This window comes from Kogia breviceps, chromosome 11 (assembly GCF_026419965.1).
Source record: "Kogia breviceps isolate mKogBre1 chromosome 11, mKogBre1 haplotype 1, whole genome shotgun sequence".
Classification (NCBI taxonomy): domain Eukaryota; kingdom Metazoa; phylum Chordata; class Mammalia; order Artiodactyla; family Physeteridae; genus Kogia; species Kogia breviceps.
The window spans coordinates 31,654,886-31,726,974 of record NC_081320.1 but is presented as its reverse complement, the minus strand read 5'-3'; the positions used below and the strand labels follow the sequence as shown (position 1 = coordinate 31,726,974).

The 72,089-nt window shown below is 40.6% G+C and overlaps 1 protein-coding gene across 1 annotated transcript; it reads right to left on the bottom strand.

Moving 5' to 3' along the window:
- Positions 1-16,636: 16,636 nt before the first annotated feature.
- On the bottom strand, positions 16,637-43,445 carry LOC131765801 (polycomb protein SUZ12-like). Its single transcript, XM_059079673.1, is given in 13 exon segments — positions 16,637-16,757; positions 21,181-21,223; positions 21,226-21,273; positions 22,406-22,637; positions 24,415-24,500; positions 27,665-27,714; positions 35,122-35,190; positions 39,787-39,851; positions 39,932-39,984; positions 42,314-42,665; positions 42,781-42,918; positions 43,023-43,084; positions 43,295-43,445. Coding segments are annotated over 13 exon segments (1,470 nt in total).
- Positions 43,446-72,089: the final 28,644 nt, after the last annotated feature.

Genomic DNA, 72,089 nt, shown 5'->3' with positions numbered 1-72,089 from the left:
GCTGAAAAGAAAATGATCAGCACTTGCACAACAGTCCTGATGCAGGCAGGAAAGAAAATGCAGGAAGAGTGAAGGAATACCAATAGCCACTTTTTATTTCTGCAATGCCTTTGCAATTCCCAAAGTGCTTCATCGATAACTGTGATTCTCAAACCTCGCTGTACATGAGAATCATCTGGAGAGATTTTAAACGCTACCAATGGCCAGGCGTCACCCCAAGCCAATTAAATCAGCATAGACATTTCACTGTATTGCATTTTATTCCCTGCCCCCAAACATCCATTTAGACCCAGGAGAAGGAGAAGGGGATGTGACTAGCAATAGAGAGAAATTTTCTGCACAACAATGGCCATGGCAAGCTTAGGTGCTTTGGGTGAAATCTCTCTGGGAAGTACTGGCAGTGGAAGAAAAAGCCAAACTGACACACAAGTATTGCCTGGTGTGCATTTCCAGCCTCTGCCTTCTTTCTCATCTCTTGGTGGCAGGTGGAGGAAATGGAGAAAAGCTTAAACTTCTTTATAAACCGGCAGAAGGTTATAGCATCCTCTCACTATCTCTGCATAGGTTCTAGTCTCTGCAGCACTACAGAAGCTTTGCCCAAAGTAATGAACAGTTGAAAGTCAAATGTAATACTTCATCAGACGACTTAAAAATGCTTGCACACTGGAAAGAATTGCAGAGAACACAAATGGACCCAGAGCAACCTTTGCCAAAAGAGAATAGTGTGCTCAATGTACAGCCATAGCTCTTTTCCACATGAGCAAACAGTCAGGAGGATAAAAGAACTTGGTCAAACTCACACAAGTAAGTAGGACAGAATCTGGTCTGTCTGTCCTAAGCGTTGTGTTCTTTAACCACCTGGCTAGCTTTTCTCAGATCTGATTCATGCATACTGTAACCATATACCTCTGTTTGCCTCGAATCTTCCCTGTTTATACGTATGCCTGCTGCCGTTTTAAATACGGCCCACTTGGACTCCCCAAAGCAACCGAGAAGACACAATCATTTGGTCACTCTATACATGGACCACTGTGGTGGGGCTGCCCAGGAAGCTTATTTAAAAAGTGCAGCTTAGGGCTTCCCTGGTGGCGCAGTGGTTCAGAGTCCGCCTGCCGATGCAGGGCACACGGGTTCATGCCCCGGTCCGGGAAGATCCCACATGCCGCGGAGCAGCTGGCTCCGTGGGCCATGGCCGCTGAGCCTGCACTCCGCAACGGGAAAGACCACAACAGTGAGAGGCCCACGCATCACACACACACACACACACACACACACACACACACACACACACATACAAGTTGCAGCTTCCTGAGCCCTACTCCACATCTAGATAAGTTTTCTGAGGGTTGTCTCAAGAATCCAGGTACAAGTCTTTTTAAGTGCTTTTGTGGAACTCCCCAGGTGAGTCTCTCACTCCCCTGAGTTAAGAAACCGTTTATTCGGCCTCCCCCAGATGCCCAGCCAGGTCCTGTTAAGGTTGGAGTCCCCGCACCACATCACAGGGATGCTCCCAGCCAAGTCATCTCTGGATCCTTGGAGAAGCTGAATGGTCTCATGCTGGCCCACCTGCCACGACAAACCTCCTCCAGAGCATTCCCCTTCACACTTCACCTTCTACCACTCCCAAAGGCAGTCTGCTCCAATGAGGCCTGACTTCGTCTGTCCTAAGGGGCACCCGCTGATTCAAGCACTTTAGGAGAACAAGGTGCTGTGCTTCTCAACCAGGGTGGCCCAACCTCTAAAATGGTAGTCCAAGCAGTCTCTACCTCCTGGGCACATCCCCTCTGCAACAGCCCAAGTACACGAATGTCCCATCTTTGCTTTCTCAAGGTCGGCAACAGGGAGTGCCCTCCTAAAGAAGGTCCTCTCTCATTGCCACACTATCCAACGCTGCCCCAAATGTGCTTCCTCCCTGTGGGCCTGCTCAGGCTAAGGGCAGAGTCGTCTCTTTAGTCTCTGAGTCGGAGAAAATCGTCTTAGTAACACCTCTTCACGGTGTTGACCATGTGTTTCACGGGGGCTGCTGCTGAGCCTTTCTCTCATCCTTTCATGGTGGAGAGAGGGAGAGAGAGGATTCTAATGATATTTACCTCTAGGGGAGAGGGCGAGTGTCATGATTATGTGATCATTCGGTATGATGTCCTTTCGACAGGAATTTGTTTGGACTTTCACGTTAAAGTGGGCCAAACATTCCCACTTTGTGGGGTCATTCAGCACCCTCATTTTGCACCTTTAACATCTCTCTCAGTATCACCTTGGAAATGTTTGAAATGGCATGAGCTCTTCCTCACGTTCCTATCAGCTGTGAATCCGGGGGCCCAACATGAACCTAACCATTGAGCGCAACACCTCTCCACGACCTCTGTTAACACTGGGGAGGCCCCTTCACCTCTAGGGTTTTTGAAGCCCTCGGGTGTTAAAATGGGAGGGTTCTATGAATTTATATTTGGGGCAGGACAAGGTCGAGAAGAGTGTGTCTCTGCTATTCTTCTTCCAAAATGGAATGTCTGCCCTCTCTTCCCCATGGGTTCACATGTCACTTGTCCTTCAGGCCCACTGCCAAGGAGCCTTCCCTGATTCCCCAGTCCACACAAATCTCTGCCTCTTAGGGTCAGGGCCCTACAACCTAGCTGCCGCCTCACGTTCATCTTGCCTCTCAAGCCGATCTCACGATGTGGGTCTCTCTTGCCCTCCTGTGGCCCCTGGGGCTGTGCCAGCCCACCGGCATGCCCCACGTGGGGGGTCTACTAGACTAGGGCATGGGTGGGGAGGTCCCGGTGTGAGGGCCCAGGCAGAGTACCTCTGCCTCCACCCTGCTCTCCTCCACAAAACTGCCCCTCCTCCTGAAGCCTGCCCCTCAACTCACAGGTTCCATACGATGACCTCACTAGCTAGTGAGGACCTCACAGGCCTTCTCACAGTTTCCATGGCAGGGTAACGATGCAAACGTGCTGCTGCCCTCAGAGATACTTCCCTACCGGTTCTCCACCAGAGACCAATCTCTTTGGTTGTCTGAGAGAGAATCCCTCACCAGACCTTCTGCATTTACTCTAACCTGTCCTACGTTCCCTGAGAGGGCAGTGCACGAGGTACACTGAGACCAGGCATCTGTCCAAGAGGTATGGTGTACGCACAACTTCCCCTGGCTGCCACATGTTCCCTGGGGCTTGCCCAGCACATACACCTGAGCACTTTCCCAGCTGTAACGAGTACCAGTTACGTGGGACACCTTCAAGGACCCACAGTGCTCACTGCTGAGGACAAGTGAAAGGTCATCCCTGGACAAGTGTGCGGGAAGGTTCTGATCTTTATCAAAGGAGCCTTCCCCTTTGGGCTACAGGATGCTTCCATTCAGACCCTTTCCTGATGGGCCTCTTAGCAAAAGACAAGTGCGTTGTTGCTGGCGAATGGTAAATGGAGCAGTTTGAGGAAGAGGGCCACCCTTGAACCGCACCTTCAAACCAGGCACCTCTGTGCTGTCGTGTAGACATCTAGATCGGTCCCGTCAGACACATCCCATACTGAGCGGCTGAGTACTAGGGGAGAGGGTTGTGCCATAGTCATGGGAAGGACGGAAGAACCAAGGGGCGGGGCGTGATGAAGTGCTAGTGAGACTGGAGGGCTGAGGAGATGGTTTCCCAGGAGGCTGGGTTGATGTGAGCCTAGACATGGTACCCAGAACCCAGTTCTGAGTCTCCCGATCACTCTGCCTCAGTATGTGGCCTTGTTCTTATCGAGATAAAAGGATCAGAGGACTAGAGTTCCGTGTGGTTGAAACAGGCACTGTAAAAATGGGACCCAAGAGGGGTTGCCAAGGTGGGAGGGGTTCTGAACCAATTTATGTTAGATTATCTTTTTCCAAAACTTGAACGATATTTCCATTAAAGCCTCACAAGTGACAGACTGCAAGAAATGTTTTCTCTGTTGTGGAAGGGAGAGATGGAGAGGATCATGCTTGCAATGACTTTCGGGTTCTACTGTTTTCCCTGGAAAAGGTGAAGGGACTCCCTCATCTGCTGCAGCCGTAGGCCCTAGGAATCGCTTTTGCAGCCAGGGTCCCTTCTCCAGGGACTCAGAGAGGTGATGGGCCAAGGCTGTGTTTTGGATGTCCAGTAGATGAAAGGTCTCTGGCCAGAAACTGGGAGAGACATGAGAGAGGGAGATTCGGCCAGGAGACTGTGCACAGCAGAAGGGACTGATCACTTTTGATTTTCTTTGCAGCAGCAGCAGCTCCCGTTTCTCCTCGTACAGCTGGTCACTGCCACGTCCTCAACCGAGGGTGTGGGGAAACGCAGTTGGGCTGCCATGGGGAGACATACTGCCGGGCTGGTGGCTACCGGGCCTACAGGGATGTTCCTTCGGCCACGACAGCAAAGGTGGAAGCGGAGCAGGAGCCAGTCGCCAGACGTGCGCCCAAGAGAAAGCGCGCTCCGCAAGAGTCGGACGAAGATCTTTGCTCCCGACCCAAAATCCGGCGATTGTAGCATGGTGCCAGGAGGCGGACTCCACAGAATCTTGCTGGCTGAGCCATTCTCAAGAGAGGGCCATGGCAAAGCTCACAAGGTTACCACCCGACCCCCCCCACAACCCCCCATTTCCTGCTCCCTGAAGCAAGAACAGGATGGAGAGTCAAGCAGCACGCACCCTGCCCCGAGGTTCACATGCTCCTTTATTCCCAGCCCCTTCTGTCCCCAGTGGGGTCCCCTACTGCTCGGCAAAGTGTTTTTCTGTAACAGATTTCTAAAGTTCACCACAGCTCAGACTTAGGTCACTACCCCTGTGCTAGGCACTCCTGCCACCCGGGAAAGGTTCCAAAGGTGGAGCAGCTCCAGGGGGTGCCAGGGATCAGAGCAAAAACTTGAGAGGCTGGGGATGAAGGAGTTTGGGTACAGTCCCTAAAGCATCTCAGTGGTTGAGCTTCTGTGAGAAGGCACATCCCCACTGTGTGGGGAGGTGGTGGGGGGAAGGGGTCCCTAGAGGAGGCAGCTAGGGGGAGGGCCTGAGGCTGGAAATGGGGAATGGCGTGCGGCCTCTGAGCGAGCACAGGCACTTAGCCCTTGAGGTTTCTGGGAAAGCTAGAGCCACAAGGGCCACGAGAGAAGGCAAGTGGAGCAGCAGTGGCCAGGTGCCAGATCTCTCCTCAGAACCTATACTTCTCCATGAGGCCGGGCCTTCCACGCTGAGGTAGGAGCGATCCTGGCCAGAAGGACAGCCAGCGGCAGCTCTGGGAGGAAGGGTGCTGCACTGGGGGCTCTGCTGCCATGGAAATGACTTCATTTCCTTCCACTCAAATACCGTACGGACTGGGTTCCTGCTCTGGTGAGTACAAGGGTCGCTGACTCTCCCCAGAAGGTTGTTCAGTTTACATCCCCGAAGTCCCTCTGTTCGGGCCCTGGGGGGATGTAGCAACTCCTGAGGGCGCTCTTTCCTGCGGCTGGCTGACCGAAGTGGGAGTGGTTCCTGATAGTTCCCAGGTGCTGGTTGAAGTCCCCAGAGAATGGTCATGAAGGCTGGAGAGGCAAGTAGGTGGAGAGAGAAGGCCGGGGGCAGAGGGCCCCTACCTGAATCCAGAGCTCACAAGGTTATTACCCCCCACCATTTCCAGAAACTATCTCTTCCCCCATACCAGCCCCAATGACCCAGTACCGGGAAACCGGGAGCCCAGAGCACTTGTGGACACAGAGACACTCGCATGCAGCCCTCGGCGTGGGCGGGGCCTGCTGCAGGCGGATGGGGACAAGGTGTGCTCCCGGGAGGCCTTGGACTGAAAGTGGCCCCCTGAGAGAAGCACCCCAGCTTGGACAGGAAGTTTAGAGGCGTGGGAGAGCAAACTAGGGCGCCCCCTCGGAGCAGTGGGAGTGGCAAGAGGGCCGGGGGCAGAGGGCACCCGCGATGGGAGGCCAGTGGGCTCTCAGCAGAGGCCAGCTGAGCCCGCGGGACCTGCCTCTGAGCAGGGGCCGGGAGGGCAGTGCTGCCCTGTGGCTTCCGGGCTTCGTGGATCACGGCTCTCCGCACACGGGTCGTAGGGTCCTCTGACCCTGTATCGCCTCCCTCACCCAGGGCCCCTCGCGAGGCTGCGCCGCTGGGTGGCCTGTGTCGACGGGCACAACCCCATCGCCCGCCCCTCTCAGACCCGCCGCCTCTGCCCGCCTGCCTGGCCCTGTGCAGCTTGCGACCCGGGGGACCTTGAGGATCCCCGCGCACTCCGCCAGCGGCCTCTGCTGGGTCTGCTGCTCCTGCTGGGTGTGCTGCTGCGGCTGGTAACCCGTGTGCACACCACGGCGGCCACCTCCAGCACCCCAAGTCCGCGGGAGCGCACGCGGGCCCTGATGCGGGACTTCCCGCTTGTGGATGGGTGGCTGCAGTGTGTGCGGGCTGCTTGGGGCCGTTGGGGGCCTAGCCTCGCCCTGGGCAGTGGAGGAGGTTCGGAGGTGCCCACACAAGCGTGGTGTGAGGCTCCCTCAGGCTGCCCCAGGCCAGGCAATGTATCCTGCCTGATCCCAAGACCTAAGGGGCCCACCCATTTGCCTTGACCTCCCTCCAGCCACAACAACATGCCCTTGGTCCTGAGGCAGTTGCACCACAATGGGCTGGGCTCCAGGCTGTTAATCTGCGCAAGTTCAGCCACGGCCACACCAGCTTGGACGAGCTGAAAGACGGTCTCGTGGGTGCGCAGACACCAAGGGGACACACAAGGTGTCACCGTGGCTGCTGGGGAATAGTGGGGTACTTTGGGGGCCTCTGAGACCACAGGTTAGTCACATTGGAACTATGTTACCATAGTGACCTAGAAAGTGCCATGCCATAGATGCTGGGGGCTACAGGGGTCACCGTGAGCCACCCTGACGGGCATCCAAGTACCACAGAAAAAAACAACGCGTTACAGGTGACTTCTGGGCACAGTGAGCTGAGAAGGCGATGAGAAGCCCAAGGATTTCCAAGCCCCAAACCAAGCCCTGGCCTTCCCTCACTTCTGGTCAGCCTACGTCCCACACCAGACCCACCAATGGGATGCTGAGCACCTCACCCCGGAGCAAATCGACCTCATCCGCCTCACGTGTGCCTCCTATTCTGCTACCAGGGGACTTCCCTGGTAGTCCAGAGGTTAGGACTCCACGCTTCCACTGCAGGGGGCTCGGGTTGGATCCCCGCTCACCGGGGAAGAGGCTCAGGTTCAAGGGCTCCTGCTTTGAACCATCTTCTACTCAACATGTAGAAAACAAAGCCTTGATCTACCCTCCTAAGCCTTGTCCTCTATCTCTAATTATGGATTCAACAGACACTTACTGAGCCCCTAAGATATGTCAAGCACTGGTAGGCACTGGACATAACCTGATGAGACAGGAGGGAAAGGTTCAGTAGAACACAGGGTTATAAAAAAGGCACTTAAAAATATGTGAGAAATTCAAACTGTGTATGGTGCTATGAAGGAGCAGTTATGTAAGGCTGTGGGAGTCTACGTCAGCAGGAAAGAGACGGATGCAGCTTGAGGAGGGCCTCCCATAAGAAATAAACTCTGGGGACTACCCTGGTGGCGCAGTGGTTCAGAATCCGCCTGCCAACACTATTTACGGTGGCCAGGACAGGGAAGCAACCGAAGTGTCCATCGAGAGACGAACAGATAAAGAAGATGTGGCACATATATACAATGGACTCTTACTCCGCCATAAAAGGAAATGAAACTGAGTTATTTGTAGTGAGGTGGATAGACCCAGAGTCTGTCATGCAGAGTGAAGTAAGTCAAAAAGAGTAAAACAAATACCGTATGCTAATACATATATATGGAATCCAAAAAAAAAGGTTCTAATGAACCTAGGTGCAGGGCAAGAATAAAGACGCAGACATAGAGAATAGACTTGAGGACTCGGTGAAGGGGAAGGGGAAGCTGGGAGGCAGTTAAGAGAGTAGCATTGACAAATATACAATACCAAAGGTAAAATACCTGGCTAGTGGGAAGCAGTTGCACAGCACAGGAAGATCAGCTCAGTGCCTTGCAACCACCTAGAGGGGTGGGATCAGGAGGGTGGGAGGGAGACGCAGGAGGGAGGGGATGTGGGGATATATGTATGCATGCAGCTGATTTGTTATACAGCAGAAACTGACACACCAGCGTAAAGCAATTATACTCCAACAAAGACGTTTAAAAACAAAAACAAAAAAACAATCCGCCTGCCAAGGCAGGGGACAGGGGTTTGCTCCCTGGTCCGGGAAGCTCCCACAGGCCGCAGAGCAAGTAAGCCCGCGAGCCACCACTACCGAGCCCACGTGCCACAATTACTGAGGACCGCGTGCAGAGAGCCCATGCTCCACAACATGAGAAGCCACTGCACTGAGAAGCCCGTTCACCGCAATGAAGAGTAGCCCCGTCTCGCCGCAACTACAGAAAGCCCATGCCCGGCATCAAAGACCCAACGCAACCAAAAATAAATAAATAAATAAATAAATAAATAAATAAATTCATTAACCAATTAATCAAAACTTACATTTAAACAAATCCCAAACACATGATGGACTGGAGCTTGAAAGACAAGAAAGTGGCAGGGTGTCAGGTTAGAAAGAGGGATGAAGTGTATAGGCAAACAGCGAACAGGGCTGAAAAGGAAATGATCAGCACTTGTGCAGTAGTCCTGATGCAGGCAGGAAAAATGCAGGAATAGTGAAGGAATACCAATAGCCACTTTTTATTTCTGCAATGCCTTTGCAATTCCCAAAGTGCTTCATTTATAGCTGTGATTCTCAAACCTCGGTGTACATTCGAAACATATGGAGAGATTTTAAACGCTACCAATGGCCAGGCCTCACCCCAAACCAATGAAATCAGAATATACAGTTCACTGCGGCAGGAATTCTGTTTCGTTCACTGTCCATATGAAACGTACCTGGCACATACATAGTGCTCAGAAAATATTTCCTGAATGAATAAATAAATGAAGGAATGTACCACTATCACCTGAGATCCAAGGAAGAATTCTTTTCAAACCTTAGGGAGTAACCAGGCAACGTCAGTTACCACGGCAGCCCTAGGAAAAACATTACCAAGTGACACTAACACTTCCAAGAGCCGACATTGGTTTCCACAATAAGTAAACCTTTCTCATTTCTAAAGTACTATACTGTGAAATATGCATCTCAGTAACAACTAGAGGTTACTCAATGTCTGCTGTGAGCAGGAGGAAAAGACAAGGGCCTTACACAGTATCGAAAGCAATGACAAGAAGAAACTAGGGGCTGTGCGCAGAGACAGACAGGCTCTGACTGGCTCTAGTCCCTATGACATTCTGAGGTGATCACATTCTAAGGGCTCGAGCATGAGAAAGCAGCCACTAACCAGCTACCCTGTCTCAAATATTTGCAGAAAGTCAATTCAAATACATACCTATGTATTATTCTTTTCCGATCACTCTTTCAGTGTATCCCTTCGGGCTTTTGCAAAGCGATTCTTTGTTCTGTACCTGAAAAATGAGTGGCACAGGTCAATGGATGAAACATGTCAGAGCAGACATCCAAGGAGCTCTGTAGCTCACAAATGAGGAGCTCTGAGGTCTGGGATAGAATCGTAAAAGTAGTGTAGAATCACAATATCTTAGAGCATCCTTTATATCAGCCTCCCTCTATCATATCACCAATCAGTGGTCATCAGTCTATACAGAAACTTTGCAGTGACAGACCACCCAGCACTCTCTAGACAGATCTAAGCACTGCTAGTTGCTAGAGCAGTCTATATCAAATTCAGAATCTGACTCCCTGGCAGGCATCAGTCCCAGTCTGCCTTCTGGAATGGTACACCCCACGGCACACCTCATCTCTTTTCCATCTCGTCCTCAGACCCCGAATGGCCTTGAACGATGCTCTGCGGGCTTTGTTAGCTCTTCACAAGCTAACAAAGTGAAGGCTTTTAAGGAGAGGAGTGGCATGACTGATCACATTCCCCATGATCACGGTGACTGCTGGATGAAAAACAGACTGTGGGGGCCACGGTAGACACAGGCAGATCAGTTAGGAGAAGGCTCTTCAGTCACCGATGTCAGAGATGATGGTGGCTCAGGATGGAGAGATAGTAGGGGAGGTGGTGAGAAGTGGGCACATTCTAAAGATATTTTGAAGGTAGAGCAACAGGAGTAAAACGAAGAAAATCAAAATCCCATGTTCCAGAGATAACTGTTACTTTATTTATTCTAAGCAAACATGGTCCCCTCTAAAAACCACAAAGCTTGCCAAGGATACTCTTCTCAGAGGTACTAACTCTTTACTCCTCACCCTACTCCAGCCTGGCCTCCCCCTCTGCCACTCTCCCAAAACTGCTCTGATTAAAGTCACCAATTCCCTCGAAGTTGCTCAACCTATGAGACACTGACCTGTCTGTCCTCAATCTTGTTTGGCTGGCAGCACATGGCATGGTTGAGCCTCCCCTCTTCCTTGATCTCTCTCCTCCCTGGGTTCGTCGACCGCACACTCTCCCAGTTTTTCTCCCTACCCCTGCTTTTCACACTCTTGCTGGTTTCACCTCTTCTTCTCACATGTTGAGGGTGCACCTTAGTCGGGGACCCTCTTCCCTTCTAATTTCACACATCCTCCCTCACAAATTTATTCACACCCATGGTTTAAAATATTGGCCATGACCATCTCCAAAGGCATCCCAATCTCACAACAATTGCGCAAAACACATCCCCACTCGGATGTCTTAAGGGCATCTTCTACTCAACATATAGTAAACAAAGCCTTGATCTTCCCTCCAAAGTCCTGTCCTCTGTCTCCATTTCTTTGTTCAACAGACACTTACTGAGACCCAAAGATATGCCAAGCACTGGTAGGCACTAGACATAAAATGATGAGGCAGGAGGGAAAGGTCCTTTAGAACACAGGGTTACAAAAAGGGAACTTACAAATATGTATGAAATTAAAACTGTGTATGGTGCTAAGAAGGAACAGTTATGTAAAGCTGTGGGAGACTATGGCAGCAGGGAAGAGACTGATGGGGCTTAAGGAGGGCCTCCCTAAAGAAATAATCTCTGGGGACTTCCCTGGTGGCACAGTGGGTCAGAATCCGTCTGCCAGCACTATTTACAATAGGCAGGACAGGGAAGGACCCTATGTGTCCATCGACAGACGAATAGATAAAGAAGACGTGGCACATGTATACAATGGACGACTACTCAGCCATAAAAAGAAATGAAACTGAGTTATTTGCAGTGAGGTGGCTAGACCTAGAGTCTGTCATACAGAGTGAAGAAAGTCAGAAAGAGAAAAACAAATACCGCATGCTAATAAATATATATGAAATCTTAAAAAAAGGTTCTAATGAACCTAGGGGCAGGGCAGGAATAAAGACGCAGACATAGAGAATGGACTTGGGGACTCAGGGAGGGGGAAGGGTAAGCCGGGAGGTAGTAAGAGAGTAGCATTGACAACTATACAACACCAAATGTACAATAGCTAGCTAGTGGGAAGCAGCTACACAGCTCAGGTAGATCAGCTCAGTGCCTTGCGACCACCTAGAGGGGTGGGATCAGGAGGGTGGGAGGGAGACGCAGGAGGGAGGGGATGTGGGGATATACGTATGCATGCAGCTGATTCACTTTGTTATACAGCAGAAACTAACACACCAGTGTAAAGCAATTATACTGCAACAAAGATGTTTAAAAACAAAAAATACAATCCGCTTGGCAAGGCAGGGGACACGGGTTTTCAACCTGGTCTGGGAAGGTCTCACATGCAACGGAGCAAGTAAGCTCGCGAGACACCACTACCGAGCGCACACGCCACAACTACTGAGGACCACGTGCATAGAGCCCATGCACCGCAACATGAGAAGCCACTGCACTAAGAAGCCCGTGCACGGCAATGAAGAGAAGCCCCGGCTCGCCGCAACTACAAAAAGCCCACGCCCGGCAACGAAGCCCCATGGCCACCAAAAATTAATTAATGAATTAATTCATTAATCAATTAATGAAAACTTATATTACGAAAAGAAAAAAAATGAAAAGCAATAATATCTGCTGGAATTCCCCGGTGGTCCAGTGGTCATGACCCCGTGCCTCCACTTCAGGGGGCCTGGGTTCAATCCCTGGTTGAGGAACTGAGATCCTGCAAGCTGGCATCACAGCCCAAACAAAAATGCAATAAAATAAAATACAACTAAATAAAACAAGAAAGCATCTCTGATTCAAGGTCTAAAGGGTGAGAAGGTGTTTATCAGGCCAGTATAGGGGCAGAAAACGTTTCCCATTTCAGTAAGTAGCACCTCCATTTACCCAATTCCACATCCTTAACCCACATTCCCCACATCCAATTCATCACTAACTCCTATTCACCTCCAAGCCATCACTAACCTTCCAAATAGGACTCTAACCTGCCTGCTTTACTCCACCTCCAAGGCCACCACTGTGCACAAAGCCAGTCTCCTAATGAGTCTCCCCAATGCCAGTCCTGCCCCCTCCTAGCCATTCTCTTACACTAGCCAGTATGGTGTCTGAAAAAGGCATCTCTGCCAACCCCACTTCTCTCTTTATACCCTGCAATGGCTTCCCACCAAGTTTAGGATAAATCCCAAATAGATGACGGACTACAGGGTGAATGACAAGAAGGAGGTAGGGTGTGAGGTTAGAGAGAGGGATGAAGGGTCTAGGCAAACAGCGAAAAGGGCTGAAAAGAAAATGATCAGCACCTGCACAACAGTCCTGATGCAGGAAGGAAAATGCAGGAATAGTGAAGGAATACCAATAGCCACTTTTTATTTCTGCAATGCCTTTGCAATTCCCAAAGTGCTTCATGTATAACTGTTATTCTGAAACCTCGCTGTACATTAGAATCATCTGGAGAGATTTTAAAAACTACCAATGGCCCGACCTCAACCCAAGCCTATTAAATCAGAATATACACTTCACTGTATTGCATTTTATTCCTTGCCCCCAAACATCCATTAAGCCCCAGGAGAAGGAAAAGGGGATGTGACTAGCAAGAGATAGAAAATTCCTGCACAACAATGGCCATGGCAAGCTTAGGCACTTTTGGTGAAATCTCTCTGGGAAGTACTGGCAGCGGAAGAAAAGGCAAACTGACACAATATTGCCTGGTGTGCATTTCCAGCCTCTGCCTTCTTTCTCATCTCTTGGTGGCAGGTGGAGGAAGAGGCGAAAAGGTTAAACATTTTTACAAAACCGGCAGAAGAAGCTTATAGCATCCTCTCACTATCTCTGCATAGGTTCTGACCTCTGCAGCACTATAGAAGCTTTGCCCAAAGTAATGAACAGCTGAAAGTCAAATGTAATACTTCATCAAACGACTTAAAAATGCTTGTACACTGACTGGAAAGGGTTAAGTTGCAGAGAACACAAATGGACCCCGAGCAACTTTTGCCAAAATAGAATATTGTGCTCTATGTACAGCCATACCTCTTTTCCATATGAGCAAACAGTCAGAAAGATAAAAGAACTTGGTCCAACTCACACAAGTAAGTAGGATAGATTCTGGTCTGTCTGTCCTAAGCGTTGTGTTCTTTAACCACCAGGCTAGCTTTTCTCAAATCTGATTCATGCATACAATTACTATACACCTCTGTTTGCCTTGAATATTCCCTGCTTCTACATATGCCTGCTGCAGTTTTAAATATTGCCCACTTTGACTCCCCAAAGCAACCGAGAAGACACAATAATTTGGTCACTCTATACATGGACCACTGTTGTGCGACTGCCCAGGAAGCTTATTTAAAAAGTGCAGCTTAGGGCTTCCCTGGTGGCACGGTGGTTGAGAGTCCGCCTGCCGATCCAGGGGACTCGGGTTCGTGGCCCGGTCCGGGAAGTTCCCATGTGCCGCAGAACGGCTGGGCCCGTGAGCCATGGCTGCTGAGCCTGCGAGCCCGGAGCCTGTGCTCCGCTACTGGAGAGGCCACAACAGCGAGAGGCCTGCGTTCTGAGAAAAATAAATAAATAAATAAAATATGTTTTTAGACCTGAATGTATTATCTTTTCTTTCCTTCTAAGGTGCTATTATTTTTGTTCCAAGCATTATCAGTCTACTAGTGACCCTAAACTAAAAATTTCAGAATTACATTTGACCCCTATTCTTGCTTCTGCTTTTCTTACATCATCATCAATTATATAGATCCTTACTATCTTATTAGTCCAGTATCTTTGCTGCTCTCCCAGGTTCTAATTTTTACTTCCCAATCCATATCCAGGAGACCAAATAATCTTCTCAAAGACTGCTTTCATGCTATTCCCTTTCACAGAAATCCTTCGATGGGCTCCTGTTTATTTTTACTGCCACACAAGTCCAATCTCCCTCTACATCTTTATTACAAATAACCCTCTTAAAACTATAATTTTAGACCGGAATGAAGTGAAAGTGTAATCATATAAACCAATTTTGACACAGTGAATCCATATCTAGGAATTTATCTTATAAAAATACTTGCAATGCAAAAAGATACACGTATGGGTTGGCCATAAAGTTCGTTTGGGTGTTCCATTAAGATCTTACGGAAAAACCTGAACGAACTTTGTGGTCAATCCAATACAAGTATACTCACTACAACATTTGTGAAATGTAAAAAAAGTAAAATAAATTATCCATTGAAGTGACATTGGTTTAGTAAATTATGGGACATTTATTTAAAACAATAACACAGAGCTGTTGAAAAGAAGCAAATCTATATGACCTGACTTACAAGGATACCCATTTTATATTGCCTCAATTTCTTGGGAAAACCCAACAACTCATATAATAATCCTTACTCTCCCATGGATAAACGTAACAAACTTTAACAAACAAATTTAAAACAGAAAGATAATACCTGCAGAAAATTCAAGCACTGTAGATACGTATAAAGAAATAAAAATTATTTAAAGTCCCATCACCTAGGGGCTTCCCTGGTGGCGCAGTGGTTGAGAATCCGCCTGCCAATGCCGGGGACACAGGTTCGTGCCCTGGTCCGGGAAGATCCCACGTGCCGCGGAGCGGCTGGGCCCTCAAGCCATGGCCACTGAGCCTGCGCGTCCGGAGCCTGTGCTTCGCAATGGGAGAGGCCACGACAGGGAAAAGCTTGCGTACCGCAAAAAAAAAAAAAAAAAAAAAAATTCAGGCAAGACTTGTTATCTATATCTTTTCAGTTAAACAGTTGCTACCTTGTAACAAAACTGTAGAATGAAAATTAACTGTTACATAAAACTGTTAATAATTATATACAAAATTAAAATTTTTATTTGTATCGCCAGTCTGCCCTCCAATAAGGTTATACCAACTTATTCTTACATTAAAGCATTATTTGAGAGCATGTGCCCTCACGTCTCCAACTAGAAACTCTCAACCCTTTGTAACTGTTGTCAAACTACTAGTCAAAAGTAGTATCTCTGATTTTGTTTGCGTATTTTTGAATACTAGTAACATTGAATATCTTTTAAAAAGCTTACTGGTCATCTATATTTGCTGCTTTAAGAACTGTCAGACTTTTACCCATTTTTTCTAATTAGATTGCTTATGTTTTTATTAACTGCATATTCATATTAGCCTTCTGTATGTTACAAATATTAGCCCCAGTCCATCATTTGCTTTCAATTTTAGCTTTGTGCAGTATATGATTCACTTTAATTAGTCATTTTTATTTTATGCTTTCTAGCTTTTGTAGCATACCTAGAAGGGCTTTCCTCATAGCAAGATTACATTAATATTCAGCTATATTTTTCCCAAGTTATAGAGTGTTAATTTTCACATTTACATTTATGAGCCTTCTGGAATTTATTAGGTCTAAGTTTATTTCCAGATGGCTAGAGACCAATTCTGTCACATGGATAATGAACAGTTTATCTTTCCCACACAGATCTAACACCAATTTTATCATAGATTAAATTCAAAATATACAGGTCTATTTCAAGACTACGCTTCAGTGATGGGCTTATCTATTGCTAAGATTTTACCATAAATTTAAGTTCTTTTAACTTTATACTATGTTCTGTTATCTGGTAAGTAAAGGTTCTCAAAAAACTTTTCCATAATTTTCCTTAGTATTATTACATATTGTTCTAGGTTAACTTGAGACTAATTTAAGGCTTAAAAAAATCAGGATTTTGCTTGTGCTGGTACACTGATCTAATATATTTAGAAATAAATGACATTAGTATTCTGATGAGTCTGCCTATCCAAGAAATGTATGTATGCCTATTTATTTTTTAAGTCTCTTAGAAGACTTATTTTAAGCCTGCTTCATCTAAGATTTGAAGATTTCTTGATAAATTAGTCATATGTTACCTGCTGTTACTATGAATGGAATTGAAAATATCAGTTAACATTTACTGAGCACTTATTTTATGCCAGGCATGGTGCTAAGCATCTTTAATTATTTCATTTAATTCATCAATTCTATGCCTTGTTTCACAAATGAGAACACCGAGACACACAGGGGATTAAGTAATTTGCCAGATGCCACATAGCTAGGAGTGGAGATTTGAAGCTGGCAACCTGGTTCCAAGGATGATGCCTTCCATTAAATACTCTGAACTAGATAATTTTGACTTGTGTTTTTCAAAGTATAAAAGAAAGGACTTCTTCCTTCCAACCTGAATTCCTTCCAATGTGAATTTGCATTTGGGGAAGAAAACATCAATAAAAAATGGGAGTTCATAACTATAACATGCTCAGTCTTCTAAGTAGTCCATACCTTCCCATCATAAATAGTCTCCCATGTTGCTCTTTTCTTGCTTCTTGGACATTCTTCCATTTCCTGCATGGCTACTTCATATTCCCCATCTAAAAGCTGTAAGCGCCTGTTAGACAAACACATACACTTTAAAGTAACCTGACTATTATTGTAAGTACACAAATTCTACATCTTTAGATTTATACTAAAAAGCACTTATTAAATTTATAAACTAGCTTACATGCCCAACAAGACTTAAAGATATACCTACACTCCATTCCTGACAAAAGAAATTTTAATGATTTGTACTGATAATTATTACTAGAGAATTATTTCATTACTGTAGCTACTCAGATATAACTTTAAACATTTAAAGTATAATAGGCCTAAGGTCTTAAAACTTGCTAAGTTTTAAATGTTAAGTATAAAGCATGTGCGCAGGCTTTATACTTTTAAAAACAAGGTAACAACGGTGTTATAATACTTGCTTTAGGGAACAGCTAAGAATTAGGTCTCTGTTATCTTTAACTACTGTAAGTACTTGAACTAGAATTCTTGACTTTTATACTTGACCAGTAAACTAATTAACTGTAAGATCCTGGGGGGCACCTGGCACATACAGGTGCTCAATAAACATTTCATAGGTGAATGAATAAATGGAATACTGGTTGAATCAAAGAATCGATGAAATTCTACCCATACTCACAGTATACTTTTAATGTGTGTGTACATATCTGTGTGTGTATACATAGTTTATGTTATTTTCTCCATACAATTAAACACTACTAACCTAAATACCATTCTTCAACCATACTCAATAATTAATTGTATATCAAGAATCTGGCATCTCTTCATCAGTCTTAGAGAAATTCTGTTAGGTGGTATTAGCTGACATTTATTGAGTGCTTACTATATGCCAGGCACTATTTTAAAGACTTTACAGAGTTCATTTAATCTTCCCAACACCTCTATGAAGTAGATGTTATTACTCCATTGTTCAGAAGAAACTGAGGCATAGAGAGGGTTAAATAACTTGCCTTAAGATGACACAGTAAGTAGCCAGAGCTAGCAACAGAATCTAGGCAATCTGTCTCCAAAGTCTGGCTCTTAACACCGCATGATTTTGAGCCTTAAGAATTCTTGTCTTGGGCTTCCCTGGTGGCGCAGTGGTTGAGAGTCCGCCTGCCGATGCAGGGGACACGGGTTTGTGCCCTGCTCTGGGAAGATCCCACATGCCGCCAGAGCGGCTGGGCCCGTGAGCCATGGCTGCTGAGCCTGCGCGTCCGGAGCCTGTGCTCCGCAACGGGAGAGGCCACAACAGTGAGAGGCCCACGTACCGCAAAAAAAAAGAAAAAAGAAAAAAAGAATTCTTGTCTTTATGCTGTGCTACTGAATTTATTCTACTTCAATAATTTATCAACAAGGCTGTTCAACTTAATAATTTAGAAGATAATTTTATTTACTAATTTGAATAGGTAATACATTAGTATACTTCTAAAATGGAAAGGACTTTTTCCTCCTGCATGTTTACATGGCTACATAATATTCTATTTTATGGCTGAACATGTGATAGCTACAATCCAATGTACTCTCCTACCTGTAGTCTATGAAGAGGGCCTTTTCCCCCACAGCCTCATCAACAGTGCTTTATCAAGTTTTTTGATATCTGTCAAACTGCTAAGTGAAAAAATGACATCTCAGTGTACTTTTATATTCAGATGTTTTACCTTTTAGTTGTTTAAAAACCATATGTATTCTCTTTTCTTGTAAACATTTTCACGATATCCCTTCCTCATTCTTCTACTGGCCTGTGGTGTTTTTCTTTTTACTTAGTATAATCTTTTTATATTAAAGGAATGAGGCATCTATCTATACATTATGAGTTGAAATTAATCTTCTCCTGACTTGTTATCTTTATTTTGACTTGGCTTATGATGGTGTTTTTGTTTTCAGAAGAAGGTTTTTTTTTTTATTTCACTCCATATTTCATACTCTTTCAATATGGCTTTTGAATTTTAGTCATTCTTTAAGGAGACTTTAGCTTCTCAAGAGATTATAAAAAGAATTTTTAAAACATCTAACTCCTCAGATCTTGGTTGGCAAATACTTCTCCTCTACTGAAAAGAACTATGACCCTTTGAAGAAACAGCCAATTCCAGAGCAGAGGTAGGAAAAGGAGAATGTAAAGCCTGGAATATCTAGAAGAATATTGCAGAAAACAAGAAAATAAATAAATAAAAACAAGTCAAAGGGACTTAGGAGCCTGCTTGGAGGGGCTCCTCCTCACCAAATTTGGGACAATTTGAGCATTAATATAGCAACATCAATAGATTAAAACAGACTGAATAAAAGTGGAATTCGTTAATCCATACTGATTTAAAAAAAGGTTGAGAAAAGGAACGTTCTTCTTCACAGAAAAATGCCAACAAACCAAACATGGAAGAACTGATAGAAAGTTACCATGTGGCCACCGCCATAGAATAATTTATTCAAGTAAGAATCATCAATGGATGCTAAACTATTGCGTTAAAAAATAACTGTTGGGAGAAAAAGGATATTTATCCAGTTTCATGTATTATTACAGAGGTTGCATATTAATTAATTAAAGTGAAAAGGGACCATTACAATGGAGAAATATGGTAAACACCACTTTAGCCAAGCGATCAAACCTAATATCAGCTGTGTCTGTGACGTCCACAAAGAACACATCACCAATGAGTGTTCCTGCCCAAAATGTTTAACCTGAATCTAAACATAAAGAAACAATCACAAAAGTCCAAACTGAAAAACATTCTGCAAAACTACATGCCTGTATTTAAAGTGTTGTTACAAAAGGCAAAAAAAAAAAAAAAAAAAAGGCTGGAAAATGGTTCCAAATTGAAGGAGACTGAAAAGATATGGCAACTGACAGATCGCAATCCTTAACTGGGGTGAGTAGGGAACAGAAAAGGACATTATCCAGGAAACTGGGGAGAGAGTACTGTATTTTTGGTATCATGTTAAATTTCCTGAATATGATAGGCGTACTGTGGTTATGGAGGGAAATGTCCCTGCTCTTAGGAGATACACGCTGAATGAAGTGTTTATGAATAAGGAATGAAATCCAGCGTCATGATCTAACCCTCAAATGGTTTGTCACAAAAATACACTCACAAATAAAGCAAATGTGGTAAAATGTTAACAACTGATGAATCTAGGTGAAGGGTACACGGGTATTACTACCTGCATTGTTCTTTCAACATGTTTATAGGTTTGGAAATTTTCAAAAGAAGTTTGGGGAAAATTCTCCCATGATTTCCTCTTGGTACTTTTTTAAAAAGCAGTTTCTTTGTTTTAACGTACAAGGAATATGTTAATACAAGGAAGGTAGAAAGAATTCTTAAAAGAATGTACCCTTACCCTCACGCTGCCTAAAATATATAGAACATTTACCAACACTGATGAAGCCCAGTGTGCAACAACAGCCTAATTGCTTCTCCCACAGACACAACCCCTATCTCTTAGCATATATGTTTCTGTTGTTCTCCATTTAAATTTTTGATCTACATTCAAATTTCTGACTTTAAAAAAACACTATATTGGTTTCTGCTGGTAACATTAAGCGACATTAAGTGATATATTCTAAGACAATATGGTAGCAAAATCCATGGCATTATTCCTAATCACCTTTGCTTTCCCATTAAAAGCCCTATAACCTGTCTTTACCCTAGTGGCTAATAAGTGGATTACATTAAAGCAACAAGTTACTTTTTAAAGAGCAGGAGAAACACACTCATTGCTTTTCTTGGCTCTTTCTCCTATACCTGATGGTGGACTGTGTTAACTACCAGTGAGCAGCCTAGGACAAGAAATCATGACATATTATAAGTTTCACCCTTCAACCCTATCAAAAAAGAATACTGTATTTGCTTCCCAGAGGTTCTTTTACTGGCACTAAGATGCTTCATTCCCAACTGAAAACTGCAGAGATGATTATAAATCCAAGTGCTCCTTGCTACCCTGTGCCAAATGCACACAGAGCCAAACGATGATTTCACACACTTTTCTTCCTTAACTCTAGTAAATACATAATCTCAAGATTTGCATGGGGCCCACTTTATTCAGGTCTCTGCTCAAATATGACCTTTCCTCAGAGGCTTTCTCTACAAAACCACCATTTATTCTCTTTATTTTTCTTCACAGCATTCCCACTAAGTGACATTAGTTGATACAATTTTGGGGGGTGGTGTCTATTTCCTCCACTAGAAGTTAAGCTCATGAGGGCAGGGGTTTTGTTGCCTTCTCACTGCCTAAAACAGTGTCTGACAAAGAGGACACACTCAGAAAATACTGGCTGAATGAACAATCTTAACTGAGCCGTTCAAATAGTTCCTCGTCTGCGTTTATTGCTTTCTAGGTGATAAAGACAAAAGTTCAGTATTTGCAAATTTGTTTTTTCATCCATAAGAATAAAGAGAAACAAAGGCAAAGAAACAGTATCATCACTATATTCTGCTTCAAAATAAAAACATTTCTAAAACATGGGAGCCTTGCTTGTCCATCAACATTACCTGTTTTTATCAAATACTGTCATTTGTGCAACAAATGTTTTTCCCCATCTTCACGATTTCGTTTTCTTCTAGCTGCAAGTTCTTCATTGACATCTGAATTTGACAAACATTTCTCATGAATCAAATATTCAAGCAAAAACAGATTTATGATATATAGTCCCTTCACATAACATACTACATTTATCCCAAATGAGGTACAAATAAACTTAAGTTGCAATATAATAATATCCAAACACTCTTCAACTTTATGTCTCAACCTTATGTGTATGTCCTTACTTCCTGATATTCATTGACACTATTAACTCCACATTTTTGCAAATGTTATTTTCTGTTCAGAATGATCTTTATTGCTAGGCAAGGAGAAAAAACCCTCCTCATTCATGGTTACTTTCCAGGAACTTCAAAGGATACTTCAAGACTCAAAGATTATTTCTTCCAAGCTGCTTCTCCCCTGAACTTCACAAATACCTCTATTATACCACATATCATTTAGCTGCAATTATATTTTATGTTTATCTCCATACTCTAGGTTATGAGCCTTTGGAAGATGGGACTGGACTTTTTAATCATCTCTGTGTTCCCAACACCTATATGTTGTTTGAATGATTACCTCAAAGGTGGATTCAGAACTGTTGGGAGGATACAAGGATAGATGTATGTTAACTGTAGACTCTAAGTGGTGGGTAGATAGGTGCTCACTACCAAATTCTTTTGTCTGTTCCATATGTATGAAATTTTTCACAATAAAATGTTGAGGGGGGAATGAATTCATTGTTTGCTGAGAGACTAATTTAAACACCAGTCTTTTCCATCCAGTGTTTTATATATACATATATATATATATATATATATATATATATGTGTGTGTATTTTCATTTTGCTGCATGAAATGTTTCATCATACAACAATGAGAATTTTACAGATTAAATACCTAGTACAACATAATAGCCAAAAGTCTAAGAGCAAGGCCAATGTACCATAAAATTAAGTATCTCATTAGACTATAAGAGATTTGCAAATAAATAAAGGCCATGCTATTAGAACACATGCATTTATTTCTAGTTCTGTACCACTTTTCCCTCTAAATAATTATGAAAATAACTAAAAAAAGAAATATTCTGTACACAATTACGAATACTATGAAGATGGATTAGTTCAATCATTTTCACTGATCACCTTAATCTCCAACAACAAAATCTAGTAAAATTATTAAAATAAAAATTACCAATATTTTCATTGGTTTCTCCATTAATCATTCCATTAAACTCTCTTCTTCCTGGACAAGTCACTCTAAATAGCAATGAGTAAGACTTCACCATATGGCTGTTACTAGGTTCAAATTCATTACTGGAAACTGCAAGGGACGGGAAATTTCCAGGTTTTGTTTGATTGAGGTCAGGATTCAAAGGCACCTGCTTTTTACCTGTAGGAACTTGTCTTATTGGACAACGTACATCCTGCAAAGGCAAAGATTATTATATTTATTTATGCATATGCAATTGTAAGAATTACAATAAAACCTCTAATCACAGCTATAGGAAATATGGTATAGGCCGTGATTTCCAAATGGCATGCTAAAATTCTAACCATACATCTGAAAATTGTGATGAAGCAAAAAGAAAATTTGGATCAACTATCTTTCAAATATTAGCCTAATTGAGGATATCCTCAATACAATGAAAACAATGATATAATAGTATATCTAATATTTAGCTGATGGTCATCAGAAAGTTTTAAGTTAGAAATATAGAACTAAAACCATGCTTAAAATATTACAACTCATGTAAATTAATCTTTTCCCCTTAAATATTCTATTTTAACAAAATGACTGATAGGACTATTAGAAATGAAAAAAGATTATTACAATAACCCCACTGTCAAAAACACTGAGAAATAGTAAATCCATATATTTAAATAATTGTTTATAAGAAGTAACATTAATCATCTTATGAGTAATGTTCTGTAATTATATAACTAGTTATGCCGAAAGAGCAAAGTTGAAAAATTGCAAGATGCAGAAGACCTTTTTAACAAGAAAATATAGTACATATTTTAGGTAACTTCTTTTTAAAAACAAACAGAATACATGCTTATGGTCTTAAAATTCTGCTCTACAAGAATATAAAATGAGAAAAATAAAAGTCGCCTCCACCCCCCTCCCCGGGTCTTATACTCCAGAGAAGACTAATATTAGCAATTGGTTGTATTTATCCTCTGAAGAAAATATGTATGCCTATTACTTTTTTTTAAACACAAAAAGGATCATACTATAGTTACAGGCACATTTTTTTGTCTAAATAATAATATTATCTTGAATTTTCACATCACTACTTGTTGTGTATGGGTGTTGGGTGAGAGCGTGGAGTATTACTAGCTAACTTTATAGAGTTTTTAATATGTACTTACACTGCTGTCTCCCATCACCTTGGTCTATTCCATACCAATGCTCTAGCACAGTTTTCACCATATCACCTTACTGTGATTGATTTTGGAAGAGCATGAGCAATCAGAACCTCTATACAGGTCATTCCTCGTTTTTTTGGTCTCACCACATGGCTTGTGGGCTTTTACTTCCCCGATGAGGGATGGAGCCCAGGCCCCCTGCAGTGAGAGCATAAAGTCCTAACCACTGGACCGCCAGGGAATTCCCTCCCATTCTTAAAATACCCAAGGACTTAAGGCTACTAAAAGTATCTCTGTTGGCTTTGGTGGGTTGCCCAGAAATTTAACCACCATAATACTTGTTTCGACGGTGAAATGATTTCATCTTATAAATAAAAACTTGAAGCAATATATTTATAAGTTAATGGCTGATAATGCTAGAAACAGAAATTTCTTTGCCTGAGAGTAGTGTTACAATATAATCCTTTTGGGAAAAACTCTCTCTTAGACCTTATTTAAAACATTAATGTGTACAAATAGCTACAAAAAATAAGCTAAGAGGCTGAAGTGGCAGGAATCAACTGAATTTATGTCCTAAGATGCTAAAAGATAGCTTCTTCCCTTCACTGTCATACTCCTGTAACAGAAGGTTCTATGCAGATACCTATAGCCAGATTAGAAAAAAACATGAAGATATGGGAGGTTGGCAAAAGAGCTTATCAGTTTTACAATTCAGCCATCAACATATTTAAAAGCTTTTAAGGTTTATATGCATAAACAATATATATGCATAAACATATTCAATGAAAAAAATTATTCCATTTCATCTACCAGTAGCATCCTATACATTACCTTTCCTTTTTTGTGGCAAACTTTCACAAGCAGGACTTCCAGGGTAACAGAATTTTGTTCATTTTCTGAATTTTGTGATGGCTTATCTAAATAGAAAATCAATACTTTAAAATCTATTTTACACTTGATCTTAGCCAAAAGGCCGAGAAATGATTAAAATCTATTTTTAAAAAAATAGTATTCATTTTCCTAAGAAGTCTGAGAATTTACAAAAAAGACTTCCTATAGTGAAGTCTTCTCAGAAGTTTACTCATTCCTGTTTCCCAAAATCAGTTTCAAATTTGACAAATACAGTTAAGGCTTCTTAGTAGAAAGCACAAATGAAATAGTTCAGGCGAGGTAACACACAAAATAAACATTAAAATTTTTTTTCCTTCTTCTAAAATCTATCAGAAAAATTATTTAGTTTAAGATACATTTAAATTGAACTGGTTACTATTTTTACATATTTCATTTCATTTTGAATGCTCAGATATTTAAACTTAAAAGGCTCTTTGATTTGATCGAAACTTATAACCAAAGGGATTAAAAAAAGTTTTCAAAAAATATTAAACATAAAACTTACATGCCTAAATGGGATAGCAAAAATTAAGATATTATTTACTACCTAGGGAAATCTCTTGGTTTATAATGTTTAGGAAATTTAATTTTAAAGTAATAGTCTATATTCTCTATATCAATGAACTCTAACAAAGGTTTCTGCAAATTAAGGTTCCAGAATACTTCCCTACAGCTTGTCTTTAATCCCAAAGGCATTAATAGTCCAAAAAACTTTAATATTTAATCATTCATCATTAAGTTCCTAATATATTGAACTACTATGTACACTTCTATATAGTTCTCTATATATTACAGAAAAATCTATAAACATATACAGAAATAAAATAATTTTTGTTCTGAGATTTTGGACAATACTTCTTTCTACTTGAAAACATTCTTCTTACTCAGGGTATATACATAAAATACATTTCAATCAGTCTCTTGAAAGTTGCAGCCAGGATAAAAATAATTTAATATACCAAAAAATAACTGAATATCTAAAATGCAGTAACAAAAAATACTCTCTGAACAATACTCACCATGAAAATAGTACCCTAATAATCTTTGTGTATTCATTCTAAGCAGTCTCAAGTAGTAATTGCTAAACAAAAGTCTTCATTTAAAAACAAAAGAAAAAATAATCATATTTTAGGGATTGTGATGTTGCTTTTCTAACCTGATTTCTTAAAAATATTATTTCTTTAAAAAAAACTACAAATATAACTTGAATAGACAAAGGAGGCAATATATCTGCTTCTTTCCAACTTCCACTCATTTCAAAGTTACAATGGGAAATTATTTTCTGGAAATAGAAGTATCAACAGAGTTTACTTTCTCATTTACTTCAGTAATATCAAGAAAATAAAGTTTAAGTGAATTTGTGCAATTTTTGAACTTTTTTGCCATGTAGATGGGAAAGAAGTTTATCGTACCATGTTCCAGTTAATTTCAACTAACTAATTCAAGTAAATTCAATTACTATTAATTAAATAATATTAATTAGTAAATATTATTCGATTAATATCCATCAATGATTTCAGTGATGAATAATTTATATGTTTTATAGAAGTCCCTGAGAACAAAGGGCAAACAAACCTATAAAATTCAAATTATAAGCTTCTAAAGTATTAGAGTTCATGTACTTTTTAAGTATCACAGAAGACAAAGTATGATGAGTGATTAGAAATATGATCTCTACAAGATGATTATAAATGATTTAGGAGGAAAAAAACATGAAAATGCTACTGAGGTTACTTAAATAGACCAGATGTAAGGCAAAACTATAAGTAAAGTTACATTAGCTGCTAATACAGATATGACCAGACTTCAAATTTCTTACATTAAAAACCTGACTAGTTATCAAACTGTTCTAATATAACCATTCTGCTTATTATTAAACTTTGTTTCTTACTAAACAATACCAAGGATGACCAACTTGACCTGTTTCTTATAAAGGTTTTATTCCATTACCTGATTATTAAAGGATACACACACAAATTTAAGATGGACAAGCCTAGAGGCATTTTATTCATTCTGAAACCAACGGAAACTTTACCCAGTATGCTTTCACCTCTTTTAATGAAGTAACATTTATGACTATATAATTTTCTTTATATAATATCTAACACATTGATATATCCCATTGGTAGCAGTGGTTGTTTCAGTTGTTTTATTATTGTATTAAAAATACTCAAAATGTTTATGCAGAAAGGGCTCTACTCAGGAGACTCTTCACCTATTCCAGGTTCTAAGGCAATTAATTACAATTCTCATCATTAGTCTTTATAATTTAAAGTTTGAAAAACGTTGGAAATAAAAAAATGACAAAAATCTAAGAAATTGAATTTCATTACAAGTCCTTCCCATTATTTTCTACTTACAATCTTTGGAAAGATGATGGCTCTCAGTTGGGTAAGATAATGTTACACAGCATTTTTAAAACTGTGATACTTAGAGCCCTAAAAGGTACGGTTGAGCGGTAAGAGCTGGGATTTCATCTATTTAGATATGAGCCAGATGAAGCTAACATTTACCTTCAAGAATGATCCCACACAGCACTGATTATTTTAATAATTTAAAAATCTACTTAAAACTTAAATAGACAGCAAGACAGCAATAAGAAAACAAGGCGATGAACACAACCTTATGTATAAAGTCTACCTACAATTTTTAAAAAACTTTTAAGGCAGAGTTTCTTATTTATTTATTTTTATTGAAGTGTAGTCGATTTACAACGTTGTGCCCACCTCTGCTGCACAGCAAAGTGACTCAGTTACACACATATATATTGACACATTTTTTTTAATGCCAGAGTTTCTTAAAACTTGTTCCTCAGACAACCTACTTCTGAATTACCTTGGTGCTTTATTACAATGCAGACTCCTAAGCTCCACCAAAACCCTGCTAGATCTGAGTCCCTGTAGGGTCCAGGTATATGTATTTCAAACAAACTGTCAAAATGCTTCTACACACACTAAAATTTAAGAACTACTACTTTTAAAGTTTAATGAGTTGCAAGTTACCTCCTCCATATCCCACCATTGACCAAATAAAGCAATAATTGAAACTGTTGGAGAAATCCACTAAAGAGAAATTAAATTATCAACATCAACATCTTTTCCATTAAATATAATTTTCTGAATTTACACGCAATTTTTTTCAGTCACAAAGGTGTTTTGTTGTTAGAATGCCAATATGTTTAAGTACATACCATTTTTGTGGAAGAAACCAGTAAATGTAAGCTGCAGATGAGTTGACAAGCTAAACAGAACAAAAAAATTTTATCACTTTAATATTCTATAATAAAAATAACCTAAACTTTAAAATATAACACTGAAATCAAAGCTACTTCAGCTAATATATAAATATTTGGCTGCCTAATTCTTAACTCTGTTCAATCCCATGACCCCATGCTCTCCCTGTTAAGTATGACATCCAATACAGTGTGTCTATACACATTAAACACACACACACACACACACACACACACACACACACACACAAATAAAAACAAAAACACCAAAGAAGCAAGGCAGAAAAAAATAAACCACCAAATAAGAGGCAAGATAATTTACTGTGCTTCAGTGTTCTACCTATAAAATGGGGACAGGTTTCCCTTCCCACCCGTCAAAACGGTAGCTGAATCCAGGCAAAAGTTTTTGAGTATTTTCAAGCTACGAAATTTCAACCTCCTAACAAATGATGCAGAACCATCACTTTCTACTTCAATTAGGGATGAAATATTACAATCACAAATCTGCTATAGATTTGTAATTTACTGTTTCAACTTGTCATTTTCACTTTTAGTTTTAGAAGCAATGAAAAGGAAGCATAAACTATAATGATCCTTTTGTTTTGAAAAATATTTACTACCAGTGGAAAAACTAGTAAGTTGGGATAGAATAAACAAAAACATCAACAGGCTTTTATAGTACCTTTCAACTGGAAAAAGAGCAATCTATCTCGTGATCAGGAACCATTCATAACTTTCCAGAACAGATGTTGGGAAAAGGGAAGCAGTACTTTTACTCAAGAAACTTACTAAAGAATCAAAGTAAATAGCAGTAAAAGGGCAATAAGGATCAATAAAGGGTATGTTTTTGTGTTTTTTTTAAAATGATGGTGACAATCTACGCATCCTTATAATCAGAGGGGAAGAGTTATGTAAAGACTTTGAGGCAAGTGAGTGTTAAGGAACAGGTAATGACTGGAAATGAGGACATGTTATAAAGAGGTTAGCTCTGTAACTTTGCCCAGGACTCTTCTTCTTAGAGAAACAGGAGGTAAGTGAGATATTTCAACAGAAGATGTGAGGATACCTCTATTTTCTTAGTGAGGTAATCCATGAAAGCGTATGCTTAAAAAAACTACAAGGTGGGGGTCCTGAAGGGCATTTCTAGAACAGTACTAAGAAAAGTATGCTAGGATATCAGTAGAGAACAAAATGACTATGGTAGAGTAGAAGTGTAAGGGTCCAAGCAGAGTTAGAAAGCATAAACATAGAAAAGAAAAACTAAGAACAGCAACTATAACTTAAGTATCAAGAAACTAAAATGGGATTCTTGAAAACAGTTAATTCATGTATCTTACTTTCTAACACGTATCAGATACATTTCAAAAACACAGAGGAAGTGGAGAGTTGACTATAAACGGGGCATGAGGGAATCTGTAGGGTTTATCTTAATTGTAGTGGTTGTTACCTGACTGAATGCATCAGAACTATATACCAAAGAGTGAACTGGACTGCATATCATTTATACCTCAAAAAAAAAGTACATTAAGGGGATCAACTGTAAAGGAGCTCAAAGGACTTTTTCAAGGTAATGAAAATGTTCTATATCTTCACTGTGGTTATGCTTGTGCGAATGCATACATTTGGCAAAACTCAAACTATATACTTAGGGTGAGTGTATTTTATTGAATATTAATTATACCCAAAGTTGATTTTTAAAAAGTATATCTACCATCTATGAAATCTACGTGCCATTTTACTAAAAGATAATTAGCATTTTCCTATCAAAACTGTTCCATAAATGTAACCTAACAATGCAGAATTGGTGAAACTCCAAAACAAAACTGAAAGAGAGAAATATTCTACAGTTTCCTTGCTAGAAGATAATCCATTAGTCCCAACCAGTTTATCCTATTCTTAGTTGCTTCAGTTAAACCTACCTACTAAGGCCAGGTAAATTTTCTTAAAATGATTTTGTATGAATCATTCCTTTCTCCAATTTTCTAATGGGTCCCCAACTGTGAAATCTTTTGTCTAACCGCTGTCTGTAATATGGTTCCCATTCCTTTTTACCTCTAAAGCCATATATAGGAAAGTAGAATAGGATGACAAAATCCAAGTTTGAATTCTGGCTCCAGTTATTAGCTGTGACCTGATATCTATAAAATGAGGAGATAACCTCTCTCAAGATTGTGAGGCTTGGATAAAATACTAAACAATCCATCAAAATACCCTCTCCCTCTTCTACAAAGACCCATCCCCAAACATCCCAGAGCTTAATTTCCTTTACAAGCACCTGTATTTACCACTTTTTTTGTCACAATTTTTCACACACATTCTCTCTTGACATATCAGTGTCCTTAGCACCTAGCAGTGTCTTACAGAAAGGCACTCAACAAATGATTTTCAAAAGGATAATGATGTCCTCCCTAGAGTAATAAGATTTCTAAGGTCAGGGATCAGGACCCATTATACTGTAGTACTTATAGTATTATTTACATTGTTTTTATAGGGAATGCGATTCTAAGTTCCAACTGTGAAATGACAGAAATACCTTGCATTGATCTACCCCAGAAAATATTTTAAATTAGTGTTATTCAAAACGTGGTCTGCAGACTGAGGTCATCCGGGATACTGTTACCATTCCACAACACGGCAAGAAGTTGAGAATAAGACTTTAACCACTTTCATAAAAATTTAACATTGACATAACATCCAAGTATGTGATCAGTACATTTACAAAAGTATCCATCCAAAAAAGACTGGAAATTAAAAACAAACAAAAAGGTCACCAAAGGATGGTCTGAGACACAGTTTTAATTGCTACATTATAAGTTAAATAAGATGGCAAGCACACACACAAAAAAAGACGGCAAGGACATTCAGCCACCATTACAACATTTCTTTGAGAAAAGGAATTCCAAATTTCAAGTAACCAACTTAAAAAACAAACTTGGGAATGTGATTTGCTATGCACAATTTCCCCTCCTCCTTCCCCTCCTAAAAGTAAACACTCTTGATATGGACCTAGAATAAAATGTAACAATGAGGCCTAGTTGATGGCTGAGTCCAAGGAAAAAGGGCAGTTTTCTTTCCCTTTCTGATTTACCCTCTTCCCTCTCTTGTTGCTACTGTGTCCACATCTTAATTGGTTAAACTGGATCAGAAGAGGGGAATGAGAAGGGAAGAAACAAACAAGGTCAGGCCTCTTTAGTTTTAGGCAGCAAAGGATCTAGCTTAGGTGATCAAGATAAGATATCAGATAAGGATTTGGTTCCTCTTCCTGATGTGTTCCCTATCTGTATCTTAGGAAGCAAGCAATATGGCAACAGGAAACTGGAGGGGGAATGTGAAATTTGGGGATAAGAGTCTAAACACAAGTACCTGACAATTCTAAAGAAGTCTGCAGAATAAGGTTGAGTAAATTTAAATTCATAAGGGACTAACATTTTGCGATGAGATTCATGTAGGAAACTCAAATTTTAAGAACAGCCAGATGCCACAGGAGGACCAACATTTTTATGCAGGAAAGAAACCAAGATTAGGGCCTTGAATTTGTACACATTAATCTGATAGTGGCAGGTGTAAGGCTTCATTTCTAGGGTCACAGCTGTATCACCTCAAAATAGCCCAAGTGTGATGATAAGCTATTTGGCATCTACACTGTTACATGTCATGCTGTGATGTATTATAAAGCTGAGGAATTGGTGACTGCATCAAGCCCATTATTCTGGAATGACGTCTTTTTCTCCTAAATGCCAATAAGTTCCATACAGGCAAGGTCTTCATCTGTTTTGCTCATTATTATATCCCCTAGGACTTAGGATAGGGTCTGGGACATGGTACACTGAGGAAATGGGAATCCCAGAAAAAAATCCCAGACTTTGTTACAGTACAAAAAGATGATAAAAGGAAGATTACTAATTCAGAAGTTTAGGTTGTAATAACAACAACAAAAAGTGATGAAAGGTACTTTACCTTATCAACCTACTAAAAACATAGGTTTGAAAATATATCTAGTAGATGTTCTAGTTCAGTTACCTTTGGAGGGGATTTCTCCAGCTACTAACAGTAGACCAGGAACAGAAAATGATTAAGTGGAAATGCTTCTAATCTGACCACAGGAAATACTTCTGGAAGCAATTCCAACTTGGAAATCTTTTCATGATACCTTTCAGTCAGTGGAGATGCACTTAGAAGACAAGAGATATGACTAGAGAATTCCAAAACTGGTAGGATTAATAGCCCAAGAGACCCCCTGGGATCCTGCTAGAACAGAAAACTACAGAAAGATCAGAGATTTATACCAATAAACCATGGCGCTTGGTCAAAACTCAAAATAAACTCAAAACCCACAATATACTGGCATGCCAGAAACAAGAGACGGAGAAGACAGAATATAAGGCATTACATCAGAAATTCTAAAAAGAAAATAAAGATATTTTAAATATACATAACCACACCAAAAGAGCAAGGAGAAAGATTAGGAAAAACCTGGAGACTAGAGGTCTGGTCACTAGACTATGTGAAAAACCTGGTCAAGTAGTTTGACCACTATGAATTTCTAAAATTTGCTAATTGCTGTGGAGTTTTTAGAAGCCACTGTTCGAGAAAAGAAAAAATCTTCATAGTTGGTGGGTGTTATGGTTGAGTTTTAAGGTTACAAATGCAATTCTGGTCTATTGTCACAAATGGTTACCTTAAAGAAGTGAAAACCATGAAATGTCCCATGTTTCTTTTTTCTATCAGCTCCTTCCCCTAATAAATTTCTGCCATTATCTGAGACAAGTAAGACAAATATAGATCTAGAGTATAAAACACAAAAGAGATCCTGGGACACCAACTTTATTTTGTACAGACAATGCCAGGAATTTGGGTTTGTTTGTAAGTCACTACAACTGTCATAAACAGGTCAGGCATTTGACTGTTCTAAGCTTTGGGCTGTAGTACTACAGTAATTTGGGGTATCTTGATATTCTCCTGGAACTCTGAGAATGAAATACATTGGGTTTGAGAGTGGAGACATTAAAACTGTGGAAGTACTAAAACAACATGAGTTCCAGTGGGAGACATCCAGACAGTAGCTACTGAACAGACCCAGGATCCAATTAAACTGAACAAGATCTCTATGTTTGAGATGGTAAAGAATAAACATACACATGGAAATACCTTTGTGTATGTGATTTAAGATTTTAACATCTACGAATTAACAACAAAGGCTTATTTTGTTCTCTCAGGGAATTTGCCCATAGATTTTACAAGTAAAGTTTTACAATGCTGGCATTATATACTGGTATCTAGAGAACTTCTTACAATCCTATGTGATAAGTTTAGTAGACCTATTGGTCTACTAAACCAATTATGCCTAATTTGAGATGAGAAATACACTGAAGAAATTTAATAATACAGGGCCTTAGGGGTAAACTTAAAATGAAGCAACTTCTCAATTAATTTTAGTGACTCGGGGAGCAACAATGAGACATTCATAAAGATGGCGGCCAGGGGGGCGGTTGAAGCACCTAGTACAGTAACTCAGTACCTCCTGGGCCTAAAGTGCCTCACTGGGTATTAAATAAGCATGGTCAGCTCTAACAGTTAGGTCTGTTTGAAATAAAAAAGATCTTGGGTGTTGAAATGACCAACTCACTGGTCCCAGCTAGATCCTAAAGAGTGAAAAAGTTGCTTTTCAAAATTACAAGCAGGAATTCTATGCAACTCTCTGATGTTTCTGTGAGTTGGTTAACAATACCCCTGTTATAGTACTGGCCTAGCTATTGAACCCATTGGGTCGAAAGAAATATAATCATTGGGTGAGTGATTATTCAGAGAGAACTGACCAGTATAATCTATCTTCCTCACAACACACACTATCAAGGAAGTTCTGTAATATTTATCAAAGCCAGGGTCACAATGAGATAGTAGTAAGGTTTAGCAGTGATGAAGGTAGAACCCTGATGGGGAAGATGAAGAAAAGGGTCAAGTTTTCTTCCTCTTGGTTCATTCTTCCTTCTCACATGAGCCCTGAAAGACCTGGAGGGCAAACTATTAAGGTGTTTAGAAGAAAAGAAGTGAGGATGTCACATTAGGTTCTGACTACAGCTTTATACTTTATAAGTTAAAAAGGCCCTGAGGATCCCAAAAGCTCTGTCCAGGGTAGGTAAACAGCCAACGATCTGGAATAGAAATTCAAGCAAAGAATAGAGAGTGCATGCGCTGGGAATATTCTCAGTCTTTATAAACCTGTATTGTAAGGTATTCCTTGGGCAATAACAGATTAGGTAAAGATTTGGGAATGGACTATCAAAGTCTATTTACAAATCAAGATTGCCTAGATATGGAAATATAAATTACACTTCAGTCCTACAAGACTGCAAGATACTGATACAAAAATTTTAAAATGCAATAAAAAATTCCAGTAAAATAACCTAATTGAAAAGGCAAACTTAAAATAAAAGCAATTGAAAAATGACATCTTATACTAGTCACAAAAATGAGAAAGTATAAATGAAGCATCATTAAGTCAGTGTACATCCTATCTAAACTGGCAAGATATGATTTAAAACTTCAAGAGAAAAAGAAAAATCCATGTGGCAATTTTCCCAATTCCATTTTTTTTAATCCAGTATTTTTAGTTCTACATTCTTCCTAAAAGTAGTCAATGAATAAACAAATACCACCCAAGTCCCTGTTTCTCTTTAGAATAATATTCAACTTTCTTTAGTTTTCATATGAAAGAACAAATAGAAGCATACTGTCGAGGAAGGGAAGCATACTGTGTAGCCTAGGCAGATATTAGGCTAGTCAGAACATTTAGGGATTAGTTCTGGGTAACACATGTGAAAACAGACAATAAGAAGGTTCCATCCAAAGGGCCAGGTTTCTGAAACTATCATGTGATAAACATATTTCAAATATAAACTAAAGTTAAGAATATTTTGCCTGAAAGTTATAAATAAGAGCAAGGACAAGATGGGGAAAAAAAAGAGAGAGAGCCTCTCTCAGAATTGTAGATGATTACTTAGAAGACATGTGATGTTGTGAAGCAGCTGGCACAGTACCTAGCATATACCATAAAAAATGAGTCTCCATCATTCTTTAGAGGAGATAGTAGGATTAACACTAAATACAGAAGTTACAGAAACTCTGATTCAGAATGCAAGAAATTGGTAGTAGAGAAAAACAATAATGAACAGAACTGCCTTAGAAAACAGTGAGTTCCCAGCATTAGAGATATTCAAGATGAGGCTTAAGAACTGATTCTCTGCCAGGGATGCTACAGAAGTAATCCCTGATCTGTGTATGAGTTTGGACCAAGTGAGGTCTAAGGTTCATTCTAACTCCTTACAATATTGAGGTGATCACTAGGAAAATGATCACTGTACTTTTTCCTCTTTCCTCAAGTATGTCACTTCATGTAAACTTTTAGGTTATCTTACCTATGAGATGTTTGCTCTCCTTTCATTTTCTCTACTTTTGATAACATATCATCAACTTTAAATGTTTTCCTGGAAGAGACAGATAAACAAAATAATCACTTCTCAACTGGGAAAAACAAACAGATTATACTTTACTGTCACTATAATAGGCAAGTTGGAGATCTGATTTTATTTATAATAAGATAAATTATGGGATGGTTAGCCATAACAATGAATACTATCGAGACAGTGTTATGTTGTAATACAGCAAACAAGCCCTCAAGCCCCATCTCAAATGCTAACTTTTCTACGAAACCTTTTGTAATTATTCCCAAACCAGAGTGATTTTTTCCCCACCTATGGCACTTGGCTTACATTTATTTTGACATTTAGTCTCCTAAACGTGAAACTTGCATAAATATTTTATTTCTACTAGATTATCAGCTCCTGAAGGGCAGAGATTTGTTTTCTTCAAGGAAAGCCACATAGTGCTTGGCATATTGCCTTATACTTGGTAGGTGTTCAAGCATTTGTTGGACTGAGCCAAACAAATGCAAATTATGTATATTTTGAAACACTTGTATTTCCATTAAGTAACCTGACAAATATGGATATTCCATAAAACAAATATGAAGTTAGTAAAACATCCTCCAAGATTAGCAGCAATGGCTAAAGTTAAGTATGTCATTTTAAAGAGATGGTTGTCACCATCACGAAAAAAATTTGAAGTTTAAAGGACATACCCATCAAATCATAACAAAATTATCAGCTTTTAACTTAACAACTTTAAGAGAAAAAAGTAATTTCCAATAAAATAGAAGCTTATATTAAGAATAACCACACCCTTAGCAAGCAATTTAAGAATGAATGGATTCTAGGGCTTCCCTGGTGGCGCAGTGGTTGAGAGTCCGCCTGCCGATGCAGGAGACACGGGTTCGTGTCCTGGTCTGGGAAGATCCCACATGCCGCGGAGCGGCTGGGCCCGTGAGCCATGGCCACTGAGCCTGTGCTTCCGGAGCCTGCGCTCTGCAACAGGAGAGGCCACAACAGTGTGAGGCCCGCATACTGGAAAAAAAAAAAAAAGAATGAATGGATTCTAAAACAAGCCTCATCTTAGTTCTTAAGGTGCTCTACTATATACATTTTCTAGAGGCTGAACAATTAGACCCAAATATGTTAATTGGAAACAAATATTTCTATTTATACTCATATATTTTCTTCAAATATAGAACTTGGAAAGATTCATGTATTCTTATAAAATTTGAATTCAGATATTAGAAATTACTAATATGCTCATTCCTCAAAAACAGCTATTGTACTCAACTACTATAATAAAAATTATCAGTAGAGAAATGTTAATGTAAATATACTGTAGTAAAACACTGATAGGAAGAGCAGAATTGATACGATCTATATTTCAGGTGAATAAATAGCCTCCATTAACAAAAGATCTTTTTTATAAAAAAAGCTTCTCTCTTTACCTTTAGAGTTACTGAAAATCTCAATATTAAAGTTTCCCCCAATAAAGCACAGTAAGGAGTTCTTTATGAAGGATGGCAGGCAATACATTTTCAATCTCCATAGATAAGAGAGAAGAAAGAAGAAAAATGTAGGATTCTTTTAGGCTAGTTACAAAGAACTTTTCAGTATAAATACTGAAATGTACTACTGAGGAGGGTTGTAAAGTTACTGAAAACTTTTTAGAATAATATGTTTATCTTTGTGTAATGATTAAGAAGAAACCCTGTCTGTAGGAAGAAAAGTTAAGACTGTAGGTCACAAGGTTCACCTCTTCCAACTTTATGCAGCTGTACATAGGAAAACTGAATATTAACAACCATTTGAATAGATCATACAGGTAACCCAGCATTCCTTAGGAAAAACAAAACGAACTGTATAGGCAACTATACAAAAGCAGCCCCACCTCCCAACACCAAGTATTTCTGTTTCTTTAGAAAGGTACTGCTACTGTAGCTCAGATTTAACAAGGGAAATAGTTATCAAAAGGTCATCATAAAGGAGAATATTCTTAAAATTCAAGACATTTTCGGGGGAGGATTCAGAAACAGCTTACATAAAACCTACTAAAATGGATTCAATAAAAGACGCCGTTGTCCTCACCAGTATTTCCACTGTGCCAGTGTAGTGTCAGGCTACAGAATCTGAATACCTCTATGAAGTGCAACTAAAGTAAAAGGCAAGTTTAACAAATATATCAGATTAATGTTACACCTGCTTGTACAACTTCAAAAGGAGTGATAAGTGTACTCCAACAGTGAATATGATGTTGTTGTGTAACAGTACAAAAGGAGTTCCAAAAACATTCTGAGCAAAGGGATTGTACTAAAAGCAATTCTGTAAAAGCAGTTCCAAAAACATTTGGAACAAAGACCACAATCGCTGGGCTGAATTCATCACCTTCCAAATTCACCAACTTACTTTGAAAAGGACAGCGTTCATTTGAAGATATTAAGTTGTAGTATAATTTGTTAAAAATCAGTCTTATTGTCTTATATATGCCAGGCATACAACAAAAGAATTAAGTGATTCCTAATGCATTTTTACATGGAAGTAAATTAAATGGAATGTATGTTTCTTGGCTGGCAAACTGCTTCAAAACTGTCCCAAAGGAAATTTTTTTACCTAAGGGGTACTAAATTAAGAAAGTTCATTTCTACTGCCATGCTTTTGAAATTGCCTCCACTCATTAGCAGACAACAGAAATGTATCCCACAATGAGGCAGTCAAATAGTCTAATAAACAAACATGATGTATATTTTTAATACACTTATGGATTAAACTCAAATTTATTCTGAAAACACTTTATCATTTTAAAATTAAAATCAGGAAGCATTCTAGATGATAACTGCAGTACTTAAAAAACAATTTTTTTTGGCCACACCTCAGCATGTAGGATCTGAGTTCCCTGACCAGGGATCGAACCTGTGCCCCCTGCAGTGGAAGCACAGAGTCTTAACCACTGGACCACCAGGGAAGCCCTCTACATGGTAACTGATCTTCCATATTAAAAATACTTAAAGAAAAAGTTTACTACTAAATCAAATTCACCTAGATTTATAGAGTAAATCAAGGGTCTGCAAATTATGGACCATTGGTCAAATCCAGCCTGTTGTCTGTTTCTGCACAGCCCATGAGCTAAGAATGGTTTTTACAGATAAAACATTTGCAAGTGATTTGATAACAGAGAATAGTAACTCTAAATCCCAATTAGCTAAATGTTATCCCTCCCACCCTACCCCACAAAAATAAAAGAATCCCACATTTCTCACTAGTAGGCACATATTATAAAACACTGTACTCCCTGGCTCCAGTGGTTAGGACTTGGCGCTCTCACTGCCAGGGCCGAGGTTCAATCCCTGGTCAGGGAACTAAGATCCCGAAAGCCGTGCAGCAACCCCCACCCCCCAAGAAAGAAAAGGAAAAAAAAAGAAAACACTGCACTCAATTATTATGTTTTGAATTTCATCAATTAAAAAAAATGTTGATATTCGTTTTCTCTTTCTGTGTAAGTACCTACATACTACCTAATATCCTCAATTCCGTTTCCTGGACCACAAAGGCTAAAATATTTACTATCTAGTCCTTTAGAGAAAAATTTTCCTGATTCCTGGCATAGAGTAGACAGGTAAAGAGCTGACATAATTCTGCTGCTTAATTCATCACCTTCTTCCTAGTTATTTAGGCACCTGGCAGGTTTCACCCCTTAAATGCAATGCGCGCTCGCTCGCTCTCGCTCTCTCTCTCTCTCTCTCTCTCTCGCTCTCTCTCTCTCTCTCTCTCTCTCTCTCTCTCTCGATTCAGAAAGATTACCAGAAGACAAATAGTTTTAACGTTTCAATCCTTCAAAATACATCTAGATATATCTACAAAGCTAAACTATGTCTTGCTGTAAAAAAAGCGGTGCTTATTTAATAACCAGTAGGAGTCTCCAAAGGAGTTTAGTTTCAAAGTTTATTGAAAAGCTTAATGGTTTTACTAAGTCAAAACTATGACAATACCAAATGCTTAGTAGAGGTTCCCTCCTTTAAATGTAAAGTTGTTCACTTGATATGCTCAGTAAATAGTCATGGGTGCAGAACAAGAAACTACCATTCTATAATTATATACGGTTAAATGTTACATAGCAAAAACAAGCTCTCTGACACCTTCAGATTCCACTTTAAGACTAGGTGATTAAGATTAAGAAGTTTTTAAAGACATTCCTCCTACTGACTTCAAAAGTATTTCCCTTTTAATAAGACAACCACCAAAGACATAAAATGAGACTTTCTGAACCTATCCTCATAGAAGTGAATTCTTTATTGTTAGAACATATAAGAAATATTCAGACATTAACTGTTAAATTTATGTATCAAAGATAGTTCCCATGAGCCCTTTAGTAAATACTTAAATCCTCAACTTCTACCAAACTTGAAAATAACTATTAGCACAGAGTAAAAAACATTAGTCAGTAAAATCACTTCATTTACTCCATTACCAAATCACTTGTTAGGAAAAAACTGGCAATCAACTGGGATTTACAGAAATGATACTATTAAAAATCACTTTGCAACCAATTCACTCTTTCACCTCAGTTTTCATATTTAATCTTTCATTAGAAATCATACTTTAAAACAAAATTTTAACATGGTTTGAACAACTTGAAATAAGATTCATAAAATGTACCTTTTGATGTTTGTTCTGGAGTTTCGATGAGACATGTAAGTAAGAGTTCTATGCAAAAATACTGGCTATAAAAAAAGTTAAAATATTAAAATTAAATAGGTGAAATTCTAGGAAAAAAATAATATCAGTAAATTTTGTTGATTACTTACCGCGCTATAAGATTTCGCGTTCGAAGAAACCTATAGATCTGTGTTGGTTCTAGGTAACAGAAACAAAATCCAAAGTTATCTAAATTTACTTATTACTTAAATTGTTAAGAAAATACCAACCCAGACCATGTTATATAAACCAATATATAAACCCATAACCTATTATGGAAACTATGTAGTGAACATTTACATCAAGAAAATAAGTAAGCACGATCAGATCAAAAGACATTCAATCTACAGCATACATTCACAAAATGCATCTACATTTACTTTAAGTTTCTCTACAATCTAGTTCTTAAACCTTGCATTTCTAAGGTAGCTATTTTTAAACTAGCTGTATGAAGAACTGAAAAGAAGTAGTTATATTCATTTAATTTATTTAATTAAAACTATTTATAACCCATCTCCTTCTAAAATGTAGCTAAAGTGAAGGAGTTGGATTCAGTAAAGGAACTCTTTATTGAAGCCAAATAAGAAAATAAAATGTTCACTTTTTAACTGGTCTTTTCAAAAGTCTGTACAGTAGTAAGCCGAAATGGAAAAAAACCGTTACCTGGATAGATGTCCTAATACAGATATAATCAAAGTGAAATCCAAGACATAAATTAGCTAAAATTTTCGATGAATACTGCTAGTTATAGTTCAGGTTTCTACTTTGCTCAGTGTAAATATTACCTCAGTATGTAAATACTGCCTCAACACATATTTTTAAAGTACCAGATTCCCACAGTGTTTTTAATGCTGTTTAGTTAAAATCTGTTATAAAGGACTTAGGTTACAGATAGAAAATATTTTATATACAAGTACCATAATAGCAGTTACATTAATGACCTGTTAGTATTATGTTTCTTTAAATAAAGCGGTATAAAAATGACCTAATATGACTAACTATATTAGTAAATACATCAAAGCATATAAACTTCTCAGAAACTAAGATCAATATTAGAGAACAATCAAGTTGTTTTGTGACCATATCTAACTCTTAATGACAGTTCATCTCTCTGAAGTAGACTCATCAAAAAAGCAAAACAGCTAAAACTTTCTTGCAGGATTTGTCTTCTCACTACATATGGAAAGAATTTTTTAAATTTCCACTTAATCTTCAGTTAGTTTAGTTTTAGTTTCAAATAAACTAAAAGGAGATGAGATGCTTTAGAAAGGCTGCAAACATGTATGTTTACTGTCATCACTGTGCTGTAGTTCTCCACCATATTTCCAACTGAAAGCCTCTCCAGATTTCTGAAAGTATATTGAACAAACGCTAGAATAATGTGAATCTTTCTCAAGCAGGTTCCATACGAATTTCAATAAAAACCGAAATTCCTTGTATTAAAATCCAATTAGAATTTCATGAAGCACTAATGAGAGAGAATGAAAGAAGGGTATTAAACAATGTAATACATCTTTCCAAGAACAGCTGATACCAAGCCCTTAACATATGCCACAAAAAAAATTGTAAATAAAGACACTGAGTGGTAGAGCTGAGTTTTTTCAAGTCTCTGTAAGATATCTAGCTATTAAAGGTCATCCAAATTACAACATCCATACAAAAGCAAAGAGGAAAACCATCAGGATGTAATATTCATTCAAGAACAGTTCAGCTTACTCACAGTCATGACATTTCTTATATATTTTATTGCTCCTTTCCAGACACCTTGCCCCCTTCCCAAATTAAGTCGTAGCTTTGCCCTCGAAACAGACCTTAAAAACAGAAACTGACATCAGAAAATGTCCCGAAATGAAGACAACTACAAACGGACAGAAATCCGAGATCGTCTAGAGAGAAATAAGATGCTTAAACACTGCCTGTCTCAGTTTACGTACCCATGAAACAGGTGGAAAGATGTGAAAGGTGTAGAGCATCAAACGGTGCCATGTTAATGCACCAAGTTAGTGCGAAGGCATTTCAGACTAATGACAATTTGGTCGATTTTACTGCACTCCTCTCTTCACAGGCTTAATTTGGCTCCTCTAACCCTACAACCGACAGCCTTGTACTTCTAGAGTATGGAAGGCATGAAAGAAAGCAAGAACTAGTCCTGGGATCTGACGGTAGATCCAACTGTACAGTCCAACTGTGACCTCCCCACCTAAAAAGCAGCCTGCTCTCAACGCGGGGCACCATGCCTCAGCTCGCGTGTAAATCTTCGGCGAGGCACGAACCTCACCTGGACCCCCAATCCACCTCCCTCAAAGGCCCTAGACTTCGGGCCCCCTCGAGCCATAACCCCGGAAGGCGGAATGGCCCCCTCAATTTCGCCCTCCACTCCCGAATCAAACCGACTCCCGGTGAGGAAGGGGGTCCCAGCACGAGTGTCCCGGCCCCCTAACGCTGCAAGAGTGGGGATTCCTGCCCTCAAAGCCTTCATCACACTCACTCTCAAAGGCCTGGAGAAAAAGCTCGTGGTCAGCCTGGACGTGCTCCATTTTCGGCTTCTTCACCGGTAACACCGCGGCCCCCGCCGCTGCCGCCACGGAGGAAGAGGAGGAGGCCAGGTAACCACCGCCGCCTCCACAGCCCCCACCACTGGATTTGCCGCCTGACGCCGCCGCCACTGAACCCCCGAAGCCGCCTCCCCCGGACGCCGCGCAGGGCCCCGAGCCGCCCCCTTCCCCACCGCCGTGCTCCTGAGGCGCCCTCGCGGTTCCTGCCTCCTCCCCCACGCCAGCTACCCGCCGGGCGGCCCCAGAGAGTAAGCGCCGGCAATACCAACCGCTCGCCCCAGAAGGCTCCGGCGGACCGAGGGGGGAAGGACGAGAGAGGCGAGGGGAGGGGAGGGGAAGGAGGGAGGGCAAAAAAAGTGTCTCCTCCTGAGAGCCCCGCTCCGCTCGGGAGACAGCTCACTTCCCCCGCCCGGCGCTCTGATGCCCAGCCTGTTGGCCCGCGCATTCCCCCGTCAGTCACGCGGAGGCGCTTCTCGCGCAGGCGCACCTTGGTTGGCCCGTGCGCGCTGCTGACCGCGGGCCCTGCCGCCTCTTTGAACTGAATTCGCGGGAAAATTAGGGGTTGGAGCGGCCTTCCTGCTGGCCCCGGTGCATTGTGGGGTGAGAGGGACCCAGCGAGCGGCTTAGGGAGCCGTTTCTCGCCTTCTGAGCGTCGTCAGTCGCCACCCCCGGGGGATACAGGACCCCTGAGGAGAGGCAGGCCTCTGAGGAACGGCGGGGCGGGTGCTGGGGGGTCGAGGGGCTCATTAAATGAACTGAGATCCATGCCGGATCATCGAGTCTCTAACTTCACAGGAAGGGGCCTGCCTGGGGTTGGTCGGGTCGCTTCTGGTCTGAGGGGCTCGCGGGGCGAGGATCTCTTCCCCTGTCCCCTCGCCACCACGTGACTCAAGCCACCCTTGGCCGAATCCCACCCAGCGAGCCCTGGAGAGGACTGGGGGCAGCCAAGGGGTTGCGGCTGCTGCTCTCGGACACCGCTGGGCTCCACCAAAGGGAGCGATTTCTAGGGAGCAGGAATGTCCTGTCAAATGAGGAAAAGGATTTTCTGTAGATGCGGTGAGGCATCCGGATCGTTACTGAGAGCGGTCGTGGCTTCTCAACGTGTTGGAAGCAACACTTAGATTTTTGATTCCCGGACACCACAGGAGTGGCCAGAGGGACAAACTGGATGATTTCTTAGAAGTACCTACACCCATCTTTGAGAACCTGCTCATTTTGCGCTCCAAAACTGGAGAGGGGATCCGGTGTTCAGCCGGTCTCGCTTAAAAAGAGAGATGCATAGGCCCGGACGGGTTTGGAGTTTAGCTAATACTCGTCAAGATTTGAATTTCAAGTCGGACAAGATGATCTCTAAGGATGTTCTTCCAAGTCAAATCCTGTAATCTTGTGTTACATTAAAATGAAACATTATCTTCAAAAATTCTAATCTGTAAACAGAGCCGTTTCATACTTTCAATAATATTTTTAAATGCCTGCTTTGAGCCCTTTAGAATTCACTTCAAAACGCTGTTTACAAAGCAAGTACTTTTGGAATGGTTATTTAAATAACCAAAGTGCTGATTTTACAATGCATTTGCTACATAAGAAAGTGAGCTCTACAAATGATGCCTGTAGTATAAAATTTGGCATTTCAGGAACACATCTGAAATTATGTATACCTGTTGCTGATTTTTAAGTACAGTCTATATTTTTAGTCGGACAAAAAGTTCAGAATGCTCTCTTTGTTATGCTGTTCTGTACTCAGTATTTTAAAAAAATATTCGCCCCTACCAAGAAAAAAAAAAAGGTTTTGTTTTGTTCTTTAGATTTCTCAAATAAGCCTTCTCTGACTAGTGCCACCCCTAGAGGCTTGTGGGGTTTTAGATCTTGCTAAACTGCTCATCTTTAGCTTTACAGGGTTAGAAAATGAAGTTTCATCAATTCAGTCAGGGTCTGGAGAACTAAAGCACACTAAGCAAATCGCAAGATATCAAATTATAAACCAGAATGCTCATTTATGAATTAACAGTAAATGTAACTGGCAGAATTACCAGTCTTTGTCATTTATACAGGGTTCTTTGGGATGACGGGAGGGTGGAGATACAGGTACAGTCAAAGAAAAAGACCGAGTCACAGGTTATAAATCTTTGATGAACAGAAAAATGCGGCCAAAGGAGTTGGGATGTTCTTAAAGGGTATTTCCTTTAGGAATGCCATGGTAGCGTTCTAGGCTTCAGCATGGACATGGTTTTAACGTACAGTCGCTTACCAGTACTGGTCATGAGAATCAAAGCCATCCATTCCATGGGAGGGGCATAGTAACAAATTCTCCCTTTTTGTAGTCTGCTTTGTAGAACACTAAAAAAAATCCTTATACCCTCGGACAGATTAGAATTAATTGAGGGGTTTTCTTGGTTACATTACAGTACTCTTAATCAGACTCTGTCCTATAGGTAAAATGTCTGTATATCACCTCAGTATTGGTCACTTCTGTGGCCAGCTTATTTATTTTGTGTTGTTATTTTTAAGGTTGGTGTGGCAACAGTTTTTGAGACTTTCGATGCCAATTCACTGTCAAAGACAGGTGTATGTTTAGTCCCCTAACTCACACTGAATTTGAATTGCTTTCCAGGGTTTCCTTTGTTTCTGCCTTCATGCATATTTGGAATTGGTAAACTCCTAAAAGGCAAAGGCCCTTGTTCATTTCTTTTATATTTCCTAGCACAGGACTAGATATACATGCAAGGAAAGAAGAAGAGCAATCATTTTGACCTTTATAGTTGTGAGTATGCTTTTATGTATATTACCTCACTTTGTCATAATGATCCTATGAAATTGGCACTAGTTTCATTTTACAGAAGAGAAAATAGTCTCAGAGACGTTAAGTGATTTGCTCATTTAGTGGCAGAGCTGTGAGTTGGACCCAGGTTTTTTTTTGTTTTTTGTTTTTTGTGTTTTTTTTTTTTTGGCTGCACCCAGCAGCAAAGGGGATCTTAGTTCCCTGCCCCCTGCATTGGGAGCACGGAGTCTTAACCACTTCCCTGGACCACCAGGGAAGTCCCTGGACCCAGGTTTTTAAAATTCAATTTCTATGCACTTTTGCAATCAGCATAAAGTTACCCTTAGTATCTCAAGTTGATGGTTTTTAAGTATGTTTTAAAAACTGAAGACCACTTAGCTTCTCTTACCCAAAAAAATCATTTTATACTCCTTCCTATTGTGCCCTTTTTCATCAGTGTCCCCACTTGGCCTTACAGAGACTTCTGTGCTGGGATTTTTAACCTTTCTTGTTCCATGGACCCCTTTGGCAGTCTGATGGAGCCTATGAAAACTTCTTTTGTAAATGCACAAATATAAAATGTATTGGATTATAAGGGAAACCAACAAAGTTGTGATGTGTTAATATAGGTGCTTCTTTTTAAATTTACTAAATAAGATCTAGCAGCAGGTCAGTCTTATGACTATCATAATTTCAAAGCAGTGATGAGGGCAAATAATATTTTGAGATACCTGCAAGAAGTGTAATGTGATATGAAAATATCTGTAACTTCTCTTGGAAACAAAGCCACAGGCATTGCTAACAGTACTGTGATTTGTCACCTATATTAGTAGTTGAAGGAAATGCTAAATTTCAGTTAGAGGTTAATGTACATAAAGAGGTAATTTATTTTCTCCTCTAAATTCGGGGACTCCCTGAATTTGATACAGATTTACAACTTGGCGTCACAGCATCAAGTCTTTTTCTTTCTACTTGGCTGTAAGCTCTTGGGGGCAGAGATGATGGGTGATTTGTTTTAGCAACTGAGGTGTCTGTCACTGTGCCTGGCATAGAAGAGGGGCTCATCCAATGAGTTTTGATAAATAGGAATGGACACCAGTGCATAAATATAAATACTGATAATAATAATTAAGTACTTACTATGTGCCAGGCAGTATTTTAAGCTTTTAACAATTCCAACTCATTCAGACCTCCCACCAACCCTCTGATGTTGGTAACTATTATTTTTCCCATTTTATAGTTGAAGAAACAAAGGCAAGTCTTGTTAAGTAACTTGCACAAGACAATTAATGGAGCTGGTATTCTAACCCAAACAATCTGCTTCCAGAGCTCTCACTCTTGACCATCATGCCATGAAACTGGAGAGCTTTAGAGATATAAAATATTGCACGTGTCATTTCTAGGTCAAGAAAAATTAGTAAATATTGCCTCTGATGCACTGGAATGAATGATCCTCAGTATTGAATGCATTTGCTGAAAAATAACCTAGGTATCAGTTTTCCTTTTTACTTGTATAGTGTCTTTCTATCCTCCATCCACTCCCATCACCTTAAGATTAAGCACTGAATCTAAGCCAACAAAAGCTATATCAGAAAAAATATATATATGTTTAAGTCTTGCTTTGAGTGAACTGAAGTTATATTTGCTGATAAATTCTTGGAGAGATATAATCAAATTTGATTTTTAAAAAGGAATGGCCTCCAAAGTAAAAATACTAATAACCTCCTAATACAAGTTAGTGTGAAAGAACAATTTTAACAGTTCTATTTGAAGTTTAAAATCAAAAGCTTGCACATTTTTGTTTCCTTTGTCTAGAAAAGAAAACTATAAGAACCATGGAACATTCACTGTGTATTATGGGGTTTTCATAATAAACCCCTGATTTGTGTGTGTGTGTGTGTGTGTGTGTGTGTGTGTGTGTGTGTGCTTATCTAGTTTTAACTAGATATAATAAGGGTGCTAGTAAGGCATAGTTAGAACCCCTGAGACAAAAAGAAACTTGACACTAATAACTTGAGGGAGGAAAAACCACCTGAGACAAATTGGAAATATCTAAACCTGAATTTTGGGAGGCCTACATCTGGAGATAGCTACTATGCCCATTTTTAAAACTATAGGACAGGTGGTTTTATCTTTAATTTTAAACAAAAGCAGGAGTGAATTGATATTTATTGAGCATTCTATCCATACAACAATCATAAACAGTTATGTTATTTACTATTGTTAGCCTCTTACACATGAGTAACTGAATCTCAGTAACTCTCTCCCCATCTCACAGCTTTTAAGTGGGTGAGCTGAGATTTGAACCCAGTTACAGGGAACTCAAAACCCCATGTGTTTTCCAGTATAACAAAGGTATCTAGGAAGCATTTTGGAAGCCCCAGAGTTTCAAAAATCTACCTCAAGGGAAACAGTGTGGACTCTGCTTCCCCTTTTGTTCATCTTCAATCAGATCTGTTCTGCTTTTATGTGTTTATAATTTGTTTGAAGATAATGGATCTACTTGCTGAAAAAATATTTTTTGAAAACCACCGCATTACACTCAGCTACCTTCCCAAGCCTGATAATGAGAAACAATGAGCTAAAATGACACTAATAATGCATTCTGGGCTATACTCACCTCAAAATTTGACACCATTAAAAACAAGAGTATGCTAAGAGTAATGAAGATTACTTTAATAGTAATGAAATATAGATGAAAAAAATCTGTGTATATCTCACGCATGCCCTGCCCAGAAAAAAAAAATTCAGTCTTGCTGTTGTTACCCCTTATCTTTGTGTGAACTGATTGTTTCCAAACTAAATGTTTCCTTCATTTTCTGAGGAAAAAAAGAGCATTACTATGTCACCATTCTTCATAAATAATATCAACAAAACTAGGTATTATACCACTTCCATAATAATGGTATAGTCTGGATTTCCATTTAAAGTTTATAAGTTCACCTTCATTTTACAATTGCTGATTACTACTTTTAATCAGAACAAATTAAGAGATACAGGTCTTTAGTTTTAGCTAGTTGTCATTTTACAAATATTGTTCTTCTTTCCATGATATGGTTTTTGTTTGTAGGATACATTTAGCAATTACTGTTTATAACTTAATTTATTAGATGAAAACAAATTTTATAGCTAGAGGAAACTTAGATAGTATCTAGCTTAAGCCTCTTTTTATACACCTGAGGAAACTGAGTTCCACAGTTTAATTTGCCAAGATCACACAGGAGGTTTAAGTATATGCCGAGAGAGAATCTATAGGGCTAAATATTTGTGGAAAAGCTGCCTCTTAGCTTATACATTCAGTATTCTTTAGGATGTTTGGTATGTACTTCATTAAAAAAAAGTCCTCATCCACCTTACTCGACTCAGAATTTTATTTCTGCTTGCACACTATTCAGTGGAACTAGACCCTGGGAAAACATTGCTGTTATTCCTGGTTGAACTACTTTTTTTCTTCATACTCAAGGCTTCCTACAATAACTTATTCACGTGACTAATTTGCGAAAGTTGCCACCCTCATGGTTGAGCTGAATAAGAGAGGTGTCCTGAAGAGACCGCAGAGTGCTTTAGCAGCTGTTTTTGATAGAACAGCACAGACCTTACCTGTTGCCACTGGGATAGTTAGTACTCTACGTGCCTGGAAAAAATTCATTGAGGTCATAAAAGCATTTGACAATAGATTTCAGAATTCTGTAACCATTTTCTATCACAGAGGCATTGTAAGTGACGAGAGAGAGAGCGATTGGGGGAGTGTGACTTCAACTTGATATCAAGATAAATTGTTTCTGTACTTTTAGTGTATCAGGATCAAAATTGACACGCAGAGGCGAATTTTAATTTGGTTGAGCTGTCTTCAGAGCGTACTCTTCGAGGAGAATTTTCTTACTAGGAGAGAAATGCTTCTGGCTCTATTTCTATTTTTAAAATCTATTTTTTTCCTCAAGTTCCACTTTGCAACAAACTTAGGAGAAAGAACATTATACTATCAATCAAGACTTGACTTGGTCATTATTTCACAGTGTGAGTTTGAGAAAGTTATTTACGTTCTCTGGTCTTTCTTTTCTCAAATATAAAATTAAGGATTGATTTAGACCAGTGATTTTTGTCCATAACAGAATCCCTGGAAGTTGAAGGTAGATCATGTGTAATGTGGAAAATCATGTTCAACATTATAATTTTATTTTTGGAAAGCAAAAACAAAGCTATCTGCAGTTTTTACCCTATAATCAGTGAAAATAAAGTTCTGTATCAGTGGGTACATGAAGAGATAGACAGTTTTCCAGATATCAGTGTTCTTAAGGCACATCTCCCTATAAAGATAGACATGGGTTACAGGGGTAGGGGAATAGGAAGTTTTCAAAAATCAAATTAGATATCGAGGGGAAAAAATCAAGAAACACTGATATAGGTTATTGTTAAAGTTATCCCCGTTCTTTAATTCTAAGAAAATCACAGAAATCACCTTCTAGTGTGCTATAACAAAGTTAAATTCATCCTAATGTTCCTTTTCTGTAAAAATCATAAAACTTGGGTTCTACTTTTGGTTCCTGAATGATCAATAAACAAAAGGCAAATAGTGTTATCTTTTCTCCAATGGAGCAAAAAAGGGTTAACAAATTCAGCTCAAAACATGTCAAATGGTGCAGAATAGTGCCGGGTAAGAAGGTGAATTGCACAATAACCCATCTTCTATTAATTCTGTGTTACACTATGGTAAGAAGAAAAAAAAGCCCTGTATAAATTCCTTTTGGGAATTTGTTCAGTCTTTTTTTTAATTACCTTTACTTCTTTTTATTTTTTAATTAATTAATTAATTAATTTTTTGGCCATGTTAGGTCTTTGTTGCTGCGCACAAGCTCTCTCTAGTTGTGGCGAGTGGGGGCTACTCTTTGTTGTGGTGCTCAGGCTTCTCATTGCAGTGGCTTCTCTTGTTGCAGAGCATGGGCTCCAGGTGCACGGGCTTCAGTAGTTGCAGCACGCAGGCCTCAGTAGTTGCAGGACATGAGCTCGGTAGTTGCGGCACGTGGGCTCTAGGGCACGTGGGCTTAGTTGCCCCATGATGGCGTGTGCGATCTTCCCGGACCAGGGATGGAACACATGTCTCCTGCATTGGCAGGCAAATTCTTAACCACTGTGCCACCAGGGAAGTCCCCAGTCTTTTTTTCAGGGCCCCAAATGGTCAATTATTTTTAATGTTCCATGGATGTTTCAATAATATGGATATTTTCTGTTGTGTCCAAAGTTAATCATCTAGGGAATTCCCTGGCTGTCCAGTGGTTAGGACTCAACGCTTTCACTGCAGGGGCCTGGGTTCAATCCCTGGTCGGGGAACTAAGATCCACGCAAGACACTCGCGGCAAAAAAAAAAAAAAAAAGAAAGAAAGAAAAGAAAGAAAGAAAAAGAAAAGAAAACACATACACAAATAAAGTTAATCATCTATATCTGTCTACCTATCAATCCACCTGTCATCATCCAAGATACCACATTACTTTTGTTCCTCATGCTCCTTAGTCTCCTCTGGTCTGTGGCCTGTGACAGCTCTCAGACTTTCCTTGTTTTTGATGACCTTGACAGTTTTAAAGAGTACTGGTATTTTGTATAATATTCCTCAGTTTGGATTTGTCTGATGTTTTTCTAATAGAGTGGGGTTATGGGTCTTGGGGAGGAAGATCCCAGAGACGAATTGCCATTTTCATCACTTCATATCCAGGGTACCTGCTATCAACATGATTGTCATTGATGATGTTAACCTTAGCCACCAGAACAACTAAGTATTTCACAGTCTTCTCCACTCTACTCTTTGAAAGCAAGTCCCCACGTGAAGCCCACACTCAGGTGTGGTGATAGAGGTTGTGGTGGTGAATTAAGCTCCACTTCTTTGATGGGGGAGTAGCTTTGTAAGTTATTTACAATTCCTCTGTATAGAAGACTTTTCTCCCTCGTTTCTGTATTTATGCAATCATTTATTTATGGATATTTACTTGGATACTTTGGGCTATATTCAGTACTACACCATTTAATTTGTTGTTCAGATCGTTGCTGCTTTGGCCATTGGGGAGATGTGCCCCTTTGACACAGCACCATCATTTGTGTTTTGCTTTTAGCCATTTCTTACTTTCTTGTACTATGACAAGTGCCAGCCTCATCTTGTATATTCCCTACCCCAGTCCTAGAGCAGCCATTTCTCTAAGGACCTCTGGTTCCTTTCATTATGATAAAATGATGGAGAAACCAAGATGTGGGTGCTGGGTGTGCTCATAGCTTCTGAGGTGTCATTTCTTCTAGGCCCTCTCAGTGGATAGGATATATGTGTATGTATTCTAGCATGTGCATACACACAAATATGTCATTATTTCTGCCTGTCATCTCTATTACATTAAGCTAAACTTGAGTTTGTACTGATGTCTCAGACTCTATTTCTTTTATTTTAATGTTTGCTTTTCAATAGTAGTAGTCGTGTTCTTTTCAATCTCTCTCCCTTTCCTGAGCACTTACCCCAAGAAGCTCCAGATGGTGCTGTTAATATAATTACTTGTGTGTTTAACAGGTGCTACCACCTTTTCTTTTTTGCAACATGCAGGTTTTCATTTATTTTAAAATTGAGATATAATTGACATATAACATGATATTCATTTTTTTAAATAGATCTTTTTTGGAGTATAACTGCTTCACAATACTGTGTTAGTTTCTGTTGCACAACAAAGTGAATCAGCCATATGCTCGAGAAAGAACTAATTTCATTTTCCCAGGAAACTTGAAATGTTACAGAGGAGAGAGGTGACAACCAAATCCCCCAGTAAAAGGAAGGGTGGCACAGCTCATTGCCCTTCCCAGCAAACACTGAGAGAAACAGGCAATGGGGACAGCAAACTAGTTGAAGGTCTACTTCTCAGTTATCCTTCCTCTTTCCTGGCAGAGCTCACTCTCCAGACTGGGGGCTTCCTCTTTACTTTAACGTGAGTCCCCATCATAAGGGGCATGTTTCAGGTTTCTCACGTTAAGGGATCCTGGAAAATTGTAGTATCAGTTATATCTTTCTGATTCTAATTATGTTTCTTATACACTCAATTATATACTCAAGAGTTCCTTTTCTTTCTCGTTAGAAGCTAGTTTTCATTTCTTGGAAATCTTAAAATTTTACTGACGTGTCTGAGCAGAAGAAGGGAGAACAGAATATATCTTTTTTTTTCGGACGCACAGGCTCAGTGGCCATGGCTCACGGGCCCAGCTGCTCCGCGGCATGTGGGATCTTCCTGGACCGGGGCACGAACCCGTGTCCCCTGCATCGGCAGGCAGATTCTTAACCACTGCGACACCAGGGAAGCCCCAGAATATATCCTGAACAGAGGGAACTTCACCATGAAACCCCAAACAGAGTTGGGGAACTTGTTTTACTCTGGGATAAATGTTTCCTGACACTGTGAATTCAAGAGTATCTCATCGAGGAGTATGGCATATAGCGAGTAGTCTGGAAAGTCATGAGTCTTGAAGACTTTTTCAAGTGCCTAAGCTACTGAATCCTGCTTCCAACAACACTATGATCGGGCCTTTTGCAAAGTTAATAAATATCCCTAATTTCTCAGGAAAATGGCTTGCAAAATCAGAGTCCTTCTGAGACAGGCTGGGACCTGGGACCCTTTGCTGCAGTGCTGCAGTGTTTGCACATGGACACACCTCTCCTCGAGCAATAAAATACAAAGAAACTATATGGGACTGCATGCAGGCACAGCTGGGGCAAATTCTGGATCCAAAAGATACAAAGAGACCAAAAAAACCCAACTGCCAATTTTGAAGAGCCTGGAGCAAAAGCAGGGTACTGCGCACTCCCCCTGCACACAACACCACTTAAGGAGTGAGCAAAACACCTAAGCCACCCCTGGACACACCCCTACCCTCACCCGGTATAAGGAACAAGCTTGCTCCCCCTCAGGGAGCCAGCAAGCAAGGGAACCTGTTACTTGTTTTCACTCCCCCCTGGTGCAGCAGGGGCCCCAATAAAGCCTTGCCTGAATTTCTTGCCTGGCCTCTGGTCAATTTCTGTTGATTGGGGTAGGCCAAGAACCCTTGTCTGTAACACTTCCTACTTTCATATTTCATCTCTTTCTATTCCTGGCTGTACTGCCTGCTCTCCAGTCATACTGGTTTCAGCATTATTCCATGAGCACTTCTATACTTTCTTACTGTGCTTGGAATGCCTTCCCCCCTTCCCTCATCAAAGTTCTGCACATTTATCATTTTCACTTAGATGTCACCTCTGACATGAAAATACTGCCTAATCTTGCCAGATAGAATAAATTACCCATAGTGTATGTGCTTGTCTACCCTATTAGCTAACATCTAATTCATCTGTGTATCTTTAAAGCCTATTGCCGAAAAGGCATTCAATAAATGTTTGTTGAACTAATTAACAAAAAATGAATATATCTACATAAAGTTGCTTCAGCGCTGCTTGGTGGACATCAGAGCTTGCCCCTAGGTAAATACTGAAAGTATTTAAAGGGAAAGATACACTGAAGTGGGAGCCAAGTCACCTAGCTTCTCGGATCCTAGCTCAACCAACATCTACATAGCCTTAGAAAAGTCGCTTCAACTTTCTGGGCCTATTTCTTTACACAATTAGAAGATTCCGCTGGATCAGTTATTCTCAGTCTGGAATGAGATCATAGCCTCAAATATTTGGGGTCAGAAAAATCTCTGTGATCCTCTGATAAGAAGATTGCTAGTCCTATGAAATTCTACCTGTATGATTTCTTGAAAGCTTCTTAGAGCTCAGTTACAACTTTTAAGTGTATTTCATCCACTGCCTTATATTCTATTACTTCCATTTATGTTTTACATTATTTCTATGACATTTCTTCTATTCATACATGTAAATATGGTCCAGAAACTTAGCACCACATACTTTAATATGCCTATCTTCCCCATACATAGCTTTAAAAAATCCTCTGTAAGTTCAGTCTAAAATTTGTGCACTTAACTGGATTAACCCGCAGTTTATTCTGAGGACATCTCTTGTAGCTAAAAAAAAACACACTAGCACTTTTCAAAATCAAAACTCCATTTTACCCTTAGAGCTTGTGATGAGAAAAATATATAATGCTGAATAAAATTTAAAAACCTGACCCACTAGTAGACCTAGAAGACAAGGAAAAACATGCTGAGTTTTTTCTTGGTAGATCACCCAGGCTGAATTATTCATTTGCTAGACATTCCTATAGTACTTTGTACATACCTTTTTAAAGGTACTTACCACATTCTATAGAATGTATTTAGGTTTCTGCTTCTCCTACTACACTGGGACTACATCAAAGAAAGGAAATGTATATTATTCATCCTTTTTTAAAAATTAATTTTTCTTGGAGTACAGTTGCTTTGCAATGTTGTGTTAGTTTCTGCTGTACAGCAAAGTGAATCAGTTATACGTATACATATATCCACTCTTTTTCAGATTTCCTTCCCATTTAGGTGACCACAGAACATTGAGTAGAGTTCCCTGTGCTATACAGAAGGTTCTCATTAATTATCTATGTTAAATATAGTAGTGTTATATTATTCATCCTTGGATCCTCAGCCTCTTTTAATTTAGAACTTAGCAGATACCAGATCAATATTTTTGGATGAACAAATAAGAAAGGTAGAATGTGAATTGAGCCTTGACTTGAGGGTTTCAGAGGGCAGAGAAGCAATAAAGAGTTTCACTCAGGGGAATGATGTGATCAGAACTGCATATGGAGGATTACTCTGATTTAATTTTATTACATTCGAGACCATGGTTTTTTTATTTTGAAACAATAATTTGCAGGAGCTGGCTCATACCAGCTTGCAAGAGCCAACTGGTGGATCTTGAGGAATTTTGTAAGCCATTTGTTAAACACAGTTGTTATTTAAAATTAGGTTATATAAGGTTAAAATTAAGGATATTAAAAATAAAAGTAATACTCAAAACCCATCACTTCCAAATTATTTTATTATTGATATTTTATGATCACCTATGCTCTTGAGATTGTCTCTTGTATCTATATTATAGAAATACTAGTATAATTATATACTATTGTGCTTCTCTTCCCAATTCTGCATTCAATGGTATAATGTTGGTAGCTTAAAATCAGCCACTGTGCAAATATTTACACTTTGAAAATGGGCAAGCACTACCAATCAAGGCCCCACACCCCCCACACACACACACCCCGCCTTTGGAGAGTTGGTTGTTAGTCATTTACTGGCACAACATTGTTTAGAAGGCAAAATTGGCCAAGGGGTAATGAAAAGTTTGGAAAATAGAGATGAAGAAATCTGCAGACAGTAGGGAAAATAAAGACATGAGAAGTGGAAGAGAAAAGATGAGAGAATTAGAATTATTTGGAGAGTCTGATGTACAGATAAGAGAAGTTTGAGAAAGTAAGAACAGAGAAGACATCCGGATGGAGTGGAGCAGAGTATGTGTGTGTGGAGGGGAGAGATCTAATGAGTAATGCAAGGAAAAAAAGAAAAGTGAGGAATTTTCCAGAACTAAAGGGCAAGAATTTCTAAATTGAAAGGGCCCTTGAGTGTTTAACACAATGAATGAAAAGATGTATAGCAAGGTATATCATTGGGCATTTTCAGAACACCAAAGATAGAAGATAATCAAAGTTTCCAGAAATAAAATACAGTAATACACAAAGGACTATGGGTCATGTACAAAAGTAAGAATTTCATTAGACTTCTCAACAATAACTGTTGAGATAACTGGAAGCTAGAAGACAATTCATAGTTGTAAGGAAAAATGAATTCCAAACTAGAATTATATACCCAGACAAATTATCACTTCAATCAAGTGAGGAGGTAAAATAAAGCTATTTTCAGACATGCAAGATCCCAAATAAAATTACCTCCTTTACACTCCTTCTCAGGAAGCTAGCAGAAGATGTGCTGCACCAAAACGAGGGAGAAAAAACGAGACATGGGATCCAGGACACAGGGGACTCACACAAAAAGGTAAGGAAAATTCCCAGGATGACGATGAAGGGAAAGCCCAGAACAACAGCTGTGCAATTGGCTTAGTGAGCAACAGTTAAGATTGGAATGGGGGGAAGATTCCCGAGAAAAAACAAAATAAGATGTATTTTACCTGATGAATGAATGGAGATTTACAGTTTGGGGGGAAATGAGTGAGATACGACATGTAGAATGCTTAACAAAGAACTGAGACAGTGATTAACTCTAGGGACTAGACAGGAGATACAATCATAGTGTATTACTCAGACCCACTGTGAAAAGTATTTTCAATGCATAATAATGTAAATTAAAAATTGTTTTAACCCACGGTGTGGGGAGGATGAGTGTGTGTGGAGAAAAGGGGACAGAGTTGGTGAGAGACTGCTAAGAGGATACCACATTGAACGGGAAACAGACTGCCCCCTCCATAAACAAAGGACATTTCCCTCAGAAACTGCCCAAGTCTTGGACCCCTTTAGTCTGAGAAAGGACATACAAACGGGGCCAGAAGGGAAAAATGGAGGGCTTGGTTGCAGCAGTTCTTTGGAGCAAGGCTGCGGGATTGTGGACCCTCTCGTCCCCCGAGGAAGGGACAGGGGTGCAACCCTCGACCCCGAACTCGGGGGCGGCTTTCGGGCCGAGGGGCCGGGAAACCCGGAGCCCTGGTGCCTGACTCGCGCCACCTGCGACCCGGGCCGCCTCCTGCGGCGAATCCGTGGCCTGGGAGGCCAACGGCCTGCGGGCAGCAGGGGAGGGCTGGCGAGTTGGGCCCGGGCTGCGGCGCCGAGTAGCTGCGGGGACCAGACGGGAGCGGAGGGCGGCGCCCTGTCCACGGGGCTGAGGCCGCTCTATCGACGGCCGGCAGGAGGCCCCCGAGGGCCACCGCGGCCCGGTGGGGAGGCGCCCGCTCCGCTCCGCTCCGCCTCGCTTCCAGTGCCCATCTCCGCCGCTGCGCCCGCTGGGCCCTCTATCCCTGACTCTGTTCCTTGTCCCCTGACCCCGGCCCTCGGCCCCCCACCCAGACCTTCTTCTCCCGCTGACACGGATCTTCATCCCGCGGGCCAGGCCCTGGGCCTCCGACCCTCCGACCCTGACCCTCTCCTGCGACCCCAGCCTCTCGCCCCCGCCCAATCCTCGCTCACAGACACCGACCGCCGCCCGGAGCCCTCCCTGTCCGCAGCCCTCGAGGGGTCTGGGGTGAGCCCTGGCCGGGCCAGAGGAGGCTGACAGCTCAGCCCGCATCCCGGCCCGGGTCCCGATGGTGGTCCCTTGGCCCTGGCCAGCCTAGTTACCGCAGCGGAGGTGCTGGAGACTATGTGAGCGAAGAGAGGGGCCCCGATCGAATTTCCAAGCTGGGCGGGGTGGGGGACCCCAGGAACCAAGAGCAAGCAAAGGGAGTGGACGGTAGAGTGGTGTTTTGGTTATACCGTGGTTAAATCTGTTCAACACACGGGTCATGCGTTTATCTAGAAATCTGGAGGTAAACCAGTAGACAGAGCTGAAAACTTTGCACGTAGTTGCACAGGCGCGTTAGAATAGGAGAGAGGGGACGTGTGGGGTAGGGGAAGGCTGTTTTCCTTTACATGTTCTAGAGTACTATTTGACTTTTAAAACTAGTTAGTTCAAAAAAAGGAAAAAGATAAAGAACCATTGGAGACCTTTAGTAAGCCTAGATTTCCCAGCAGACTCCCCCACTTACTAGCTGTGTGAACTTGGGCAAGTCTCTTCACCTTCTGGAACCTTGGTTTGCTCATCTGTGAAATGAAGCTTCACCCACCCACAGAGTTTCAGTAAGGATTAGTGTGACAGGTAGGCAAAAATGCTTTGTCAGATTCAGTGATGGGCACAAGCTAGTTGTTCAATGAACCTTATGAATGAAGTTATTTTAGAGTGAATAAAGGGGTTTGCAGCCAAAAGCAGCCTCTCTGCCACAATACCTGTGTGCAGAAGGGCTGGAGTGGATGTGATCCAATTTGAATATGGGTTTTTGAGCAGACCAAGGCTGTAAAGGAGAGAGCAATAATAGAGCTGCTTGTGTGAACACCTAGAGGACTTTGTACATGTTAATTTGTACCTGGACAGCTCCCAGGTTGTGGAGGCTTGGGGTGAGAAGGGGAGAAAAGGGAGCTGGATTTTCGAAAGCAACAGAATATGCCCTCTTTATTATGAATACCTTATTAGCAAACAGATAACTTAAGGAATGAAATTACTCACCTTACAAAAAGTATTCCTCACATGAAAAACGGATCCTAAGTCCCTTAAGGCAGAATCTTCTCTGGTGTTTAAAAACAATGTGCACAGTAAAAGTTGAGGTATTTCAAGCAATTGCTGTGAAGTCAGTCAGAAGGTAAGATAAAGCACGTTTTCGTTTTAATATCCCAAATAACCTGAAAAAGATGACACAGCTGGAATTTGAACCAGAGTTTGATTCTGAAGCCTCTTCCTTCATTTTTCTTTTCTCTTTATTGAAATGTTTTATTTAAATAAAAATGACAAAAATAATACACCTTTGCTATATTGCTCCACAATATAGTAAGGTAGAAAGTCACCATTCCACTTCTCAGAGGTAACCAATGTGTGAATGGTTTGGTGGACAATCCTTCTAACTTTTTATTTTGCTCCTAACACGCACATACACACATTTAAAATGGATTATACAATAACTGCTGTTCTGCAACTTGCCTTTTTTAGATTTAACAACGTGTCATAGGCCTATTTCCATTTCATTACATAACACACTCCTCATTCTCTTTAATAGTTGCCTAGTATACCATTGTATGGACGTATTCTAATTCATTTAACCACTTCCCTGATAGACAATGTAGGATCTTTCCAAGGTTTTGCTATTACAAACATTGCTTCAGTGACCCTGCTTATATGTATATGTTCGTGCATTTTCGTTAGTGTTTCTGTAGGATAGATTTGTAGGTGTCAGAATGGCATCAACGGCTGGGCCTTAAGCATGCATGTTTAAAATGTTGGTAGATACTGCCAAAACGTATTCAAAATAAAGCTGGTTGTGTTAACGGTTATGCCCCACTGCCCCTTGAGCAAAGTAGTGAATGCATTTTGAAATAGCTGGCTTCCTTGGGTAGTGGCAGCTGTGTGGACCCATGGGGGAGGGCTACTCATGGAGAAGGAAAAAGAGAAAGATTGTGACCAAGTCTTTGAAGCAGAAAGCACCTTTCCTTGGGTGCTTTGTGTTTACCCAAGCCAATGGTAGTCCCTGAAACATAGCAAGGGAACTTGAGGTTTGTGGCACTCTTGTGGTTCATAAATCCTCACTATTGAAAAGAATATGCTTTGAATTTCTAACAGTATGTGACTTTTCTGATTAAATAAATAAATAAAAGATTGTTAAAAGTGACCCCGTAATAATCTATTGCTGTAAATCCAGAGTTTCAAATCTGTTTAAAGCAAGGTACATTCACAGTATACGTGGATCCTGGCTTGCCACAGGAGGGTGACTTTAAGGGAAACCAAACAGCTCTGAAGAGAACATTTGTCCCCGTGCCTCCCAATAAAGGTTCAAAGCTCAAAGGGTCAATTGTCAAAGGCTCTGAAGAACATCTCAAGTGTATCATTTGGTAGAAAATACGAAAATGCAATACTTTCACTCTTTGACAGGTGACCGCAACTGTATGAACCAAGAATGGTGTTTTAGTTAGGTTGAGGGTTGTAAATTACAGGGACAATCTCTTTAAGGCACCTCAAGCAACTGGGCATTATCGTGACACAGAGAGCAAGAAGGGGCCCAGAATTTCAAGAGTACTGGATTCAAAACAGTTCAAATGGGACTTCAATTGCCGGAGTCTGTGGATCCTCATTCCAGGGCACGCTTATTAATGTTATTCAGTGACTCTCTCTTAGGTACTGTGTTCCTTCCCCCATCCCCTTTTACTCTGTACACCTTTTCTATATTTCGGAGTTTCTACTTAATGTAGTTTCTGCTACCTTAAAACTTTGCCTTGCCAGGCTCCTCAAGCTCCTATCTTTAATTCTTGGATTCTCTTTTGTTTTAACTCACATGTTCCCATCACGTAATTTTTTAAAAATATTTATTTATTTATTTATTTCTGGCTGTGTTGGGTCTTCGTTTCTGTGTGAGGGCCTTCTCTAGTTGCAGCGAGCGGGGGCCACTCCTCATCATGGTGCGCGGGCCTCTCACTGTTGCAGCCTCTCTTGTTGTGGAGCACGGGCTCCAGATAAGCAGGCTCAGTAGTTGTGGCTCACGGGCCCAGTTGCTCCGCGGCATGTGGGATCCTCCCAGGCCAGGGCCCGAACCCGTGTCCCCTGCATTGGCAGGCAGACTCTCAACCACTGCGCCACCAGGGAAGCCCCACGTAATTCTCTTTTTACTTCTTAACTTAGAATCCAAAGAGGGAAAGTTAAGTTAGTTCATTTCATCTTTTCATGCCAGGGTACATTATAGGTTTTTGGCCAGCCAATGGAAGGGTTGTTCTTGAGTCAGGAGCTTACTTGTGGTCTGAGCAGTAGTGGCAAATTGCCCAGGGTCAGGTGGTAAGAAAAAAGTAGCTGTGGGTAGATCAGTTTTCTGCAGGAAGGGTTTTGGGCATATTAAACTCTGCGAGTGACTCTTAGATAGTATGTGTTAGTAGAGTTGTTTCTTTTCAGTGAATATTTATTGAGTACCTAATGTTTTCCAACACTAGGTTTTAGGGACTTCAAAGATAAATAAAATATTTGTTCTCTTTGTTATGGAAGTCACAGTATTATACAGGGTAGACGTAGATTAAAGAAAAATGTTACAGCACACACTAAGTAGTAAACTGCACAAATATTCATTCATTTATTCAACAAATATGTAATGAGCACTTACTATGCACCTAACCCTGGAGATTGAACAGCAAAAAATGTCAGCTCCATGGAGCTTCTGTTTCAGTGTAAGCCTGAAGAGACACAAATAATAAACACTACTGTAACATGTTGGATGGTGATCAGTGATATGGAGGGAAAAAAAGCAAGAAAGTAGAATTAAGGATTGTTGAGGATAGGAGCTGCAATTTTAAATACGAAAAGCTTCCCCAAGAGAGTGATATTTGAGAAAGATTGAAGGAGGTGAAAGAATGAGCCAAGAATTTATCTGCATAAGAGAATTCCAGGCAGTGAGAATAGCCAGTGCAAAGGCCCTGCATTGCCCTGTGGAGGGATACCAAGGAATCTAATGTATCTGCAGTGGAGGAAACTAGAGCAGGTGAGAAATAAGGTCAGAAAGGAAAGGGAGGGGCAGGGCACCAGATCGTAGGAAGTTTCTAGGCTTGTGGAAGAGTTTTAGTTTTTACTCTGAGTCATGAAGCCACTGCAGAGCTTTGAGCAGAGGAGTGATGTGGTCTAACTTATATTCTAACAAAATAACATTGGCTGTTCTTTCTAAAATTATTTGTATTTTTTGCGGTACGCGGGCCTCTCCCTGTTGTGTCCTCTCCCGTTGCGGAGTGCAGGCTCCGGATGCGCAGGCTCAGCGGCCGTGGCTCAAGGGCCTAGCCGCTCCACGGCATGTGGGATGTTCCCGGACCGGGGCACGAGCCCGTATCCCCTGAATCGGCAGGTGGACTCTCAACCACTGCACCACCAGGTAAGCCCCTTGGCTGTTCTTAAGAATAGACTCCTGTTAAGAACAGACTCAAGAGGGCCAGGAAGAAAGCAGGGAGACAAGAGTCGGAGGCTTTAGCAATAATCCAGGTGAGGGATAATGGTGGTGTACACTAGGATGATTGCAGTAGTAATGCTGGGGAGAGGTCATATTCTGGCTATATTTTGTAGAACAGAGAGGATTGCTGACAAATTAGATGTGGAGTCAGGGACAACTGCAAGGTTTGTGGTCTGAGAAACTAGAAGAATGGAATTGCCATTAACCAAGATGGAGAAGATTACAGCAAGAGCAGATACTGGGGGAGAACATCAGTAGCTTGGTTTTGAATGTACTAATTTTCAAATGCCTGTAAGATCTGCAAGTGGAGATACTGAGTAGGCAGTTGGGTATACTGGCATGAGTCTGGAGTTCAGGGAACAGTTATGAACTGGTGTTAGAAATATGGAAGTCACATAGATCTATGCTGTCCAATGTGACAGCCACTAGCTGCATGTGGCAATTTAAATTTAAATTAAATGACATTAAAAATTCAGTTTCTCAGTTGCTCTAGCCACATTTCACATACTTAACAGCCGCATGAGGCTTGAGGCTCTTGTATTGGACAGTGCAGATGTGGAACATTCCCATCATCACTGGCATTCTATTGGACAGCACTGAAAGATGACATCTGATGTTACGGACCTAGATAAGTTTCTTGTTTTATGGACCTAGAGAATTAGTGAGAACGGAGTAAAAGAGGTTCAAAGACTGAACCCTTTAGTAGAATTCCCTGCGGTCCAGTGGTGAGGACTTGGCACTTTCACTGCTGGAGCCTGGGTTCAATCCCTGGTCAAGGAACTAAGATCCCGCAAGCCTCATGGTGCAGCCAAAAACAAAACAAAACAGGAAGACTGAGCCCTTTATATAAATGTATATACATAAGTACACAAATTGGTGGTGATGATGGGATAGTGGGGCATTAAGGGCAGGCTTCCTTTTTTTTCCCATGAGCTAAATTTGCCAAGTGGATAAGGGGACAAAGACATCCCAGGCACAGGAAATAGTGAGTGTTAATAGAAGTATAAAACAGCACAGTATAGTTGGGGAGCTATAAGAGAGCTGGCAGTTTTGGAGCAAGGCCATATTATTTTAGTATAGTTAAAAACACACACACACACACACACAACACAACTCCAAACCTCTTCTTTGCTTAAACAGTTTGGGACTGAGCATGTGATGCTGAAGCTAAACAGTCCAGGTCTAATTGGAGGGCAGAACGAGAAGGGGAAAAAGAATTTTCCTTGTCATTTGTAAACTGTGCAAGGGGAATGGATGTAAGAATTAAATTTAGAGAAATGGATACCACCTTGCAATAGATACGACCTGTTTCTTTCAGTGATAACAATTAAGTGTGATATTAATTTTCCATCTTTTGAAGATTTGTTCCATAAAGACCTGAAAGTTACTTAGCAGGGACTGGGGATTCTATCTGGATTGGGGGCAAACTGAAAACAAGTTGATGTAACTAATGAGCTATGGTTTTGATGAAATGTATTCATACACAAACAATCGCCAGGCCCCATCCTGGAAGCCAATCATTTCCAAACATGTTTTTTCAAGATCTTAGTTTGTTTTAGTAGTAGGTTGTTATCCTCAAACTACCATATTCTTGGTTTTCTTTTTGGTTTTGTTTGTTTCGAGTTTGCAAAAAGCAATAACTTAAGCCACAGGGGAAAAAAACCTCAAAAATGCTTTTCACCAATTAAAAGACACTCTTTCCATTTACATGTGTTTTGAACTACAAGAACCTAAAATTTTTAAAAAGGATTTCACTAGAATTAAAAAAAAACTTTGAAAAGTAGAATCTATTACACTCTCACGTTGTCATTCTAGGCTCCTGCAGTTAAAGACCATGTCATTATTTCCATTATACTTACCTCCTAATTTTCAGGGCTTATTAGCCCGGCCGTAAAAACTTGCTCCGGTTGAAATTTGGCAAGCTGACAAGGCTGCGTGCCAGAAGTAATTTACTATCCAGTGTGGTTCACAAAGTAAAAGAAGCTATATATGATAGAAAAAGAAATGAAAAGTTCCTGGTTCCAAATATTTTGATGTGTGTCACCTCAAACTTTTCAGCTTTGTTGTTAGCAGCTGTGAGGTAACATGAAAGGTTTGAAAGGTACAGATACTTTGCATTCACATCAAACTGAGGGATACGATGTTCTTAGGCATCAAAGACCAGACTCTGTCTATCACTTCTGCTCTGACTTTGAAGTCTACCAGGGTTCTCTGTGTGGGAGAAGCAGGCAGGGGACTTTGAACAAGGTAGGGGGATGGGATTCCAGGCCTCTCTCCTCTCATTATCACTGAAATTAGGTACTTCTCTTCACCTAATAATAATAACAATAGTAATAATGGAAAAAAGAGAGGAACCTTTCTTTTTCTGCTGTTGTTGCTTTGTTCTTTTTTTTTTTTTTTTGGCTGCACCACGCGGCTTCTGGGTTCTTAGTTTCCCAACCAGGTGTTGAACCCAGGCCCCAGCAGTGAAAGTGCCGAGTCCTAACCACTGGACTGCCAAGGAATTACCTTTTCTGCTGTTTTTAACCACTGAGCTGTTGGTGAACTTAATCTTCAGACGTGACAATGAATACTCTAGGGAAGAGCTCAAGTTTACTTTGAAATTAACATTTAAATAATTTGAAGGCCATAATAGAAATTTTAACTTGATTTGCAAACATCTGGCTACTGTTCATCTGCCAGACTCCTTAAAAGATTGTCTTGGGACCCTAACTGAGACCCCTCTTTACTATTTTCCAAACTGTCTCGCGAGCATTGCAATGGGGCCAAGTGTTTCTCCAACGTGGGGTGAGCAGGTTACATCCTTCTGGGATTAATCTTACTTGACAAGCTGGGAAAAAACCCACAATAATTTATATTCGAACAAATACTAATCTATTGTGGGCTAGAATGCAAAATTCAAATGAAGTCTTTCAGAGAGGGAGAAGGCTTTTGTCTTTTGGGTTTCAGTATTTTGACCCTGCCACACTCCTAAAAATAATAGTTGAAGTTCTTGAAGAGAACAATATCCTCAAAGAGAGTGCTGGTCATTAATTTTTTTCTTTTAATGTATAATTTTCATAAAAGGCAAGAATCTTTTAAAATAATTTTTATAACTTTAAAAAATAAATAATTTATTTTTGGCTGCATTGGGTCCTTGTTGATGTGCGTGGGCTTTCTTTTAGTTGCAGCGAGCGGGGGCTACTCTTTGTTGCGGTGCGTGGGCCTCTCATTGCGGTGGCTTCTCTTGATGTGGAGCATGGGCTCTAGGTGTGCGGGCTTCAGTAGCTGTGGCACGTGGGCCTCAGTAGTTGTGGCTCACAGGCTCTAGCACGCAGGCTCAGTAGTTGTGACGCACGGGCTTAGTTGCTCCACAGCATCTGGGATCTTCCCGGACCAGGGCTCGAACACGTATCCCCTGCATTGGCAAGTGGATTCTTAACTGCTGCGCCACCAGGGAAGCTGCAAGTGCATGAATCTGAAGTGTATACCTCAATGGATGGATTTTTATATACGTATACATTCATATAATGGCCACCTAGATCAGATATAGAAATTTCCAGCACCCAGAAGGCTCCCTTGTGCCCCCTACCAGTCCATACCTGCTTACAAATCTGACATCTATGGTGAATTTTAAAGGTCAAATAAAGGAGTAAAGATATGTCAAGCTTTCTGAGGTACACCTTAGAACTCCAGACTCAAGAGCACTTTTTCTCAGGCCCTTGGGTTCCTTACTTAGAAGGTGTGCTCAGCTAAGTATTCTGAGACCCAGTGGCCATTATGCAAAGACAGTTTCTTCTGCTGTATTGATCTTTCTCTATAAGGTGCTTTTTACCTCTTCAAGAGCTCCTTCTTGTGTTGATATTTTAAAATGTTTGTGATAGGAGTAGAAGAGTTAATATATAAGAAACTTAGAAGAGTGCATATAGGAGCTGGGCACATAGTAAGTCCTAAATAAGTGATAGCTATTATTATGAGATGCAGAAGAGGCACGAAGTTTTTGCCATTATCGTTATGATAATTCCTAGAGCAAGATAAACATAGAAGCTAAATTTGAAAATAAGGGAGGAAAGTGTTTATAGTTGGGTTGATTTGATGTAGTTATCCATCAAATTTGCCTTGAAAGGAAAGATTACAATCTCTCAGAGCTTGCTGACTCCTTTGGACCTAAAGAACATTTAGTACATTTTCTTATTCTGTCATGATTTTACTAATTGAGTGCTTATTATATTTTAGGCATTGTTCTAAGTGCCCAGGTATTGAAGTAGACAAAACAAACACAAATCCCCTGCCCATATGGACCTTACTTTCTAGTGGCATTCCTGCTCTTACTGTTAACACAGGCCCCTAAAGACTTTCCTATTACAAAGAAATTCCATCTTTGTTTTACATCCACTTCCCTCATGTCTTAGAGCTGAGGGAATCAAGAATCAAGCCAACTTTAGCCTAAATTCTGAGACCAGTGGAAAGGAAAGGCACAAGGGTCAAGGGTGGAACTCTTGCTAAGCATATATTCCTCTTTAATAAATCACACGGAGGATCAAGGTGCTAATGCCAATGTTGAAGTAAACAGGTCTAGCAAGAACTCCAGCTGTGGTTTTTTAAAATCATCTTCCAGAACTTAAAAAGAACTGAGCCATGTAGTTAATATTTTAGGTTTAGTAATTACACCAGCAATGTCGCTTTCAAGCTCGGTTGTCTGACGTTTCTCTTAGAAATGCTAAGTTGCTTGGGCAAAGGTTGAAGGAGGGTCTATATCGTATTGATTCTTCTTTGGGTAACTCCCAAACTTTTCAATACCAAGATTCCCTCTTCTGAAAAAATACAGTTTCTGATACGCACCCAGGGCCATATTTTGAAAGATTGCGTCTACAAAGCCAGTATAGTTTTTAAGTAATAAAAATGTCTCCCCATTTAAAAATTAACCAGCTGTCTAATTGGCACATGGAAAACCAGGATCACACTGGTTTACTAAATCTAGTTGAAAGCAAAGACATAGTGTTTGGGACAGCCTGATCCGTTTTAGCGCCCCCTACAATTTTCATTATGCCTCATTGAAATGTTTGCTATAATTTCATGATATCCTCTAGCCTTTCCCTTCGGTTTGTTTGTATTTTAAAAAAAATATTTATGTATTTGTTTAGTTGCACTGGGTCTTTGTTGCAGCAAGCAGCCTCCTTAGTTGTGGCTTGCGGGCTCTTTAGTTGTGGCATGCAAACTCTTAGTTGCGGCATGCATGTGGGATCTAGTTCCCTGACCAGGGATGGAACCTAGGTCGCCTGCATTGGGAGCGCAGCGTCTTAACCACTGTGCCACCAGGGAAGCCCCGGTTTGGTTGTATTTTGGTTCTTGGTGTTGGAAAGCAGAATAAAAGGAGACAATATCTTGCAGAAAATGCATTTCACGCCCCATTCAGGTAACCCCTCTAGACCCGAGGTGATTTTCGCGATCCCAGATCCCGCGCACTGAGCCCCGCCCCCGTCCTAGCCCCACCCCTCGATTCCTGTCCTCCAGAGAAGGGGGGCGGTGCTCACTGCAAACCCACAGTCAGCCGCCAGGGGGAGAGCCAGGGGTCCCTGTCCAAGGGCCAGGCGGCGGAAGTGGAAAAGGCGGGACCTGGGGCGCACCTTACATCAACACGTGCGAGCATCAAGGCCAGGTCCCCGGAATAGGGAGTGGGAGCTTCCTGCGCGTCTTGGCTGTGAGAAGGTCTTTTCCAGGTTGTAGAGTTCGACCTCATGGCGGAGATAATTCAGGAACGCATAGAGGATCGACTCCCCGAATTGCAACAGCTGGAGCGCATTGGACTGTTCAGTCGTGCGGAGATTAAGTGAGAGAACGGAGGAAGGGGAAGGGCTGGGGAGGGTAGGGGGAGGCTGGGGTGTGTGTGTGGCGGGGGTCAGGGATAGGGGGCACTTGGGTTGTGTTTATTTTTTTTTAATGTGGTAGAAGCCCATTTCCAGATTCTGATGATGCCCAGAACTAATTTCTCATTCATTGCAAGGTGATCCATCCATTTACCCCTCAAACATATTGACAGCTCTTCATGAAGGATGTTCTGAGGCTATAAAGGGGATAAAACCAGGATACCCGCCCATCAAGAGCTAGCTGCCCTGACACAGTATTGTGGGGGAGACAGACAAGTGAAACATTTTGATCACAGTGCAGCGTACTCAAAGTTGATTGTAGTTGAGTACTGCCCTAGAGATGTGAACAGAGAGCCGTGGGACCCCAGGAGGAGTAGATAATTCTAACAAGACTTGAAGATGGGGATCATTTAATTCGATTTTATATTTTACCCCAGGGCTTAGCCAACAACTAGTATATAGTTGTTACTCATTAATTTGTATAATAGTTTTTAATGGTTTACTGTGACTATTTCTTCATTTTACAATGACTGCGAATGTTGTACTTTGGCTATGGGAACCTTAAAGTAAACATTTGTTTATGAAATGCAACATATTGTGGACTCTTTAATAAGAGTGGACTCTATTTAGTTCATTCCTTAGCTAAATACAGTGAGTCTTCTCCCATAAGCCCTTTGCAGTAGTGATAGAGGTAGAGACAATGTAGGTTTTTTTTTTTTAAATCTACCTGTTGAAAATTCAGAAATAAGAGGATTTAGGAAAGAAATTTGATGATTATTAAAACCCAAGTGACTTGAATTTGGAGGAAAAGAAATCTCTACTAATACCACATATAAATAATGTAAAGTACTACTTAACATTATTTACTTTGCTGGTGGGAATGTCAGTGGTCCTGGCAATCGATTAAGGTGATTTTCGTGAAAGTTTTAAGGTACATCTTCATGCCCTTAAGACCACAGAAGTCCTGAAACTAGTATATTGTAAATCAACTATACTTTCATAATAATAAAAAAGAACACAGAGATAATTATGTAAGAGAATATGGGGACTTCCCTGGTGGTGCAGTGGTTAAGAATCCACCTGCCAATGCAGGGGATACGGGTTCGAGCCCTGGTCCGGGAAGATCCCACATGCCGTGAAGCAACTAAGCCCATGTGCAACAACTACTGAGCCTGCGCTCTAGAGTCTGTGAGACACAACTACTGAAGCCTGCATGCCTAGAGCCCGTGCTCCCCAACAAGAGAAGCCACCGCAGTGAGAAGCCCCTGCACAGAAAGGAAGAGTAGACTCCAATCACCACAACTAGAGAAAGCCCACAGGCAGCAATGAAGACCCAATGCAGCCAAAAATAAAAATAAATTTATAAAATAAAAGAATATGTACTTGCTTATGAAGGATAATTATTTGGGAATTATATATTTTGGCAAATAGATGTTTCAAATATATTAAAAATACTTTAAAAAATTCCAAAGTTATTTATTTAACTTCTTGTTTCAAGTGTTACATTTTTTTTTTCTTTTGTGGTATGCGGGCCTCACTGTTGGGGCCTCTCCCATTGCGGAGCACAGGCTCCGGACGCACAGGCTCAGCGGCCATGGCTCATGGGTCCAGCCGCTCCGCGGCATGTGGGATCCTCCCAGACCAGGGCACGAACCCGTGTCCCCTGCATCGGCAGGCGGGTTCTCAACCACTGCGCCACCAGGGAAGCCCAAGTGTTACATTTTAAATGGCTTTCTCCTAAGGGCTATCATTAAAAAGGCTTCAGATCTAGAATACAGAATATAGCAAAGAACTCTTTTTAAGGAAGACTTTATCAATTATGTTCAAGTAAGTGAATAATTTTGTTACTTTTTAATCCCCTCACAAATTTAAAATCAGTTATAGAATAGTGAGCTTGATGTCAGTTTTCTACAAAATTCTGGAACTGATGATTAGACAGGTAATTTTTGAACAGGAATAGAGGTAATTTGGTAATAGTGTTGCTCCACTAAGGCTTTGGTCCTTGGCAAACTGAACTTTTTTTTTCTTCTATAGGGTTAGTAGATCAGAGTCTGACAAAGACCCAGTGTATCAGGATTTCAGCAAGAGGTTTGATCAATTATGTCTTGTGGGGAAAAATAAAGGAAAGTGAGTTTGATGATAGCACGTGGTTAGGAAGTTAACGCTTATGTGCCTGAGGCCTGTCAATTTAGAGAGAGGTGAGGTATGCTGCAAGATTCTTCAGTCCTGTAAATGAATGGAAGATTTGAGTGAAGATAAAATATACATGCTTGGGACTTCCCTGGTGGTCCAGTGGTTAAGAATCCGCCTACCAATGCAGGGAACACAGGTTCGATCCCTGGACTGGGAAGATCCCACATGCCGTGGGGCAACTAAGCCCATGTGCCACAACTACTGAGCCTGCACTCTAGAGCTTGCATGCCGCAACTAGAGAAAGCCCACACACAAGCAACGAAGACCCAACACAGCACCGCCCCCCAAAAATACACACACACACACACACACACATGCTAGATCAGTTTTCAGTGGGAGAGAATAATGTGTTGGATGATAAAATCAGAATTCAGAAAGAATCCAATAATAAGATGTTATAAATCTTATACCTTGGGACTTCCATGGTGGCACAGTGGTTAAGAGTCCACCTGCCAGTGCAGGGGACATGGGTTCGAGCCCTGCTCCGGGAAGATCCCACATGCCGCAGAGCAACTAAGCCCGTGCTCCACAACTACTGAGCCTGCTCTCTAGAGCCTGTGAGCCACAACTACTGAGCCCATGTGCCTAGAGCCTGTGCTCCACAACAAGAGAAGCCACTGCAATGAGAAGCCCATGCACTGCAATGTAGAGTAGCCCCTGCTCTCCGCAACTAGAGAAAGCCCGCGTGCAGCAACGAAGACCCAACACAGCCAATAAATAAATAAAATTAAAAACCCAAACAAATAAATCTTATACTTTAACACTAATAAACATTATAAAAGTTTAGCTAAGTTTAGCTTTTAAATAAACCTACTGAATGAACAATATATGAGATCTGGCTAAGAATCTTGTATTTGAAGGAGGTCCTAAGGCTCAGTAGATTGCTATATCAAAATAGATCAAGAAGTATATCATGTCAAAACATATAATCTAAGTGATTAAATGAATAGAAGTGGAGTGTTGGGTAAGTCAGCTGAGCAGAGGAGGTTGCAAACAGTAGGCATTCAGTAGAATGTTTCGAAATGGTTCGAAAAAAAGTATTTTGCACTTGTCAGACTATGTCTGGAGCATTGTCAGCTCAGGATGACATTTTAAGAAGGACTTTGAGAGGTTGGTTAGAAGGCAGCCAGGATGTAAACCTTGTTCTGGGAGGAATCATTGAAGGAAATGGAGATGTTTAACCTTAGGGAGACTTAAGAAATGGCAAATAATTTCACTCTTCATATATTTGAAGAGCTATGTGTGGATTAGGTTGATTTGTTTAGTTTTAGAGCACAAATTGAAATAAGTAAGTAGATATAAAAACTCACATACACACCTCTCTTACATGTATACCCTCTCTGCCTGCACACAACCATATATACTTGCTATGAGACATAAGTGGCATTTTATATTGAGGTTCTGATTATCCACATTGAAAAAATAAAATTAGATCCCTTCCTCATGCAAAAATAAATTCCTATGGAATTGAATAGCTAAATGTGGTGGGAAAACGAAATCTTCTACAAAAAATATGAATGACTTCAGGTAGGGAAAGGTTTTTTTTTTTTCTAAATTGAAGTATAGTTGAATTACAATGTTGCGTTAGTTTCTGGTGGACGGCAAAGTGATTCAGCTATCCATATGTATACATATTTTTCATATTCTTTTCTATTATGGGTTATTTCAGGATACTGAGTGTAGTTCCCTGTGCTATACAGTAGGATCTCGTTGTTTATCTATTTTATATATAGTAGTTTGTATCTTCTAATCCCAAACTCCTAACTTAACCCTCCCCCATCCTGTTTCCCTTTTGATAACCTGAGTTTGTTTTCTATGTCTGTGGGTCTGTTTCTGTTTCGTTAGTAAGTTTATGTGTGTCATATTTTAGATTCCACATATAAGTGATATCATACGGTATTTGTCTTTCTCTTTCTGACTTACTTCACTTACTATGATAGTCTGTAGGTCCATCCATGTTGCTGCAAATGGCATTATTTTATTCTTTTTTATGGCTGAGTAGTATTCCATTACATATATATGACACATCTTCTTTATCCAAATCTGTTGACGGACATTTAGGTTGCTTCCATGTCTTGGTAAATAGTAAATAGTGCTGCTAGGAACACTGGGGTGCATGTATCTTTTCGAATTATAGTTTTCTCTGGATGTATGCCCAGGAGTGGGATTGCTGGATCATATGGCAACTGTATGTTTTTAGTTTTTTAAGGAAACTCTGTACTGTTTTCCATAGTGGCTGTACCAGTTTACATTCTGGTAGGGAAAA